The sequence below is a fragment of the Castanea sativa genome, chromosome 6 (genome assembly GCF_040712315.1).
Source record: "Castanea sativa cultivar Marrone di Chiusa Pesio chromosome 6, ASM4071231v1".
NCBI lineage: Eukaryota > Viridiplantae > Streptophyta > Magnoliopsida > Fagales > Fagaceae > Castanea > Castanea sativa.
In genome coordinates this window covers 55,202,310-55,257,890 of record NC_134018.1, presented here as the reverse complement: position 1 = coordinate 55,257,890, position 55,581 = coordinate 55,202,310, and the positions used below count along the sequence as shown (strand labels likewise).

The 55,581-nt window shown below is 33.8% G+C and overlaps 4 protein-coding genes, 1 long non-coding RNA gene and 1 pseudogene across 6 annotated transcripts in view; 3 read left to right on the top strand and 3 right to left on the bottom strand.

Moving 5' to 3' along the window:
- The window catches only part of LOC142637849 (putative methyltransferase PMT15), a 5,559-nt gene extending 4,213 nt beyond the window's left edge, over positions 1-1,346 (bottom strand). Inside the window, exon 1 of the mRNA XM_075811807.1 lies at positions 586-1,346. Coding sequence (XP_075667922.1) covers positions 586-1,266 — 681 coding nt within the window. The 5' untranslated portion in view covers positions 1,267-1,346. The remainder of the gene's footprint in view (positions 1-585) is intronic.
- Positions 1,347-24,072: 22,726 nt separating this feature from the next.
- LOC142640206 (uncharacterized) lies at positions 24,073-25,979 on the bottom strand. The gene is made up of 2 exons (XM_075814290.1): positions 25,365-25,979; positions 24,073-24,804 (listed from the first exon to the last, which is right to left on the bottom strand). Exons 1-2 carry the CDS (start codon positions 25,977-25,979, stop codon positions 24,073-24,075), a joined length of 1,347 nt encoding a protein of 448 aa, XP_075670405.1.
- A 10,757-nt stretch (positions 25,980-36,736) lies between these two features.
- Positions 36,737-40,805, top strand: LOC142641192 (F-box protein PP2-A13-like). The gene is made up of 3 exons (XM_075815599.1): positions 36,737-37,813; positions 37,911-38,029; positions 40,165-40,805. The coding sequence occupies exons 1-3, from the start codon at positions 37,502-37,504 to the stop codon at positions 40,568-40,570; spliced, it is 837 nt and encodes a 278-aa protein (XP_075671714.1). The 5' UTR covers positions 36,737-37,501; the 3' UTR covers positions 40,571-40,805.
- LOC142641193 (uncharacterized) lies at positions 38,037-39,586 on the top strand. Its single transcript, XR_012845324.1, has 2 exons — positions 38,037-38,335; positions 38,648-39,586. It is a non-coding gene; the product is annotated as an uncharacterized LOC142641193 (long non-coding RNA).
- A 2,042-nt stretch (positions 40,806-42,847) lies between the features above and the next one.
- Positions 42,848-44,594, bottom strand: LOC142640205 (protein NUCLEAR FUSION DEFECTIVE 4-like; annotated as a pseudogene).
- A 1,584-nt stretch (positions 44,595-46,178) lies between these two features.
- On the top strand, positions 46,179-53,561 carry LOC142641191 (F-box protein At4g00755-like). Of its 2 annotated transcripts, none has more exons than XM_075815597.1 (6): positions 46,179-46,884; positions 47,224-47,423; positions 48,514-48,930; positions 49,027-49,196; positions 51,598-51,716; positions 53,077-53,561. In XM_075815597.1, the coding sequence occupies exons 2-6, from the start codon at positions 47,297-47,299 to the stop codon at positions 53,399-53,401; spliced, it is 1,158 nt and encodes a 385-aa protein (XP_075671712.1). In that variant the 5' UTR covers positions 46,179-46,884; positions 47,224-47,296; the 3' UTR covers positions 53,402-53,561. The 2 variants fall into 2 exon arrangements, with proteins under 2 accessions (XP_075671712.1, XP_075671713.1); XM_075815598.1 differs by having other exon boundaries at positions 46,795-46,884; positions 47,235-47,423.
- The last annotated feature ends 2,020 nt before the right edge of the window (positions 53,562-55,581 follow it).

Here is a 55,581-nt window from a genome sequence, read left to right as displayed (position 1 = left end):
ATTGCTGCTTTTTTATTCAAGACCTTCTTGAATACTATTCTATAGGTATAGAAAAAGTTTAAACAAGGAAACAATTAAATTCAATAATTTCTTCCAACTCAATTTTCTTTTTTCATAACCTACTTTCCATCTTTTCAATCCTTTCCTATTTCAAAATCAAAACATTCACATTAAACAAAAAGAAGAAGAAGAATTTTATCACATGCAAGGCCAATACAATTTCTGTTTAACAATCTAATATTCTATGAAGTTGTTGTCACTTGTCAGAAACTGGTAGACCAACCGGTTCATAAAGTCAAAAAAAAAAAAAAACTCATAAAACTATGAAAATTCTTTTTTCCCTTTCACCTATAATAACTATGAGTCAATGACTGAGTCATTGATCACTATTACTGCAACAAAAAAATACAAAAAAAAAAAAGAAAAAGAAAATGAATCAACCACTCGTATATACACAAATACACACACATACATATATATATATATATATATATATATATATACACACTCATATACTGAAACTTTGATAAAAGAAAATTAATCTTTAATGAAAGAAACGTAATGGGGCATGAGAATTGTACGTACCCCACAACCAGTATCAATGGCGGTTCTTATGGAACCATCTTTGAGATTAATCAACCTGGAAATATCATCAATGTACGCATCGGCACCATTGGGGAACATGGTCCCACCGCCAGGGAACTTGAACCGGTCTCTCTCGAACCGAACCCAATTCTGCTTCTTCTTCTCGAACGTCAACCACTTATGTGGCACGTTAGCGTACCAAACGTTTTCTCTGCTCTCAGGCCAGCGAAACGGCGCCGTGTAGCCATGTGGGGCTGGGACACGACACTTGAGAACCTCGTTGGGTTCGGGGCAGTGTCTCTCTCTGTATATCAACATGTCTCTGTCGAACTTCAGGGACCTTTTGGCGTCCTCGCATGGCGTGTACTCTGAGAGCTTGGCATCGCAGGGTGGGAGGTGGAGGACACGCGCCGCCGTGGGCGGTGGGTCTGCGGCCATGTGGTGGGCCCTGAAGTCGAGAGTGATGGTGTTGGGTGTTGTGGCGATGAGGGTTTGGAGGGAACACTGGGTGGCTGCGGCGGAGGAGGAGGAGGAGGAGGTGATGGGGATGGTGGTGGAGTGGGTCCAGATTCCGATGAGGTAGAAGAAGGAGCAGAGGATAGCTATGAAGGTGAGGTAATAGAGATTGGCTCTTTGGGTGTTGAAGAACCAGAGATGGTGCAGTGGGTTTGGACAAGCCATCGAGACCAAATTTACCGAACCAAACCCCTCTATGTGAGAGAGAGAAAGAGTAGCGTACGACTGTGTGTGTTTGTGTTTGTGTCTGTGTCAAATATATATAAAGAGAGAGAAAAAGAGAGAGACGACTGACCCATTGAATTTCCCATGCTTTGATTTTATTTTGTTTTTTTCTTTTTGGAAATTACATAAAGAGGAAGTTCAGGGGAAATTACATAAAGACTAAAGAGGATTTAAGTCTATACCATTTTCTAGATTAGATTCCAAATATTTAAGATTTATCAATTTAAGTCTTAAAAAACGTATTTTGCTCTGTTTGTTTTGTGGCTGCTTATATGTTTGTTAAATTTGATCAAATTTGAAAATGCTTTCCTAAAATTCTTTTGTCAAATATTTTACTAAAATAAATTAGTAAAATATTTTATAAAAACACACTGAGACTCTCTCACAGTCACACATCTAGTGACTAGGCCACTAGTTTAACACCGGTCTAGTGGGCTAAGCTATCAATTCGGTAAGTAGAGTTGCCGAGGGTGGTTGGGAGATACTAATTTTGGTGGTTTGTGCTTTAAAAATTTTATGTTAAGCCAAATACAAAAATATTTTCAAATGTTGAAAACATTTTAGAGCGGAAACAAACAAAGTGTTAAATTTGTGAAATCACTTCTATTCTCAACATTAATAAAAAAAAAAAAAATTTTAAGTGAAAAGTAATTTATTAAATTTTACATTTCATATAGGATTATTCAAAAATCAATGTTACATAGCATAGAAAGGGATACCACTGTTTAGATAAATAAATGTTTGCTTAAAGTGGCAAAGTGATTGCCAAAAAATTAAAATATTTGATATAGGTGAAATACAAATTTTTATCAATGTTTTTTTTTCTGACTATTTGCTAGTGCTCAAAATAATGGAAAATAATAATAATAATAATAATGAACATGGGGCTTCAAAATGAAACAACTTCATAAATTTGGAACTTTAATTGAGAAAATTAAGAATTAAAGACCTAATCTTTAATTGAGAAAATTAAGAACTAAAGACCTAATCTAAAATAAGATAAAACGGCTAAACTTTTTATATGATTTTTTTGTGCAAAAATACACTTTACACCCTATAATTTCGATCAATTGTCATTAGTCCACTAAATTTAAAAATTGTCATTTCAATTCGACTTTGATCAATTGTCATTTTAGTCTACTAAATTTATAAATTATCATTTACCAAGTTCAAAAGTTGTCAATTTCTTATTTAGATAAAGTAATAAAATTATTTCTTAGTGTCGAAAATGTGAAACAATTTTGTTTTAAGAGAGTTAACAAGACCATTTTGACAATAATGGATGGAAGAACTAAAGTGGATGCACTAGCAAAATTTTAAAATAAATAAATAAATAGACTAAAATAACAAGAAAAATTCTCCGCATAAAACAAATTCTCACAACACCATTATTTTTATTATAATGAATCTCAATTTAATATTTTATCATTTTATTTTAATTTATAAATATAAAATATTCACATCTTAACTGTTGTGAGAATATTGTAAAAATAACTCAGCTTAACGCAACTCAACTAACAGTTGATAAAGGTCTGGAATAGAAAATATATTTTAGCTTTAATTATTAATATAATTATTTTTGCTTTCTTTTATTATCGTTGACGTAGGTTTGGGCCCTTTGTCATAAAAGAGGCCGGTGGTGAGGAACACGCGAGGACGCGGTTGGGCTCGTGAAACTCAATTGAATAGAAACACAAGACAAGAGGTTAGGCTCCTCCACGAGCGGGTATGTCTGTAATTAATGCACTGAAACTACGACTTTTTAAGGTAACAGAATATTACTATTCTATACAAGTCTCTGACACCTCTCTCTCTAACCCATCTCTCTCTGTGTCACTTTATTATTTGAGAAGAAAGAAGAAAATTGCTTCTTCCTAATATATACTTTATATAAAATGGGTCCGGTTAACTTGGTGCTGAATTCAACAAAAAACTGTATCTTTTATGCAAGCACAAGCAAAGCAGCACGCTGCATGATCACTTTATCATGACAAAATGGCTTGACCCCAATCAATCAAGCTCACATGTTGGTCATTAGTTCTAGTTTCACGTCAGTCCTAGTTTTGGTGAAAATACACCAACCAGGAACAAATTGTGATGGCGCACAAAACACATTCGAGAACTATCAATGATGAGATTTTGAGAGTATTGGCCCACTTCACACATCCTTTCATTAATCATTACTGTGGACAAAAATTTCACCCCTTTCTAATTTTCAGTTTCCCTTCAGTAAATAAATATAACTTGCAGGGCATAAAAAGCCGGTCCTTGTTTAAGAAAGATTACTTTTATTGACTTATTATTGGACTGGAAAAATAAATTGACAAAAGTAAAAATTGGACTTACAAAATTTTAATATTTTATTAACATTATTTAAGTTTTATAAAAATATGTATGAATAAAAATGTCTGTGAAAATTTATATTGGAATATTTAAACAAAAAATTTCGTTATTTAAACACCGTTATTGAACAGAACCTAAATCTTTACAAAATTATACATAAGTTAAATAATTTGGAAAAAAAAATGATAAACATGCTCTTAAGGGAAAAAAACACTTAATTAAAACACTTTTTGAAAATCATAAAATTGATCACAAAGAGATATAATTCTTAGTTAAGTTATTTGGATATCTCTCATTAATCCAAATCTGTTCAGACACCTTTTTTTTAGAAAGTTTCAAGCTATGGTGTTCACTCCTGATAATAACTTATCATCAAATCAAGACACCAATCAATTTTTGGTGTAGACATGGATCGAATCTCAAATCTCTTATACAATTATCAAAGACTTTACCAGTTGAGATAACTAGAATCCACCCATTTTGACACTTAATTATTAAAATCGATAACATGGGTGAACCATTTCAACAGTAGAATATACATATATGCGTGTTACAAATTATAGAATGTATCTTTTATCCCCTTATCACATAAATCCCCACAAATTACAAATTTACAATGAGGTGAACTTCAGAGTTTTTATTTTTATTTTTTAATGTGAGTGTCCAAAGTTCTTTAAGAAAAAATCTCTTAAAAATGGTTTCAAGATACTAACAATAAATTTTTAATTTTATTCTTACTCATTTTTAAGTAGTTTAAAGTACTATTAGATTACAAGGCCAATCATATTTGAACAACAGGATTGAAGATTCAACATAATCGTATGAAATGTTTTTAATTGGTGAATTATTCTTTTAAAGAAGCATTAATTGTAGAGTTAAAAAAAAAAAAACCTTTCGCATGCAGTTTTAGTGTTGGCGTGTGGATATATTCCCTTATCTCATCCATCTTCCCCTATATATGTGTGTGTGTGTTTCTCAAAAAAAAAAATCCTTTCTTAAGAGCAATGAATATAATTTTATAATAAAAAATGAATAAAATTGAGCAAGGAATGTAATCGTCTTATAAAAAATAAATGAAATTATTGCTTTTATCTTGAGATGATACTTGACCAATATACCTCACAGAAAAACATTTTGATTAATCATGGATGATATAAATATAAGTCATTCTATCTAGATTGTTCTTTTATGAAATTACTAGCATATAACCCATGCTAATACACGGAAATGATGGATTGTAGTTGTGCTGTTGATATTAGCTTGGATTATTAAACATATAAGACATAGTTTGACCATGACATTTGGGGGTACTAAAATAGTTTTTTCTTACAATTTTCATAATATTGATTACGTAAGTTTCTTATTACATTGCTATTACGTATATGATTATGAAAATTATTATTGAATACTACATATACAATATCAATTCATAATTATTGTCTGTGAAATTCTACTAAATACAACACAAACTAAAATAATGAACTGGTCAAATAGAATATCTTAAATGGAAAGAGGATAGGTGTATGGGATCGTTCAACACAATTACAATTTGTTACGTTCAATATATTCACATACAAAATATTTGAATAGAAACTATATAAAAATATATGCTCATTAGTTCAAAACAAAAAAAAACAAAAAAAACAAAAATATAAACAATTTAATTTGTATGGAAAGCTAACAAAAGCAAAATTCAATTTTGATTCTAATTGAAATTTCTCTAAACTTTGGTTATATATATTATAGTCATGGTATATTACATAAATGACTTATGAATTTGAATTATTTTTAACTATATGATTAGGTTTTTTATGGTTTATATATATTGGACACTTTGTTTTCTACAAAATTAACTCATTTAGCACAAAAATTAAAAAAAACTTAGATTATATGAGACACGTGGCGCAAAATTAAACTTTAATTGAAATCTAATTTTTACATTGAATTAACTCACTTGGCACAAAAATTTAAAATTTAGATTATATGAGACACATAGCGCAAAATTAGACTCTAATTGAATTCCAATTTAAAATCTAATTGGATTTTCTCTTAGTTTTATCTATTATTATTATTATTATTATTATTATTATATATATATATATATATAGATTTGTCAACGTGAAGAGGATTACGCAAATAGCTAATCATCAAAATACTAAGGTTATGTTTGGTAATAGTTTTTTCTTTTTTGAAAACTTGTTTTTGGGAATATAAAGAAAAATAATTTTCTTGTATTTTTTAAATAAAAAACATGTTTGGTTAGTTGAAATTAAAAAGATAGTTTTTTTTGAAGAAAAAAAAATAGAAAATACTAAAATATATTGTTACTAGGATTTGAACTCTAATGCTAACTCATTAAATGAGACAAAATCATTAAATTAAATACGTGTTTTCATTAACTTTTGAAAAATAGAAACTGAAAATAGTCTTTTGCATGTTTTCAGTTTTCTTCACAAATTGAGTTTTGAGAATAGTTTTTGTTTTTTGTCTATTTTGGGTTGCCAAATAAGTTTTATAGTCTCAAAAATAGAAAATTGTTTTTGGAAACAAAAAATAAGGGGAAAAAATAATTACCAAACATACCATAATTAGTTAGTTGAGGATTAAGAACATGTAAAACATTTCAAACATGACTTAATTCTTAAAATATATATTGAATTAGATAGCCAAATATCTTGGCCAAAGAGATTAAAGCCATCTCCTATGAATAACAAAGTTGTATTTCACAACGGGCATTGAATGAAAAACAACATAATTGCTTCTTAGTACACTTCTTTCTCTCTTGATACTTTTTTGGAGGGTGACTATCTTGAATCTATTCAAATCATACGTAATTTCCATCCATTTTCATACACTTTTTATCCATCTCATCAATTTGCATACAATTTTCATCCATCCCTTTTAAGAATCACCTAGTTCTTAACACTCATATTATCTATTGTAAAGAAGAGATAAAACTACTCAATTCCTCTAAAAACAATACCCATTTCTATAACATGAGTGATAGATTTTACCAAAAATTTAATTAGTGAGAGTTACTATTATATTAAAAAAAAATGTTATACCGAAAGTACTAGGTAATTATTACGCAAGAAAAGAAAAGTTTATCGCTAGCCACACCTTCGCCCCTATCCATTTGCATCAATGTGAAGATACAAAAGGTCAAAAGCCATACCCACCTAAAAATTGTTGCTTACCAATAAGTAGGAAATAAGAGATTTGAACACAAAAATTATTTCATGTGAGAACCAAATAATACCATTTAATTTATAAGACTTTTTCCAACATTCTTGTACCTCAATTGATATCTTATGGTGTATCCCACATATATATTTAGGTTCAATTCACTTATCTTCCGACTATCAAAAGACTTTAAAGTCTTTGAAGTCCTTGCTAGTTTAGAAATTCATGTGCCTTCAACTTTTTTATTTGTTTTTATTGTTTGTTTGTTTGTTTTTATTATTTTACATTAAATCTTTAGCATTTAACTATTTTCTTTGAATACTTGTAATCTTTCATCTTACCATACCAGATTAAGCATATATTAAAGTATAATTTAATAATTTTATATCCATTTTAATAAGGATTTAAGTCATTCTTATTCCTAAAATATAATCAATTAATAATTTCCTTCTCCCTTTTGTGTGTGTTTGTTTTTTTTAAAAAAAAAAGTATAATCAATTAATAATATTTTCTCAAAAAAAAAAATCAATTAATAATAAATATTGACTTTTGTTGTTTTCCAATATAGCTGAAATTAACCACTTTTTAAACGGATTGAGATCATGTGCAATATTTAGGATATTATATCTGATGTAATTTATTTGAATGATTGAGATTGATAGTTGCAAAAATCAATCTTCAATTTCAATCATTAATAAAAAAAAAGTTAAGAAAAAAAAGTAAAAAGAAGTAAAAAGTAAAAGATTTTTTGTGAGAGATAATAGTTAGGTGAATTGCACCCAATACAATAGTTTAGGTATTACACCGGATCTAATCATTTTTAAACGGACACCTGTGACCTAACGTCACAACAAAGATAAACTTAAAAATCAATTTTCTTAATTTCTCGCATACTCGTACACGTCAGGCCATTGAATGAGATCAAGCTAAAAGCATTTATAACAAAGACGCAATTACGTCCCGAAACTCACAGTCACAGCCAACTTGTGACTCGTGAGTTGTGACAAAATCTTTTCTTTTTCTTTTTCTTTTTTTTTTGTTAAAAGTTGTGACAATATCTTCCACGTTTTTATTTTATTTTTTCCTTTTTTGGGAGAGAATATTATCTTTCAGCTTTCAGTATGCAAATTACGAAGTTATTTAAAATGTTGAAAGCTATTCGTTAAAAATGGACGGATATAAATTGTTGCGACCGAATGGGCTAAATTTAGATCCACTTATTTTAATAAAATTAAAATTTTTTTTTAAATATTATAAATAAAAATAAAAGTTAATTAAAATAGTATAGTAGGATCTATAAATATTATCAAAAGATACAGTGAGACTCATGAATAATTACAAAAATAAATTAAATAGTAAAATAAACTGACTTGTTAATTTAGAGTCAAATACACAAATCTAATATTGCAAATTTATTGAGGCAAAGAGAAATGTTATTGCATTCAGAAAGCAAAAACGTTTATTTGGCTAGAGTTTTCTTGATTTGACTTGGAAGGAGCATATGGGGTAGTGTTGAACTGGGGTTTTGTTTTAGGTCGATTAAGGGCCCATTTAGACAGGACAAGCTGAGAGAGAGCAGTTGCTTTTTTGGGTTAACTATAATCGTTCAGTTTTGACTTTACACTAATTAATCGTTGTTTTTTTTGTTTTTATAGATTAACCAAACTAATCAAGAAAGTTTGTGGATGGGAACATTAACTATTCTCAAACTCCTTGTCACACTTTTTGCTAACTTTGCTTTTAATTGCATTTTTTATGTTAAATGTTTCAAGAGATTTCTCTCTTAAAAAGACTAGTTTTATGGTTCATTCAAAAAAATATGGACATTAGTAATTTGTGGCACCAGTCCATGTTAAATTGTTGATGTTATGGACCCATCAGTAAAGTTTGAAAGTGAAATACAATAATTTTTTCTTACACGTACATTTATTCTGAAAAGGATGCAATTTTGATTAGAGAGAATAATAAGGAGCTGGATTCTTTAATATATAATATAACCAATGTTGCCAAGCAAAAATAGACGAAAGCATCACAATCAAAAGTCTCATCATGAACTCATGTATAGTTTTCTTAAAATTTTATGTTATTATATTTTATACGTGATTAGAGTATGTTTATTAACTTTATTTTACTTTAAAATGTTAGTTTCACTGTGAGCTCGTGTAGAGTTTTTTTATAATTTATTTATTTATTTCAGATTTTTTAGATAGATCTGGAGTGCAGCTTTTGTGTTTTTCCATAACCATTAGTTTGGGGGAAAAAAAAAACTCATTAAGAGAGATGAGGTTGCAGTGATTTTGAAACTAGAATATTGAATTAAACACTCATATTTATTTTTTTTTAGAAGAATCATATTTATTATCTAATTAGCTATTGGGGGATATTTCTTGGACCTATTCAAATAAGCTTATCTTAAAAATTAAAGCAAACTCAACCTTCGGCATGACCCTCACAACATGTGGGCCCAGCCTGGGCCCACAGTATACAGCAGATGCTATACCTTTTCAAACTACATGGTTAAATAAAATTGACTAGTCACTCTCATATGCTAACCTTCCCCTCAGTCTTGATGACACCTGGTGCAGTGCTTTACTGCTTAATCCTTTGCACAAGTTTTTAAGCAGATTTACCTTACCTTTTTAATTAAGGAAAGGTTTTGCTACGTACAAAATTGCGTGACAATAAAAAAAAAAGTGATAAATGTTTAAAGTTCACTAGATTAACTATGTGTATTGAACATTAAAATTGAACATCTGTTACCCTTTTTCTTTTTTTCTTTTTTTACTGTCATATAATCTATTGTGTAACAATGGCAACATACAAATATGCAATAAAACATTTTTATAAAATAATATCACATAAAAATAAAAATTTTATAAGGCAAATAAGGTAGTAAATAATAATCACTGATTCACCGTACCAAAAGAAGAATGTCAACACCATGCGTTTTAGCTCGTGACATGGTCTTTCTTGTTGGCATTGTATCAAAAATTGTACTAAGAAGAGACATCACATAAAACTTGAGGCTGTTGAATTGAACGAGGCAAAGTGTCGCTTAAGTTAAACTAATACATTACTCTTATTAATACCATTGTTTCATTCTAATTGGTGCATCTAGTACGTGCAAGTATATTCTAATAGCCATTTCTTGATCAGGGTAATGGTTTTGAAGTTTTAACAAGTCTACTATCTGCAACAAAGTTCTAGAACCTTTAAATCATGATAGAGATTAATTAAACTTTCTTAATATTTTCATTTGATTCAAAATCTACATAAACTACGTACATATCTGACTAAAGGACTTGGTTTAGGTCCAATGTATTGGATTATCATCTCAACAAGTTCAATACTACTAAACACTAGACTTAAGCCTGAACCCTAACTAAAAAGTCTTACTTTTTATCATTTGAACTCTACTTATCAAACTAGATTTTAATTTGAATAAGTTATTAATTGTGTCTAAATATCTATATTATTGACCCTACCTCAAAAAATTTCTGACTACACATAGGCCAATATAATGCTCAGACCTCAGAGTTACGAAGAGTCGAAGACCCATAAAATTATTTTATAAAGCTCTTGGGATGGGACCTATCTTAACATCTTGATAGGGACGAACCATGGAAGCTTCTCTAATTTGTTAACTTCTATAAGTTCTATAAAACTTAGCGCGAAGCCCAACTTTGCAGATCTTACTGTAGTAGAAATAATTAAGAATGCATGTGCTACTTGAATATATGGATAATATAATGATTAATATTGCATACCGACTCACATGCTCCACGAGCTGTATCGAGTTTCATGGCCATATTTATGTGAACAAGATTTTTCTTCTTAGAAAAAAAAAATTTATATGAGTACTCAATATTATTATGATATTACTTGAAGAATCTTTATTTTGACAAGTCATAAATGATAATACTATATATCATGAGTATATTATTAAATGGCTAGTCTGTTTCACTATGAAAGTATGTCTGTATGAGTCACATGACATCTGAAGTGCTTGCTAAATAGTGGGCTAATCAGCCTATTTGTGATTATGTTATATATCTACCATCGGAACTGGGTTCTAGTGCAGTTTTCTTGGATTCAAGTACACTCCATTTTAGTTTTTAGGTTTCAAATTGCATAACACGTTTTATCTAAATTAAGATTAGCTGATTGTTGGTTCAATTAATCATAACAGAAAATTTTATTACACACTCGCTATTGCACACTTTGGACACACTTTATTTTAAGATCATGGTTTTAAAATACGATTTTAGTTCGTATGACAGAATGATTACGATAAGTATGTAATAAAGAGTGTATGACTAATGACTATCATTACTCTTATTGCCAAAACGTGTGAAACCCTTTTGGAATCTTTGCATATATTATCACATGAAATGTTTATCACAAATTTTGTGAAACCCTTTTGGAATCTTTGCATATATTATCACATGAAATGTTTATCACAAATTTGTGTCATAAGTTCTAGCCATAATTTAGCCTACCCTACATTATGTACCCTTTACGTATAACATTATATTTCCTGTTTGAATGATATATAGCATGACTGTAGGGAACTGGTAGGCAAATCTGCAAGACCACCTAGGACCACTCTATCTCTTGGTACGTAGTTGCAAACATGACGTGTGCAACATGCTAATTTCTTGTTTTTGTGTTTTTTCCAAGTGGTTGAATCAATTAAACATGAGGGTGGGTTCCTAAGTTCGAACAAATTATTGGATTAAATCTTACCAGTAGGAGACCGATTGAAAGAGTTTGCTTTTATGTTTAAGTAAAAAGATGTTTATTACTACAAGTTTTGCTAAAATATGCTTACTGTGGGGGGTAAAAGGACCCAAGTAGGCATATGGGCCTTTGGACTGAAGCATGGAAGGCCGACCTACTCCAGAATTAAACTCTACGAATTGGCCCATATGCCGAGGATCCGAGGGTACAGCCGAGAACGAGCTTCTCTGCGGACAAATCCAAGAGAACTCAAAACTTCATTATGGAGGTTAAGGTATAACTCTGGAAAGACTAATGGTTAAAAGGGAATACCCTGAACCTTCTAGATGCACCAGTGTTAAAGAAAATATCAAGTGCAAAGGCTGCCACCTCCGCATTAAAGGCTCTGCATCTACCTCCCTGGCCGCATTAATGGGAAAGTGACCCCTGAACAGTAGGGCTGAAACTTCTAGTCACTGTCCAAAAACTATCAGGGAATGCAGTATTTAAGGGGGGTGGAGGCCAGAGAGAAAAGGGGGGATCGGCAACAAAGAAAGAGACTAAGAATTGTAACTTTTAAGGAAGAAATAGCAATAATACAGAAGTAGTCCTTGGTTAACGTCCGAGGAGGCCTATTTTCAGTTATCTTTTGTTATCTACCTGTGTTTGTAACTCTTAGCTCGTTATTAAGTTCTCAGCACTTCTAATCTAGGTTTCAAACCCACGCTCTACAAATTTTATTGTCTAAGGCTCATTGAGCCTGAGCCCGTAGTTGTTTTTGGGTCCAGGTGCAATTGTGCACTTACACTTACAAACATCACAATGATTATGATTTATGTCACATAAGTAAAATAATGAAATAAATTTGTTTATTAATTACTTTTTTGTCTTATATTTAAAAATTGACATATCAATTTAGAAGATAAATGTAATAAAATTTATAATATCGATAAGTAACATCACTAATTTAAGTATACTTTTGCCTTTTTCTTTTCATTTTTTGTGTTGTTTAGGACCGTTAGGTGAATGATTGTGAAGGCTTGAAGGTATTTCTTTATTTCTTTCCTTCTGGGTTGTTGATTGAGAAAGATGTAACAAATAGGAGAGTTGGCACTTTAACGTTTCTAATCTCTAACTTGGATCTGACTTTTACAACTGAGCCTACATGGATTTAAGGAAAAATAAACATAAAAGTACTCTCTCGATTACACTTTGTACCATAAAATTTGCAAATGCACATTTTGTACTATAAATTTTTCAAATTCCCATTTTGCACCCTAAACTATAATTTTTGTTAAACTTTGCACCACAACATCAAGTTTGCTATTAACCTAGATGGAAAAATATGGCACTATCTAAAAAGACCTGATTGCCCCACTTCTAAATCCTTTAAAACTAAAAATAAATTATATTTTACCACCTTAAACTATATAGATCACACCTTGTACTCTAAACATTGAATTTCCGTCTAAGTTAACAGCAAATTTAACATCAAGGTGCAAAGTGTAATAAGTGTCATAGTTTAAGATACAAAAAATGCACATTTTAAGTATAGTTTAGGATGATAAAATGTAATTTGCCCAAAGATTTGGTTGTAAACACATCAATATTCTTAAATCTTAAGTACAATGAAGGGCTTCCTGCTAAATATCCATAAGATTTTTAGATTCTTTATCAAATTACAGGGTCGTGCTGGTAATACCAAGAAAAACGTCAAATATATCCAACTAAGGGCCCATAGTCATTGGGCCAGAAAATATTAATAGTAAATCATAAAGAACAAGCACATTTTTTACCCAACAAATAGAACAACTAATTATTTATACTCTCAAAGAGACAAATATGATAAGTTGACAAGAGTCGTGATCTCCAGTTGGGGCTATTCGCAATGTCTGCAACTTCATCAACTGTACCTAGCAAAGAACAAGACAAGAAGCTTGCCTCATCAAAAAACATACTTCAAACCAAAATTAACTAAAGCTTATGTTGCAACCTCTTTTCTCAGCAGATTATACATATGAGGTTCGAAGGCCAATACCCATAATGAACAACAGACAACACAACCCATATCACGGGGCTACCTATAAATAAGAGCGTGAGGCCCACCTAAATTAATATTTAATCTTCTAACTTATGGCGCAATTCATAGACAATTTTATGAGTGACAGACTTGATGGCCATCTCCTCTGACTTTCAAGAAAGCATCTTTCTCTTTGTAGCTAAAACCAAGTGTTAGCCTTCACCTTGATAATTTCTCAACCAAGTAATAAAACCAAGTCTTTCACAACCCTCTTTCCAACATAAAGAGCCTTTTGAACCCCTTCAAATTTACGATCAAAAGTCATCATTTGTCAAGCGGACTAAAGGCATCTCTATTCTATAGAAACCAAATCATACCTATTATAAAAGGGAAATTAAAGGAGGCCAAAAAAGAAAGGCAAAACAAAGAATGACAATCAAAGAACATCTATCTACCTTGCCTCATCCAGATTTCCCCTTCTTAATCTCATTCACTTAGGATTTGTTTGGGATCCGCTTATTTTACTAAAATTGAAAAATATTTGTTGAAAATACTGTAGATAAAGGTAAAAGTTAGTTGAAATAGTACAGTGAAATATAAGAATTGTACTAAGAAGTGCAGTGAGACTCATGAATAGTAGCGAAAATAAACTTTTTTTTTTAGTAAAATAAGCTGGTTTTTTAATTTAAAGCCAAACGCAAACTTAAACTTATGAAAATATCCCATCAAGCATGCATCTTTGATCTCACACTATCCCTTCCAAACAGGGGCGGAGCCAAGGGGGGGCGAGAGGGGGTAGCTGCCCCCCCTGACCTGTCCCAGAATTTGTATATAATAGTTTTTTTTTTTTGAGAAGCTTATATAATAGTATAATAATAGAGTTTGATGTTAGAAAGCATAAATTGCCACCTACACATATCAGAAAGCATGTTACTATAAGAGAAAAAAACAATCACCATACTAGCTTTCGTCTTTTCCTAGTTGACCATTTAAATAGTTAAATTCACTATTATAAAATTTCTTTGCTTCTCACAGGGTCACAGTATATAATACAAACTACAAATTACAAACTGGTATTTTTTAGACATAAAAAAGGTCAAAGATGAAAAAAATTGAAATCACCTTCTTTTTGTGTATAGAGCATTAAAAAAATCTACTTTGTGTTCTTTTCATTCAGGATGTAAATCACAATATATGATTTAATTTTTTTTTTCTAATGACCCACATGTATGAGATGATGTGCTAAGTTGAGAAATGTTGTGAAATTGCTGTGAATTTTTATTGTATCCTTGACAGGACTTATATTTTCTTCTAATTTTTTCACAGTTTCATACTCTTTCTATAAATCTTAATTTTAACTACTTAAACAAATAAAGAAATATATGCTTAATTCCACAAATTTTTTTAAAAGAATGCAAGGCACTGAAACATTAATACAACTTTATAGGTATATTATTATATTCCTAACACTCCTACATTAATTTATTTTCTCAATTTATTTTAATTTCAACATTATGTATTTAGATTTTTTTTTATTTACTATAATTTGATTATTTTTGTTTTCTTTATTTTAATGATATGAAATACATACATACACACACATGTAGTTAATTGAGTTTATGAAGAAACATGATCATAATAATGAGTATCAAAGTGTCATTTAATATTGCCCTTTCTGAGTTGAAATCCTGGTTCCGCCACTGCTTCCAAACATATTCTTCTTTCATTTTATATTATTATGTACAATATTTTACTTTATTGGAGTTTCAACGAAAACTCCTACAAACCAAGTTTATGGTCCAACTTACTTAAATGTTATACAACATATTTAATCTTACCGAGATGAACGAGGACTTGTGAAGCAAGGCAAGCCCACATATTGGTTTCACTATGTGGGCTTGTTTGGCCTCTTAGGTTAAGAATTTGGCTTCACTTACTTGAATGTGCTCCTGCATACTAGACTTTTCTGACTTTAACAACTTAATTATTAAATTGCAAAAAAATTGCTCAAGAGCCTATACACTGCAAAACGTCATGTTGAATGACTCATACAATGCTGCTAACTTCTTTATTATGTTTGCCACTATTTAACGCCACCCATCACAACAAAATACCTCGGCATGTTGCTACCAAATTTATCTATAGAAATAAAATAAAATAAAAGCTTACCACCATTGTTGAGATATTGCTTTTTTTTTTTTTATATAAAAAAAAAAATTGTAAAAGCAACCCCCAACAAACTACAAAATAAGGCTTAAGCATTATTACCTGAATAATCTTTATTTTACAGTATTATTAGAGGACAACAAATGGCTAGTCTGATTGTATGAGTTTCTAGTGTGCTTGCCGAACTATGGGCTATTTGTGATTGTGTAATAGATCTACCATAGGAACTGGGTTCTAGAGCAGTTTTCTTGGATTCAAGTACACTCCATTTAGTTTTTAAATATCTCATTTCTAATTTGATAGTCCTTCGTGTGTTTGTTTTATAATCGTTTTGATTTCAAATTGCATGACAATGTTATCTAAAGGTTAACAGCGTTGGTTCAACCATGTACATCAAGAAGATGATCGTGCAAAACTGAAAATTATCTATTTATAACGGAAAATTGTATTACATCCTCGGTACTTGCTATTGCACACACTTCATTTTGAGATCATGTTTTTGCAACACGATTTTAGTCTATGTGACAATGTGTGTACAGTGAATGTGTAATAAAGAGTGTGTGACTATCATTACTCTTGTTGTAACATGCAAAACCCTTTTTAGAATCTTTGCATATATTAGCACAAGAAGTGTTTATTACACACTTTTTTTTAATTTTTTATGGGAATGTTTATCACACACTTATTTGTGAGTACAAACAAGTGTGTTATAAGTTTGAATGATAGAATTAACTGTAGGGAAATGGTAGTCAATATGCAAGACCAACCAGGACCACTCTATCTTTTAGTAGTTGCACACAATACACGTGACATGTGCAACATGCTAATTTCTTGATTTTTGTTTTTTCTTGTTAAAGTGATTGAACTAATTAAAACAAGGGCGGTTTGTCAAGTGGTTTGTTTTTTCCCAAAGTACGAACAAATTTTTGGATTAAATCTTACCGGTGGGAGACCAATTGAAAGAGTTCGCTTTATGTTTTTGGAAAATTCTTAGGTAGTCCCGGAGTATAGTGAAATGGTCTTTCCTCTCTGTTCATGATGGGATCATTGAAATTAATAATGACCACTGAATGTGAGAGGAGGGATCATTCTCCTTCAGAGATTCTAGAATTACTCTATGTTTTTAAGTAAGAAAATGTTTATTACTACAAGTTTTGCTAAAAGACGCTTACAAACATCACAATGATTATGATTTGTGTTACATAAGTAAATTTATTTATTAATTACATCTTTGTCTTATATTTAAAAATTGACATATCAATTTGCAAGATGATTGTATAAAATTTATAATATCAAAAAGTAACATCACTAATTTAATATAATATAATTTTTCCTTTTTATTTTATTTTTTGTATTGGTTACTAGTTGGGTGAATGATGCATGGGCCAAGATGGGAGCAACATCATTCTCTTCTTTTGTTGTATTTTTGAGTCCACCGTTTGTAGTGGAAAGTATTTTAGCTCATGACAAAGCTAATGTGTTTTGTAATAGAATAGTCAATTCCTAGTTTAATGCATTATCCATGGTTTACCCATAAAAAGAAAAAAGAAAAAAAGAATGATTGTGAAGGCTTGAAGGTATTTTTATTTATTTATTTCCTTCTGGGCTGTAATTGTGGAAGATGTTACAAAAAGGAGAGTTGGCACTTTAGAGGTTCTGAATTCCAACTTGGATCTGAATTCTACAACTGACCCTTGTACGTTAAAGATTTGGTTGTATTAACATCAATATTCTTAAGTACATCGAAGGGCTTCCTACTAAATATCCATATAAAGAGATTTCAAATTCTTTATAAATAAATAAAAATTACAGGGTCATTGCGCCAGAAATATGAAGAGACAATCATAAAGAACAAGAACATTCATGACCCAACAAATATAACAACCAATTATTTATAAGCAACATTAAAGCATTCTCATAAAGTGTATCAAATATCAAATATTTGGCATTTAGCACGTCAAACACTAAAAAATTACTCTCATCAAGTATTTTAAATGTCAAAATATTTGGCATGGATAAATAATGCAATCTCAAATATGAAGAATTGTAAAACTTTTATTATTATTTTATTTGTGGTGGGCCCAGACAGATGTTGGAATTTTTTTTCCTCTTTTTAATCAACACTTCCCTCTCTCCTCTCTCCTCTCACACCTTTGTAGCTCCTCTCCTGTCTGCCTTCATCTCTTCCTCTTCACTCTCATTCTCTTCCTCTCTCATCCTCAATCTACTCTGCCGACCTCGAGCCGTTGCCGTGCCAATGAGATGGTAAGTTGACGAGAGTCATGATCTCCAGTTGGGGGCTATTCACAATGTTCGCAACTTCATCAATTTTACATGGCAATGAACAAGTAGCTCATTAAAAAAAACTAGCATCTAAGCACACACTCATGTGCGTGCTCAAAATCTCTTCTATTTTTTTGGGTAAACGATAATAATTTGGATTCAATATAATTTGATATTACTATATTTTTCAATCACAAAAAAAGTCTAGGAGTGTGATGAAAGTTAAGACTTTATAAAGGGGAAATTTTTTTTTTTTTTTGAAATCGTGACTTTAGTGATGGAAGAAATATGGTTAGTTGGAGCATTTCAAATACCTAAGAGTGGTCCTATTTGCTATTTTATAGGCAATATTTTTTGTAAGAGTTAAATGACAGTTTTACCAAATTATCCTTTAATTTCGTTTCTACTTAAACCTAGGGATGTGTGATTATTTTGGAACAAAAAAAAAAAATTTCGGTCCAAACAAAAGAAGCCCCTTAAATAGTAGTATAGATACTTCAAACCATAATTAAACTAAAGCTTATGTTGCAACCTCTTTTCTCAGCAAAATATTAAAGTTCGAAGCCCCAATACTTATAGTCGACCACAAACAACACAACCCATATCACGTGCCTGTCTGTAAATAAGCATGTGAGTGAGGCCCACCTAAATATATATTTAATCATCTGACTTATGGCCTAGCCCATAGACAATTTTATGAGTGGTAGATCATCTTTTTCGACTTTTCAAAAAAGCATCTTTTCCTTTGTAGCCAAAAATCAAGTATTATCTTCCACAATCCTCTCTCCAACATAAAGAGTGTTTTGAACCCCTTCAAATTTATGATTAAAAGTCATGATTTGTCAAGCGGACTGAAGGCATCTCTATTATGTATAAACCTTTATCTAAAAAAAATGGAGAAATTATAGTAAACCCAGCTGTGGTTGGACCATTTTCACATTGCCTACCCGTGGTTTAAAACTTAACATTTTGCCCACCTGAACTACAATTTGTTTGCTCTCCGTTACCCACCTCACCCTCAAACGTTAGAAAAACACCCTTTTATTAAAAATCAGAACATAACACGGATCAAAAACATGAACCATTGAATCTTTTCCTCACAAGCCCTAGAAACATGAAAAACCCCATTCTGCATCTAATATTGAAATTGTGTTGCAAGTATAAACCTAGACGAGCAACGGGTTGTTCGAGGGACTAAAATCCTGGAAAGAAATCAGTCACTTTTTGGGTTTTTAATTTGGGCTTGTGGTTGTTTTATAGTTTTTTGAGTAATCAGTCTTTTACACCTCTCTTCTCAACACAAAGAGTATTTTGAAACCCTTCAAATTTATGATCAAAAGTCATGATTTTTCAAGCAAACTAGAGGCATCTCTATTCTATAGAAACCAAATCATACCTATTATAAAAGGGAAATTAAAGGGGGCCAAAAAAGAAAGGCAAAACAAAGAATGACAATCAAAGAACATCTATCTATCTTGCCTCATTCACATTTTCTACTTCTTATTCTCATTCACTTGACTTATGAAAATATCCCATCAAGCATGCACCCATTAATTAGATCTCACACTATCCCTTCCAAACAAATTCTTCTTTTATTTTATCATATTATTTTGTACAATATTTTACTTTCTTGGAGTTTCAACGAAAACTCCTACAAACCAAGTTTATGGTCCGACTTACTTAAGGCATCACCAACAACTTCTCCATATTTTTGTACTATTTGGACAATCAACAGTAACATTTAACTTTTACCTATCGCCTTTTCAAATACATTTTCCAACAGATTATCTATCATTTCGTCCATCACATTTAAATATTATTTCTTAATTCTTTTTTTAATCTTTCTTTATTCACTCCCACACAATCACTGCCACTGTCAACACCACGCCACTACCACTGCACCGCAAACCCACATCCACCACCACCACCATCAATCACCTTACCCCCACAACCAACGCGGCAACCCCCCACCACTACCACCACATCAGTCACAAAACCCAACCACTCCCACACCCACACCCACACTCATCTAACCCACCACCACCAAAAAAAAAAAAAGCCACCGCCACAACTCAACTACCACAAGCCACAACCCACCAGCCACTATCACGCAATCTCCACCATCAACAACACAAACACCACCCATACCCAAATTAATTCTACCAAAAAAATGACCAAAACGACCCACGACCAAAACCCATCATAAAAAACTGATTAGAAACCCATCACCACCCACGACCGTGTGGATCTCACCACCGTAGCAATCACTTCTCCACAAAACCACACCGCAACAACCACGCTGATCTGATGGGGTTGTCTCCATGCCGATCTCAGAAAGAGAGGGACGAAGGAAGTGCCGATGGGTTTCAGGTTTGAATAGGCCGGTAGAGCTTGCCAGAGTTCGTTTTCTGAAGATTTTGAGGAAGAAGTTGATGGTGTGGCCATGGCGTGGCATTGATGTATTCTGAAGAGTGAAGAGAAACCAAAGAGCAGAGAGGAGGAAAAACGTTTGGATGAGAGAGAAAGAATAATAAATTAATATCGCTGGCAATTTTTTAAGATAAAATAAGAGAATTGAGTTGCTACAGTGTTCTCTAAATTAAGAGAAGTATTGTAGCAACTTCAAAAAAATTTTGGAAAAGTTTTGTTGATAGAGAACCGGTTGGAGCATGAACAGTAGCATTTTTTGGAGAAAAAATGGAGATACCGCATCTGTTGGAGATGCTCTTATATGTTATACAACATATTTAATCTTACCAAGTTGAACGAGGACTTGTGAAGCAAGGCAAGCCCACTTATTGGTTTCACTATGTGGGCTTGTTTGGCTTTTTAGGCTAAGAATTTGGATTCACTGACTCGAATGTGCTCTTGCATGCTAGACTTTTCTGACTTTAACAACTTAATTATTAATTTGCAAAAAAATTGCTCAAGAGTCTATTCACTGCAAAATGCCATGTTGAACGACTGATACAATGCTGCTAACTTCTTCATTATGTTTGCCATTGTTTAATGCCACCCATCACAACAAAATACCTCGGCATGTTGCTACCAAATTCTTCTTAAAAAAAAACTTCCTACCATTGTTGATATATTGCATTTTTCATTGTAAAAGCAAGCTCCAACAAACTACAAAATAAGTCTTAAGCATTATTATTATTATTTTTTTGGTAGAACAAGAATTTTCTCTTTAGAAAAAACAATTATGTGGATACTCATTATTATTATGATATTACCTGAATAATCTTTAGTTTACAGTATTATTAGAGGCCAACAAATGGCTAGTCTGTATGAGTTTCTAGTGTGCTTGCTGAACTGTGGCCTGTAGCCTATCTGTGATTGTGAAATATATCTGCCATAGGAACTGGGTTCTAGTGCAGTTTTCTTGGATTCAAGTACCCTCCATTTAGTTTTTAAATATCTCATTTCTAATACGGTAGTCCTTCGTGTGTGTGTGTGTTTTATTTATTTATTTATTGTTTGGTTTCAAATTGTATAACAATTTTATCTAAAGATTAACAGAGTATTGGTTCAACATGTAAATCAAAAAGATCATCATGCAAAACTGAAAATTAATTATTCACAACGAAAAATCTTCTTATATCCTTGCTAATTGCTATTGTACGCTTTGTCCACACTTCATTTTGAGATTGTGTTTTTAAAACACGATTTTAGTCGATGTGACAATATATGTACGGCAAATGTGTAATAAGGAGTGTGTGACTATCATTACTCTTGCCATAACGTGCAAAATCCTTTTAGAATCTTTGCGTATATAAGCACAAGAAGTGTTGGAGAAAATAGTACAATAAGCCTAACTTTCTAACTATATAATTAGTTGTTACGGTTTGGAAACTATATTTTTTACTAACATCTCGAGCCTAAGAAACTCGATTTTGGGTCTATAAATCGAGTTTTTGAGGATCGATTTTTATGGTCTAATTTTATCTGATGTGGCATATTTTTCATGTGGCATTTAGTTGGAAATCGAGTCTTAGGGACTCGATTTACATCTTATATCTCCTTATTTTTTTTCTCCGTTTCACATCTGAGCTCTCCCTTTGCTTCTTTCTTCCTCACTTCCTCCCCATGGCTCATTTCTTCCTCCTCCACGCTGCCACAGACTCGCCGCCGCGCCCAGATAGTGCAACCCAGGTCCAGGCGACCCAGGTCCGGGCGACCCAGGCCGCTCGCCCAGGTCGCGCGACCCAGGCCGCGCTACCTGGGCGCGCGGCCTGGGTCGCGCGGACTAGGGTCGCGCGCCCAGGTTGCGCGGACCTGCGCCTGCGCGCCCCAGGCCGCACTACCTGGGCGCGCGGACCTGGGCGATCGGCCTGGGTCGCCCGTCCGCGCGCCCAGGTAGCGCAGCCTGGGTCGCCGAACCTGGGGACGTTGGTTTTTTTTTATTATTTTTTTTATGGGTTATGCTCAGTTGTAATCGGTGGTGGATGGATTTTGATTTGAGATAGGTGGGTTTTGGTGATTGTGTATTTTAGGGAACAGAACTTAGATTTGAAAATGTTTTGGCTGATAAATCGAGTGTTAGAGACTCGATTTTCAGGTAGACTTCACGTAGGAAAAATTGCCACATCAAATATTAAAAATCGACCCTCAAAAACTCGATTTTTAGGCCCAAAATCGAGTCTCTTAGACTCGAGATGCTAGTAAAAGATATAGTTTACAAACCGTAACAACTAATTATATAGTTAGAAACTTATGCCTATTTTACTATTTTCTCCAGAAGTGTTTATTACACACTTAATTGTGAGTATGTACACACAAGTGTCATAATTTCTTTCTCAAAAAAGAAAAGAAAAGAAGAGGTGTGTCATAAGTTTGAATGATAGATAAAGTATAGGGAAATGGTAGTCAATCTGCAAGACCACCCAGGACCACGCTATCTTTTAGTAATTGCACACAATACACATGACATGTGCAACATGCTAATTTCTTGATTGTTGTTTTTTCTTGTTGAAGTGATTGAACTAATTAAAACAGTGGCGGTTTGTCAAGTGGTTTGTTTTTTCCCAAAGTACGTACAAATTTTTGGATTAAATCTTACCGGTGGGAGACCAATTGAAAGAGTTCGCTTTATGTTTTTAAGTAAGAAAATGTTTATTACTACAAGTTTTGCTAAAAGACGCTTACAAACATCACAATGATTATGATTTGTGTCACATAAGTAAAATAATAACTAAATTTATTTATTAATTACTTCTTTGTCTTATATTTAAAATTGACATATCAACTTGCAAGATAATTGTATAAAATTTATAATATCAAAAAGTAACATCACTAATTTAATATAATATACTTTTCCCTTTTTATTTTATTTTTTGTATTGGTTACTGGTTGGGCGAATGATTGTGAAGGCTTGAAGGTATTTTTATTTATTTATTTCCTTCTAGGCTGGTGATTGAGGAAGATGTTACAAAAAGGACAGTTGACACTGAATTCCAATTTGGATCTGAATTCTACGACTGACCCTTGTATGTTAAAGATTTGGTTGTATTAACATCAATATTCTTAAGTACATTGATGGGCTTCCTGCTAAATATCCATATAAAGAGATTTCAGATTCTTTATAAAATAATATAAAAGTTACAGGGTCTTTCTGGTAGTACCAAGAATTTATTTTTATTTTTTATTTTTTTTGAGAAAGAGATAATTCATTAAAAAACTAGACCCAAAGGTCGGACATTACAAAGGAAGAGATGAATAGAGGAACAGACTCTGTCCAAACTTCTGAAGAAAAAGATAATCTAGCTCTCTGGGGTAGGGCATGCGCTACAGCATTGCCTAACCTACCAACATGAGAGAAAGAACAACTCTGGAAAGAATTTAAATAAGCACTATGTCTTTTAAGATATACCCCCTGGGAATGGGACATCAGCCTATTCTGTAGAAGTTGGATAACCCCAATGGAGTCCCCTTCAAAGACTGAGCAAAGGAAACCCGATTCAAAAGAAAAAAGCACCGCACGCCGAGCAGCCAATATTTCCACCATCTCCGCTGACGAAGGCTTCACAATTTTTTCAGAGAGGGCCGCCACTCGCCAGCACATGGCCCTCTGAGTTACGAATAACCACACCAAGCCCCGCACAATCTGATTCCCCAAAAATTGCACCATCAAAATTAATCTTCACCACATTTTCACTCGGAGGCCTACATTTAACGACACTTGCAGCTCTTCTCTCAGGTGGCAGCTTCTGCCCGTGACCCTCAGTAAAATTCTGCAGAAAATTTTCTGCAAACACAGCTATATGATTAAGAGGAATGGTGGCTGCTTGGAGGCGAGACTTGTTACGGTGGTGCCAGACAGCCCAAGCCGTGACTGCAAACAGGAGAAACAACCTTGGTTTTGACTGCACAAGAAGGACCAGATCAAAAAAGGAACCTGCTGCAACATCATTATTATCCAACCAACCAAAACTCCTTTGCCACACCTGTTGGACCTTTGAACAACCCCACAGAGCATGCAAAACATCTTCCGGATGCTCAGAGCAGAGATGACAAATGTTCTCTGATATAATGGTTTTCTTTGCCAGATTTTCCTTAGTGGGCAACGAATTGGTACAAGACTTCCAAAGGAAATGCTTGATCTTGCCTGGGACTTTGAGCTTCCACACACCCTTCCACAAACTCTTCTGAACCCCCGCAGGGTCTGCAACAGAAGTACCAGCCCCTAGAACATCACAGAGGCATTTATATTCGGGCTTAACAGAAAAAAGACCATTTTTTTCAGCTGGCCACACCAAGGAGTCGGGCTGGGGAGTGATGCACAGGGGCAAGGACTTAATACACTTTGCATCAGGGGGGTAAAAACATTGGTCAATCATACTTAAATTCCACCCCCTGTTAAGGGATCTAAGAGCACATCAGCTGTAGCATCCGGGGCTAGGATGCCTCTGTGAAATAAAATTCTGCCTTCATTCGAATTTGGTAACCAAGCATCTTGGAAGACCCAAATACTTTTGCCATCCCCAAATATCCAACGGGCATTTCTTTCAATTAAATTTTTTGAACGGAGGATGCTTTTCCATGCAAATGAACCCATGGCAGACCTTGCTTCAAACACACTACCATGAGGAAAATACTTAGCCTTGAACACTCTGTGAAAGAGGGAATCCGTATTGTGGGTCAATCTCCATATTTGTTTTGCTAACATGGCTTCATTGAACTTACAAAGATCTTTAAAACCCAGCCCTCCCTCTAGTTTTGGCTTACACAAGACCTCCCATTTCTTCCAATGGATTTTTCTTCTATCCCCCCTTTGACCCCACCAAAATTTTCAGATAAGCATTTCAATGTCTTGGCATAGACTCACCAAAAGATGAAAGCAACTCATAGCGAAGGTGGGAATCGCTTGTACAATTGCTTTCGACAATACTTCTTTGCCTGTTTGGGAGAGTAGCTTCTCCTTCCACCCTTGAAGTTTCCCCCACACCCTATCTTTAATGTAATGTAGGCTAGCTTTCTTTTTTCTTCCCACCACCGCTGGCAAGCCCAAATATTTTTCATACTCTTTGATCTCGGCAACTCCCAACAAATTCTTTAGAGTTTCTTTAGTGAAATCCGAGACATTTTTGCTAAAGAAAAGGGTGGTTTTTGTAGCATTAATCATTTGACCCGAAGCCTTCTCATAACGACTCAAGATTGCTTGGATGGCTACCACATCCTCTACCCGAGCCCGGCAAAATAGAAGACTATCATCTGCAAAGAATAAGTGCGATATCTTCGGGCCGGAGCGACAAAGAGAAAAACCTTCAATCTGACCCCCATCTACTGCATGTTGAATAAGCCCATTCAAACCCTTTGAGCAAAGAAGAAAGAGATATGGGGATAAAGGATCCCCTTGCCAAATACCTCTAGATGGAATAATGTGTCCTTTTGGAACACCATTAACCAAGATAGAATAAGTAACTGATCTAACACATTCCATTATCCAACCTATCCACGTGGGATGAAAGCCCATTCACCATAATCATCCTCAAAAACTCTCACTCCAATCTATCGTACTCCTTACTCATATCTAACTTTAGAGCCACATGTCCCACCTACCCACCTTTCTTATCTTCATGTGGTGGAGGGTCTCAAAAGCCACCAGGATATTATCCGATATAGCTTTGGGAATGAGTGTAATGTAAGTGTGGTTTAAACCGGACAAAACTTCTCTAGCATTCAAACAAAATAAAACAGCCCTAACATTGTCGTCACCAATACTATCCCAATAATGTTGGAAAAAAATTGGAGGCATACCATCGGGGTCGGGGGCTTTTAAGGGCGCCATTGGCTGGTAGTACCAAGAAAAATGTTAAATATATCCAACTAAGGGCCCATAGTCATTGGGTCAGAAAATATTAAGAGACAATCATAAAGAACAAGAACATTCTTGACCAAACAAATATAACAACCAATTATTTATAAGCAACATTAGCAACTTATACATACTCTTAAAGAGATAAAGATGATAAGTTGACGATAGTCATGATCTCTAGTTGGGGGCTATTCCAACATCTAAAACTTCATCAGTTTTACATGGCAATGAACAAGTAGCTCATTAAAAAATAAAAAATAAAAACTTCAAACCAAAATTAAACTAAAGCTTATGTTGCAACCTCTTTTCTCAACAGATTATACATTTAAGGTTCGAAGCCTATAGATACTCGATTTTGCACCCATGATTTAATTAAGGAAGATGACTGGAGTGACTATCCATGTAAAGTTGAATTTATTTAGCTATGTGTTGGCTTTATTCCATGCCAAATTTGCTTGTAATTTAGCATTTAGAAACCCTGTATTTATGTGGGAATAATGCTAGGGTTGTGTGTGAGAGAGTGTGAAGAATTGATCAAGTGTGTGCAACAAGGAGCAACTGGTGATTGGAACTCGCGATTGACTCGCGAGTGGCGACCCGCCAAAATATGGCACACGTGTGAAGCATGCAGGAAGTTGAAGGGTCACGACAGCTAGATCACTACAGGAAAAAAAGTACAGCCTGGTCTTTTTGTTAACTGGCAACTAGAACTCGCAACTCATACCAGTCGCGAGTGACTCGCCAGTGCGCTTTATTTTGCTGAAAACTAAATTTTCACATTCCATTTCACACCCTACTATAAATACCCTTATACCCACGAAATGTAGAAAGCTTCCAGAGAGCCTATTGAGAGAAAAAAAAACCCTAAGAGAGACTTTTACAACACACCTACCTTATTATACCCATTGAGAGGAGATATGTACCCAAACACTACTCACACCCATTCAAAGTATTAAAAGTGTTTTTGGAGTTTTGGGAAGAATTAGAAGATGCCAAGAATGGTGGATGCAATATGGAGCTTATTACAGGAATCGGAACGCTAGAGAAAACACAATTCAGCGTAACCTTATTAGAGTAAGAAGCTTGGAGGGCTTAAGTGCATCGGGTAGATTAGGCTTGGAGGGTCTATTGTTATTTATGTATCCCAACTAATTTTCTAGTGGATCATTTTACCGCTTGGAGGGCGGTAGAGAGGTTTTTCGTCGAGTTCTTCGGTTTCCTCTTCGATGACATGTATCGGGGTTATTTTGTATTTGCATCTCTTTTCTCTTACTTTTTAACTATTAATTGCTGTTGTGTTTGTAATTAATTATGCATTAAAGTAGTTTACCAAATTTGGTATTGCTTTTATTTCATATTCCACACATCTATTGTTTGAATATAAGCTTGCTTTGGAAAATTTGTGTTCCGGACCTAAACACCCATATCCTTGAATCAATAGAGAAGTAGAATTTCCTAGAGGATAAAAAGTCCCAAATTTTTCTGTCATCTTACTGGAAATGATGATAATACAAACTATGGAGCATATTTTAAGGTTCACCCATATTGTCTGGAGCTGTCAAATCACAATTTTTGTAAGTTGAGAACGCTACCAAATTCCTTAACTGGACAAGCAATTGTGGGGCATACAAATTTATCATCAAATTCGATCCATGCCTGGGCAGAAATGGAGGAAATTTTCTCACACATTTTGCACTTACAGATTTGGAATAGAAAGAGTAAGGGTAATCGCAAATTAGTGTTTTATCATGATAATTAAGGAATCTAGAATGAGATGTCTAATCACAATACTTGAAGCAGAAAATGTCAAATTAGCTCAAGATGGCTTAGATTCTGAATTAAGAAAGAAATTCAAGGGAATGACTTTCTTATATTTCTATGAATTATCTGAAAAAGGTAACTAGAAACGAGAAGGAATTCATTATTTGGAACCTTTTATCAAGACCCAAAAAGAAATTGATGTTGAGGGACATCATCAATATCAATATATATATATATATATATATATATATATATATATATATATATATATAAACAAAGATTTTTATATTGGAGAGCCTGAAGTTGTGCCATGTGACACATTCCTTAAAGTTCTCTTTATTTCGTTTTTTTTTTTTACAAGATAGAATTTCTACTCTAGCCTAATCTAAGTGTATATGTGCGTGAAACTCTCTCCTAAAGACTTGAACCCCAGCCCTTACTCCCCACACCCCACAAGCATTTATACTTGTAGAATGACCACCGCGTAAGCATTTATACTTGTGAAGTGACTACTGCACCAAGGGTACACGGTGATCTCTTTATTTAGTTTCTACTTCAACAAAGTTTGCATTCATATTAAAGTATTAGTTCATTGAATTAGGCAATAGAGTAAATGCATATATTAATTATTTATTGGCGTGCATTAATTGTTTATATTAAATGAATTTATATGATTATTTTTATAAATTCTATATAGAAAATAATTTTTAGTTGGAATAATAATAATAAATTTAGAATATGACATTCTTACTCATGTTTAGTTGTTTTGACAAAAATTGTCACAACAACCATAAAAAATTAAATATTTGTGAATTAACTAAAATTAATCTTAATCCTTTAAATTTCCTTACTCCTTTGTGTGTGTGTGTGTATGTAATTAGAAAGATTACTAATATAATAAATATGTTTATATTGTTATATTAATCATTTTAAGCATAATGAAATTTTAACATCATTTCTAAGATTTATTTGAGAAAAAAAAATATGTGAGAAACAATTTGAAATATGGCATTTTTACTCAAATTTAATTGTTTTTGCAACAATTGAAACCATGTCCAACAAAAAGGGAAATTTTTTTTAGTAACACACAATCAAGAATGTAAACAAAAATAACAATTAAAAGATATATGTATTTTTTAGCAGGCATGAACATGTCTATCTATATTAATTACTATATCATGCAATTTTCAATTTGTAAACACGTATATATAGTATGGTCAAATCGCTATACTACTTTTAGTGAATTTCTATTTTGTCTATATATAAAATAACTAAAGATTATAATTTTTTACAATGAAATTTATTAAAATATCTTTTTTACACATCGATAGTTGGGGGGTGGGATCTAAATCCTGAATGTTTCTATTGAAAATTGAGGTGCCAATCAGTTAAGTTACAAGATTTTTGACAAAACTTATCGAAATATTGGAGAAAACTAATAATAAGGTAAACCGCACTTTGTGCAAGAATTCAACTAGTTAGTAAAGAGGAAATGTCCAAAAACACAAGAGCCTAATAAACCTACAGCCCCACTTAGACATATTCTTTGGTTTAAATATGGCTAATGAAATGTTTAAGTTGTTGCTTGAACAAAAACAGATTAAATTGGTTCATAAAAAAAAAATTAAATTGATAGGTAAACACAAGGTGCCATTGCAAGAAAAGTTTTGAGGAAAAAACTAGTATAATGGCATAATTCATTTGCACATTCAACCAAAAAATGCACAAGATTTAGAAATATTTTATAGGACAAAATTGAGAAAATGATAGTACAGCCCCCTAGGAAAACCATAGAAGCATATGTGAACCCATTTCCACAATAGTTAATATCGATGTCATATGTGAACCCATTTCCACAATAGTTAATATCTATGTCATATCATTATATATAAGTTTTGTCATTATTGCAGATACAAGCTTAAAAGATAAAGTAGAAGTAATTATTTATATTAGATGTTAACATGCAACAAAAAAAAGTGTTACAATTGGTTCAAGATCGATAAGGAAAGCCTTGAAATCAATAAGCAATTAAGTAGCCATTCAGAGTGTTTCATCAAGTTGATAAGACAAGAGAACCTTTTTCCAGGGCAAGAATGCCATTTTTTCTAGAAATAGAGAAAATCTTGTTCCCTTTTCCTGAAGGGTTCTTGCTGGGTTATCAAGAATGGTCAAAACACTAGAATTTGGCATAATAATGGGCTCGCAAAAGATACCATAAGAAAGTCGCCTAGTGCATCCATTGTTTCCCCCAAGAAGATGACTTTATTGTGAAAAACTTGTTTGGCCATGGATTGAAAATTGAGGTGCCAATCAGTTAAGTTACAAAATTTTTGACAACACCTATCGAAATATTGGAGAAAACTAACAATAAGGTGCACCACACTTTGTGCAAGAATTCAACTAGTTAGTAAAGAGGAAGTGACCAAAAACACAAGAGCCTAATAAACCTACAGCCCCACTTAGACATGTTCTTTGGTTTAAATATGGCTAATGAAATGTTTAAGTTGTTGCTTGAACAAAAACAGATTAATATTGGTTCATAAAAAAAAAATTAAATTGATAGGTAAACACAAGGTGCCATTGCAAGAAAAGTTTTGAGGAAAAAACTAGTATAATGGCATAATTCATTTGCACATTCAACCAACAAATGCACAAGATTTAGAAATATTTTACAGGACAAAATTGAGAAAATGATAGTACAGCCCCCTAGGAAAACGATAGAAGCATATGTGAACCCATTTCCACAATAGTTAATATCTATGTCATATCATTATATATAAGTTTTGTCATTATTGCGGATACAAGATTTAAAGATAAGTAGAAGTAATTATTTATATTAGATGTTAACATGCAAAAAAAAGTGTTACAATTGGTTCAAGATCGATAAGGAAAGCCTTGAAATCAATAAGCAATTAAGTAGCCATTCAGAGTGTTTCATCAAGTTGATAAGACAAGAGAACCTTTTTCCAGGGCAAGAATGCCATTTTTTCTAGAAATGGAGAAAATCTTGTTCCCTTTTCCTAAAGGTTTCTTGCTGGGTTATCAAGAATGGTCAAAACACTAGAATTTGGCATGATAATGGGCTTGCAAAAGATACCATAAGAAAGTCGCCTAGTGCATCCATTGTTTCCCCCAAGAAAATGACCTTATTGTGAAAAACTTGTTTGGCCATGAATTGGTTGATTTGAGATAATATAGAGTACCTTGCAAGTACCGCAAATGTGTACTCCCTCATTCTTTTATGAGATCTAACCAATGAGAAATTTTGGTATCATTAACCTTTCGGAGAATCTAGCCTTAATTAAAATTTTAAAATCACTTAATCTCCTTACAAGTAAAAACTAGAAAAGCAAAGTAAAAAGTTAATTGTGCAGAATTCACCAATCATAGTGCATGGCTCTTTGGGATCAGAGCATATTTTCCTCCACTAAGGCCTCACTTAATGTCAATCTGAAGTGCATGTCAATCGAAGAAGATGACCTCTTCAAGTGCATGTTAATCAATCCTATTTCTGAAACATGGGTCGTAAGTCATAACCAATAATGAAAAAGCCCCATGTGGCCATGTCCCTATGTATGTTAAATGCGATTGTTCACGTTTAACTTGAGGCGTCATATTTGACCCTGAACATAATGTATCTTTTGATTCTTTTTTTAGTGAATTATTATTATATGAGAGGAGAGAGAATAAAATTATTCTAGAATTACTAAATAATTACTCATTAATTTGGGAGTTAGAAATTTAAGGTTCAATATTGTTTCAATTTGAGAAGCATAATAATGCATGCATATTTAAATGTGATTAAGCATGACTAAATTTTTTTTGAGATAATATAGACAGAAGATACAGGAGATGGAAAATGAAAGAGTGTGAAGACAAGACTTATAACACTAGCACTTATAAAAGGGCCGAAATCAAACGTGATTGAATTCTAAATTGAACTAACCCAAATGAGTGAAGTAATAAGGCGTAAAATAAAATTGAACAAGACTGATACATTAATGAAACAAAACTGAAAACTCACTACAAGAGAAGCTTAAATTTATATGGAGTGATTTGTAAGTGATATTACAAAGGATAAACAAACAAAGTTTTGGTATTGTGTTGAATTTGAAATATGTTTCTCCTACACAAATGAAACTTCTATTTATACTTGCATTATGACCGTTATTATCAACTAACATTTTTTTGTATATCTAATGGAGACATTTAGGGTCAGTTTAATTTGACAAAAGAGAGGTATATTTTCAATTTTTTGTGATGGGTCCCAAACAAAAAAATAGATGGAAACAAAAAATAAGTACAAGATTTGAGTATAGAAAATAAGTACAGAAAATGAAAATAAAAAATGGAATACAACCTCAACACAAACTAAACGGACCCTTAGATTCAAATCTTTATTTTCCTATTTTAATTATATAATTCTCCAAAAAAAAAAATTGTATATGGATTGAAGGGTTGAAGCTTGTATGTGAACATACATGCATACATCATACATGATTGAAATCCCAGCTATCAAACACTAGAGACAGCTTTGAGATCTCCACTTGCGGTCGTTGAGGATGTGTTCGCAATGGTTATCTCCTTACTCAGGTGATCTGACTCAGCTCAAGAGAGATTGACATTGACAAATTATTTTATACTACTTATCATGTTTTTGTGTTGGTCAACGAAAACTCTCATTATCTCAAATAGACAAGTGGAGATTATAAATTACTTACATTCAATTTAGCAAAAGAAACAACTTATCATTTTCCTAATGGATTTATTAATTAATTGTAAAGTAATCCTACCCTATTAATTTACGTCTTTTCAATCAACAAAAGTTGTGGCTCAAGAGGAAAAATTAAAGTAAAGCAGATACTTTTTTTGGTTGCGAAGTTGAGAGGATAAAACCTACATCCTTTTCACTTGAAACGTTTTTTTTTTTTTTTTCTTTTGATGTGAATGGTGGAACGTTAAAGGGGAACAAGGTGGACTCTTTCACTGTTATTGCTTATTAAGGAAATAAAAATATAACATAAACGATAACTCTAGCTCATTGATAACCTTTAAGATTTGGATAAGATCTTAATATTCAAATAGTATGGACAGGGTTTAGTTAGAAAACTAAAGATTTGTATGGAAAAATGAGAAATTAGGAGAGGTTATATTGTGCAACATCAATGTGAATAGGGCCAACTGGTCAACCCATTTTATGGGTAATGGTTAATGCCTAATGGTGAATTCCTTCTTGTTATTTTGTGTTAGGAAAATCATGGCATAAGAAGCTTAAACCAAATGTTGCTCATGTATTTGAAGAACAATATACTAATCATGAATTAATCTAGGATGAACTTAGGGTTCTCTAGTATATTGATAAAAAAAAAAAAAAAAAAAAAAAATCCTACATGCCACAATAGTTTTTCCATGTCAAAAAGATGTTTGGCCTATCATTAGTGTCATGTCTGGGACACAAGATCCTACTATGCTAGCTACACAACATAGGTGCCATACCAGTTACCTTGTCAATCTCATGTAACAAGTCACGTATGTTTTTAGCAATACTAGTCTCATACACAAAAAAAAGGCTTACTTTATCTTGGATATAAGACAATACATAATTATGTAAAGTTGCAATCTAATTTCTAATTATATATCTTGTCTTGAAGAGATACAGATATTGTTTAGTGTATGGCTATGTAGGAGATTAGATGACTAATGTCAACAATCTATCACTTAGAACATTAGTTTACAAAAAGTAAAGTCTCAGATTATTAAAGGAGATTAATTATCATTGATTATCTAACACATTTGTAATATATTTCTTTTAAACAGTTAGGTTTCAATTGTGTTAGGTTTCTATTAGTCTTGTATTTTAGAGGCCTTGTTAGAAATGAAAAAGGAAAATATTAAAACCATTACAAAATTTACTACAAAATGTTTATAATATGATTTGACAATGACTCTAATCAATGAACTTCAACAACCTAATTAATAAATGTTCAAATTATTATTTGTGATTAGTGACATTTTAATTTGTAAGCTTATAGTAAAATTTGTAATATCTTTAACACCACTCTTTAAAAAAAAGTACATAACAAAATTTTTTATTAAGTGTATTATTATAAAATTTTGGGACTTTTACGACAAGTAACTAGACCTTTTTTACCAAGGGTAAAAACATTTTATATCGAGAGCCTTAGGCTTAAGCCTTAGGTTGGACCTGCTTTTTCCACATTTATCCCCATATGACAGATTGTAATATTGACTACTTATCACATTACATAGACTAATTTTTTTTTCTCAGAAACAGTTTTGCCTAGCACATCATATTGTTGCACAAAAGAATGTAGTGGTAGATTTGAAAATGTATGGAACCGGAACAGATCACACTGAGACAACAAAGGATAAAAAAATGTTGTCTCCAACCATTTTGACTATCCCAATATTGGGAGGAAACTGTCAGTCCTTTATATCAAGGACGACATGACCTTGTAACTAACGACCACGTGGTACAGTAGACTGGGCTGCTGCGTCAGGACAAGTTGTTGTTGTTGGGGTTTTTTTTACTAGTTTTTATGGAGAGGACCAATGAGCATGCCCACTAGCTACTAGGTGACATAAATTTTAAATTATAAAAGTCAAAAGGAAATCTTAAACCCATATATAAAAAAAAAAAGAAAAAAAAAAGGAAATCTTAAACTAGTAATCTGTGCATATATCAAAGCAGGCGATTCTAACAGAAAACACTTTAAAAGAACAAAACTAAGGGTTATAACAAAAAAAGATGGTTCCCTTGGAAAACGGATTTAATAACATGCATTGAAAATTTCAAAGAAAGACCACAGTTGGTTGACAATCAATTGTTTAGTTAGTTTTAAATTAAATCAAATCCTTTCTCTTAGTCAAATGATTAAACATATTAGATATAGATCAAATTCAAGATTGGTGGGTGAATTTATTAAGTACTATTAAACTCAACAAACTATGCATAATCTATGTTCGGTTCAAAAAAAAAAGAAAAGAAAGTATAATATATGTTTATTTGTTTACTAGTACTTATCCACAACTAGGGGTGGAGCTAAGAATTTTTGTTTGGAGGACCAAGTTGCAGCACTAATATATTTGTCAAGATAATCCCCACATACATACATATACACACACAGACACACACACACACACATATATATACATACCCAACAAAAAAAAAATAGAGTTTAGTATTTTCAATCAAAATTATGTTTGATGGTGATCTTTCATAAAATAAAATATATTTTTTTCATTTTCATAGTGAAATTCTTAGAAAATTTCATTTTAAATACAAATTATCAAATTTTATACTAAAGTAAGTAAAAAATCTTTCAATTGAATTAATGAAATTTTCAAAAATATGAATGATCCAAAACTTGGAGAACAAATTAGTCTCCAAACATATTTGAAGCTATCTTGCTCTAACCTATTATGTGGTAACTAAAGACATATTTTATGTATAGTTTTAATGACAAATTTTTTTTAATGAGTCAATGACTTGTTAATCGCTACATAACGGGTTAAAAAAGATAGATTCAAACATGTTTGATGTCAAACTTTATCAAATATTTAACAGATATAAGAGCACATTTTACAATAAAAAAATAAAATTGCGAAAAATAAAGTTATATCTTTATTACTATTAGACCAATTTTTTTTTAAGAGCATCATTGGACTAATTCAAATATTTGGGAGGGACAACCCTTATTTTTATAGAGTAAATTTTGAAAACATTAAAATAATTATATATAAATTTTCAAAATTCCCCCCACCCTTCAACACAGCCCCGCCCCTTTCCACAACCACAAGACTTGCAATAATAATGAGTCTCCCAAATAAAAAGGCAAAAGCAAAGCAAGCAAAAAAAAAAAAAAAGATTCTACCTCCACAGTATTTTCACAATATTGTCATAACAAATCTTAATTAACAGATTGTTACAAGTTTTAAATTTAAATCCACCACTTACTTTCTTATTCACTAATAACAGCTAGTAACAACAAGTAATAACTTGTCACGTAATATTTGTTATGAAAATATTGTGGACATAATAGTTAAAAAAAATGCCACACTCCCATAACACGTGCCAAAGAATTAATTAAGTTTCTAATTAAAATTAGAGAGATGTTACGTATACAACATTTTTACAATATATTTACAACAAATCATAGGTAGTTAATTGTTATTGGTTCAAATTTGAACCTAAGATTAAAATTAAAATTTTGCCCCAACAATAACAACTAGTAACAGTCTGCCACTTAAAATTTTTTGTAAAATAATTGTGAAAAATATTGTGGACATATCATTTCTTTTAAAACTAACACGCATTAGTTAGTTAATGAGAAATAATACGTCTACAACATTTTACAACAAATCTTAAGTGATAGGTTGTTACTAGTTATTATTGTTGGAATAAAAAAATAATCTTAGTATTAAGTTTAAATTTGAACCAATAATAACTAACCACCTGTGATTTGTTGTGAAAATATCACAAAAATATTTGTGAACTTAACGTCTCTCTTTAATTTCTAATAAAAACTGAACACGTATTTCAATCGTGTCGCGTCGAGTGAAAAACTCACTCCACCCAAGCTTTCATCCCTTGGTAGTTGATAACCATCGTCACTACCACTACCAGATTTTGGCGCGTATGTGCCACTCTCGTTCAGAGCCTCAAAACATATATCATTCCGGTTCCCTAGTTTCCAACGTTGTAGACTTTGTAGTAAAAGCGTGATAGATAAATACTAAACTTCATGAATCCTACGCAAAACCAGGAATTATGAAACTCAGTAAAACCTTTCTCTCTCGATTGTAGAACTTTCTCGATTGTAGAACTTTCTTGTCTGGTCGGCTGACTATTGTATCGTATCCTGTCCGCACGTGTGAGCATAGTTGGTGAGCTTTCTACTTTCTAGTAATCACACCCAACCAATTCGATGTTTGTTTCCCACCACAGATTCAGATATTTCAATATCTCTGTCTGGAAAAAAAAAAATACTCAAAAAAGTTTTAAGCTTTTTGGAGTTCCGATTGTTTTTTTGTTATTCTATATCTATTGGTGCTAAATTCTTGGGTTTTCAAGTTTCTCTCTGAAAATCCGACCGAGTCAGCAGTCCTCATCCAAAATATCTTTTTTAAATCAAATTTTCCAGTTTCAGGGGCTTCAAATCCCATGAATTTGAATTCCATTTCTGGGTTTGATACTACATTTCTCTCTCTCAGTCTTTCCCAGAGAATTTCTATATTCAGGTTCAAATTCAAGCTATAAGCCAAATTCAAGTTCTGGGTTTTGGGTCTCTCTCTCTTTCTATAACTATAAAGGATTCAGCTTTAGGATTTTAAATTCACGGGGTTTGGTTAGGTTTGGGGTGGAGATGGGTGCTAATATGTCTGCTGGCGTGTCGGACACGGATCCACCATTGCAGCCCAGGTTGGGGGATATACCGGAGAGCTGTATAGCATCGGTTTTGATGTTCTTGGACCCACCTGAGATTTGCAAATTGGCCCGGTTGAATCGGGCTTTTCGAGGAGCTTCTGGGGCGGATTTTATATGGGAATTGAAATTGCCGACGAATTATAGGTATATTATGGAGAAAGTGTTTGATGAGGAAACTATGCGCAAATTGGGGAAGAAGGATGTCTATGCCAGGCTTTGCAGGCCTAATCCCTTTGATGACGGCACAAAGGTATACCTCTCTATCTCTGTTTTTATGTGTTGAGGCTTTTTTTTTTTTTTTTTTCATTTTATTGATCTGTTGTGTTGGGAATTTTTGTTTGTTGTAGGAAATTTGGCTGCACAAAAGTACGGGTGGCGTTTGTTTGGCGATTTCATCAAAGGCTCTGAGGATAACCGGAATAGATGACCGGAGATACTGGAATCACCTTTCGACAGAGGAATCTAGGTGAGCTAAGTTGATTATGTCAAATATCAATTGGATGATTTTTGGAATCTGTCAGTGTAGTTGATTCGATCCTAAATTTACAACTAGCAATGTTTGTTTGACTAATAGTAGTATGGTATGATTTGTGGCTTAAATTTGAAGTTATGTCCTGCTTGAGAAGTTGAGATGTTCTGACTTATGACTTGTCAAAATTAGCCTTGGATCCAGAGAGTAAAATTCTTTGAAGTGATGCAGGATCTGGAGATATGATTCCAAGTGTTGGCAAATTGTTTCTCTTTTGGTAACCGTCCTTTGTAACTTAAAAAGGTTGGTCTTAATCAAAGTGGAATTGGAGCTGCATGTGTTTTTTGAAAAGGTTGATCTTAGTTAAAGTGGAATTGGAGGTACATGTGTTTTTTAAAAAGGTTGATCTTAATTAAAGTGGAATTGGAGGTGCTTGTGTTTTTCCTCACCTTCCTTTATGATATATGACAATATTTTGGTTGGAAATGAAGCATTCAAGCTAAAAAAGGTGACAATAGTTCTCTTGGAGACAAAGAAATTAAAGAAACCAACAAATAACTTTGAAGTTGGGCCATTAATGATGAACTCAAACTCACGTTGTGGTAATTTTGACAGGGGAGAAGTCAAGATCAAATTCTAGACCAAGCAAGGATATATGATGTGGAGTGCAATTAGTCTTAGGAGTTGGGATATTTACAATATCAACGTAGGTAGTTGAGAGCTGATCTGGAAATGTTTAAGAAAAGTCATGATTGTTAGAAGGTTGTGCATGCAACACTTGTTACAGTAGATAATGAGGAGGAGGAGGAGCATGTTTTGATTGCTTCCAAAGGTATGGATTTGGTTAAAATTTCATGGGTTTTAGGTTCTGTCTATGTAAACAATGGTTTGACAAATACAAGGCCTGCGATAAATATTTTGTTATGTTGGCTTTGTGGAATGCAAAGTTGTGGAGACAAGTATACTGAAAATCAGGATGTTTGATGGGTTTGTAAAAACTTTTTGATAATGTGAGACATGTAGCAGAACTTGGAAGGAATTTGATTTCTTTATATTGGTTGGATTCTTTGAATTATAATTATTTTGCAAAAAGTGGAGTTATAATTTAGTAAAGATGCTTTGGAGGTAATGAAGGAAGAGAAGGTTATTAAGAATTTCTTACAATCTAGTTAAAGGTGGAACAAAAACCTAGGACTAGTGTTTGGTTAAATCTCCACAAAGGAAAGGAAAGATAGTGATGGATGGAAAATAGTGAGGTTTGTTAAGAATTAATTGATATAATTGAAAACTCAAGTTCGATTAAGAAGTTCAAATGCTTCAGTCAAAAAAAAAAAAGAAGTTCAAATGCTGCTTGAATGGAATTGATTGTATCAAATGTTGAGGACGTGGTGGGGTACCCCTACCACAAAGGAGTGCCAAAGGGTACCCAAAAGTTTACCAATGAAGACTTCTCCTCATGGGTTGGAGGTAGAGACTTCTTGAGTCCCACCAATGATTTGGTACATTTAGAGATTTCTTGCTGGATTTGAAGTCTCATATTCATAAAAATAAAAATTAAGGTGATGCAATGTTTTCTATGTAGGGTGGTAATTTCACATTAGTAAGAAGATATTTAAGGAGGTTTAATAGTTATTATACATATGGGTGATAGAATAGCTCGTGTGCTTTGTGTTGGGAGTTGAAAGACAACGTTTTGTCTAATGTGTAGTGTGAGAGTACCATTGAGTGTATTGAGGTCTTGGGTTTGAGAGTCTTAAAGGTTGTCAATTTTTATGTTGAGAATTTGTAGTCCTTACCATTGGTAATGGATTTGTTGTAAACATAGCCATTTTGGCCGAATCACATTAAGCTTCTGGCGGTTGCTATGTTATTGTTTTGCGTGTTTTCTACTACAGTAACGGACTACATTCTAATTCTCATTTATTTAATACAGGATAGGAGAGTATATGCAAGTGATCAGTCTAGCAAGAGAAAGTTGGTTTGGACAAACACCTAGCAAAAAAGTTACAATTGCGAAAATTTCTATCAACCAACTTTTCCTTCTTTTTTGTTGTTGTGGTGTTTAGATTTTCTGATCAGCGCTCTTGTTTCCTTTTGAGAGCTTGAGATGATGTATGTTTTCTTGCATGTAGGTTCCATACAGTTGCTTATCTTCAACAAATCTGGTGGTTGCAAGTAGATGGAGAATTTGAGTTCCAGTTTCCACCAGGGACATACAGTTTGTTTTTCAGACTCCAGCTTGGTAGGTCTTCCAAGAGACTGGGTCGTCGGTTTTGCAATCATGAGCACGTTCATGGCTGGGACATAAAACCTGTGAAGTTCGAGCTAACAACTTCTGATGGTCAGCATGCTGTATCACAGTGCTATTTGGACAATCCGGGAAATTGGGTCCAATACCATGCAGGAGACTTTGTTGTCAAGAGCACCAATGCATTGGTGAACATCAAATTTTCATTGACTCAGATCGACTGCACTCACACCAAAGGTGGACTTTGTGTAGACTCTGTGTTTATACGCCCCACCAGTGTAGGAAAATAGGCTAGACTGCTTTTGTAAGCTGGAATAGCTGTAAAATTATAGAGGCGTGCTGCCCAATAGATGCTTGGCTGCCCCCAAAGGAAGAACATTCAAATTATTGTGGTTTTTAGGGGCTCACAATGTTCTTTCCATGTATGATAGTGTATATTTGCTGCTTGCCATTGTTGATTTTTTAGGTTGTTTGCCTTTGATTTAGACCAATATAATAAAATGCTTGATTTATTTTGTCTTAGCATTTGTTGATAGTGCTTCACGTTTGTAATAGATTATTAATTTCCCTTTTTTTTTTTGTTCCCTAGTCTCCCTTGAACAAAAACAATTATTTTGGCTGTGCTTGAGCTGCCTTCGGTACCCTGACCATCTTTTTCCTTCTTTAGATGCATTCTCTAATGCAGAATGAAGCCGTTTAGTCTTGAGTCAAGCTGCCTTAGGCACCCTGAGTATTAATGACAATTTTTTAATGAAATTGTTTGAGGCTTTAAGCATTGTATCTACTAGTAATTTTGGTATCCGACTTGCAGGATAAGCCTAGAATTTTTTTTTTGGTTGGTAGAAGGGGAAGTTTCATCAATGCTTAGATGTGCTGTTGCATCATTGAGAGTCTAGTAACTTTGGTCTTTGTGGTGTTTCTTTTGTTTCCCAAAAATGTAGGATATGTTATGCTTATCTATCAGTGATTGCGGCATCCTTCTTATCTATAATTTGTCTCTTGATTGCAAATCTATTATCTTTATCCCTATTGGCTTGTTGTGTTGACAACACTTTCTGGTTGTTGTCATTTCTGGTCCCTGTCCTAGAGTCAATGCCCCTCCCCCAACATTAAAATAAATAAATAAATAAACCCTTTAGATAAGGATGTTTTTAGGTTAGGCCAAGCATAATTTGGTGTAATCTTCTGGAAGATCTTGTAATTTTTGATGTTCCCCCATCTGCTGATTTAGCTGCCTTAGTGTATGCAGATGAGAATGGGGAAAGCTTTTGTAGGCATGTTACTGCCAACTTAGCCATTTTGGCTGCTTAGTTAATGAATATTTCCTTTAAACCAAAAAAAGAAGAAGCATAATTTGGACTCTGCTCTCACATAAAGTAGCTTAATAGTACTGGCTTGTGCCCTGCATTAGCTGCTTTTGGGCTTAGGTTATTGTTTGGCATAGGTCAATGAGTTGCCCAATGTTTTTTAAGTAAAACCGACAGAAATTTTTATTGATAGAACTATAGCATTGTGTACATCCAGGGCAATACATTGTTCCCCCATTTGTTTTTTGAGAAGAACATCCAATGCCCAATTTAATTATATGTTTTATGGTTTTTTATTTACTTTAAAAACCATGTTTACCTGAGCCTTATTCTGGTTAAACTCACCCTTAACTATGAATATTGAATGACATATGCATGGTTGTCAAAATTCCGATCTGGATCCTATGATCCTACAATTTTACGATATCATCTGCACAAAACGATCCGGATCTTTCAAGGATCTTTCGATCATTCAGATCGGTAGGATCGTACTATTCTGACGATCTTAAATGACCTTAGTGTTTTGTAATATTCTTTAACTTGATAGAAGGCTTAATTAGACTTAAATGAAAAATAAAATCCCAATAAATCAGGTTTTTCCACTCTAAGGTAGAGGTGTCAATTGAACCCAAATAAAAAATATTCCAATAAAGTATCACATTTTGAGATTTTTAGCCTCTTCAATAAAGTGTCATTACAAATGGATGTAATGATGTATGGTAATTGTATCAATAAATGTATAATTTATGTGATTATTTAACATACCAATGTGTATTTTTTGTTTTTTCTCAAATAATGTAGAATCTTATGCTCCATGATCTAATCTTACGATCTACGATCCCATCTACTTCTCACGATCCTACATAAGATCCCGATTTTGACAACCTTGGACATATGTGGTGCCCTCATGCACAAAGCCACAAAATCCATGAATTAGGATGCAGGATCCTCACAATTTAATTCAAATGAAGGATCCTCTTCACTTTAAGTAAAATGGAAGGAGTCCATTTCATGGTTATAAAGAGATGTATTTAGTATCACATTATTAAAAATTTAAAATAAAATAGACTCACTAGTAGACACCCAGTGAAAGAGAGGCACCAAAAGGTAGAAAGTTAACAAGGATTATAATGAGATAAGAGAATAGAAGCATTCTTGCTAGTTTTTGATATAACCAATAATTAAATTTTTTGTTAAAATTTCAAAAAACAGAAAAAACCAAGAAGAATCTTCAATCTACAACCCCCATGCTTTAGCACCTTAATGCTGTTCTGTAGCGACATGAACCCCCAATTCCTTCTCATTAGCTGCTACCTCTTCCTTAAACCTCTTGTATATGTCCCCTCTATAGAAGTCACGAGTTCTCATAACTAAAACAAACAAAACAAGATCTCCGAAAAAGTTTGCACCTGCCAATATTACAAAAGATAGCCTGTAACATTCCTTGCCCAAACAGGTCAGTTCTTTCACCATTGATCTAGTCATCCCCTTAAGCGCAAGTTGCTTCAATGCCTCTTTATCGTAAAGCTTTCCAACAACTTGTACATTAAATATATACGATCCAAGAGGGCTCGCAAGTTGGCCACAATTGAAGAGAGTGGAGTAATATTTCAATCCAAAAATAAGCTCAGATATAATGGTGAAAAGTAGAGTCAATTGGGCTCCATATGAGAAACCAATAATCAAAGAAGCAATATAGACAGAACTCCGTATTAGAAAGGCAACGAGGAGGTCTCCAACCCCAGATAACACAAGGGAAAGGGTCATTATAAGAGGGCGTGGTACTTTCCACCTTAGAAGTATGATTTCAGATACAAATCCAGCGAAAGCTCTACCAAAATAGTTCCAAATACTTACCAGAGAAACAAAGGTACCAGTAGTGTGTTGTGGATAGCCTAAGGACTCACCAATTTGTCCTAGATTGTCCACTGCAGTTAAGCTACAACCTAGTCCACAAAATGTAGCCACAAAAATAATCAACATGTCCAAGCTTAATAAAGCTTGCAATATGCTGTAATCTTCACCTCTGGTTGGTTTTTTGCAGATCTTTCCACAACATGAAATATCCTGACTAGTCTGATTTTCTGAACTTTGCGAGTGTGATATAATAGCTGGTTTTGACTATGGCAATGGTGGTTCATCCACAGTTATCCTATTAGTATTAGGTGCATCAACTGGTTTTCTCTTTTGCCTCCAAGTAGCTAGTTCTTCTCTTATTGCAATAACAAGGGGAAGAAAAATCAAAACACAAAGAGACAACACAGCTTCCCACGTAGCCATAGTGAAAGAAAGTGACTTGCTTTTGAGCAATGGTTAACCCCATGAGACACAAAGCTAAGGCAATTGAGATATAGAGGTACTCAGAGAAAACCTTTAGCTCATTTGGGTAGGAAGAGACTTTCATTGTTCTGATGGTATACACAAACCATGAAAATTAAAGCCGGAAGCCATCCAATAAGAAGAATCAAAGATTTTGAATCATCCCCATAGATGGCCAAATAAAGTTGTGTAAATACTGCTCCACTAAGGCCTACATAACCCTTCATGAGTCCAAGCATGATTCCTCGGCTTTCAGGGAAGTTCTTCACACATGTCACAAGTGCCCCAGTGTATTTGCAAAATTTTGTGAATTTGCACCAACACATATGTAGGGACACATTTGCCAAACCTTGGGCTTGGGGATCTTTCTGCATACGGCAAGCCAAATGAGAAAATACCCGGCCGAGCCAATTAATAACACAAACCGTGCTGGGGTTACCTCAGCAAGAAGGCCAGAAAGGACTTCAACATTGGCTCCGAGGTCCTTGCATGTGCTTAGGAGATTAAGCGTGGATTGATCATAGCCAAGGGTGGCTTTGATGTCTTTGGAGTATACACCAAAAAGATAAGTGGCACCTGCACCAGTCATGATCAAGAATGATGCGAACATCATGAAACATTGGCCTCGGAGCATTTGTATTACAAAGCTGCAGAGACCACAGCTGGTGCCTGTAGTGTGAGTACCCATGGTTGTGTGTAAAATCTCTCTACCACTTCTCTCGTGTAGTGCAATTATGGAGAAAGAATACAAGTTTTTTACTTATAAATTGGTTGAGATGAAGATAAAATTTGTTGAAAATCCTTCCCTAATGTTATGTGGATGCTAGATAACATTTTTCATTTTGTAGATAAAAGAGTTTAATTTGGATACGCATATCTAGTATCTCTGCTTAATTTTTGGATGAGGAATAAGCATTGTAGGGGGCTATTGCATGTCTGAAACAGCAAGATTTGCATGAAAACTTTGCCTGACGTGCTCTTGTTATTCGGGTAGGCGTTTGATGCGAATTGCAGGCTTGTAGCCCTGTTTCACTGAGGACGTAGTTGTGAATAATGAGATGGGTATGCCCATCCAGTTACATTTTATGATGATACACTTGTAACACTCGCAATGAATGATGTTCCACCATTATACTAAAAAAAGAAAAAGATGGAAATTCGAACCCTGAACATTTTCAGTGAAAATATCTAATTTCCTAAAGGTTTATTAGCGTCATTGTTGGTCATTGGGTCATGAATTCATAATGAACCTAGTAAAGATCATGCTAGTCTATACTCTATTATCTAAGTTTAATGGAACTTCTATTGTAAATCAAGAGAGACCTAAGTTAATTGAGGACTAAAGTACTTTTAAAGTTTGAGATTGTTGTAATTTTTGTCCATTACATTTCAAAATTTTCATTTTAACTTTTAATGTTTGATTTGATTTTATATTGGCCCCATCCATTTTCATTAGTAATATAACCATTCATTATATATTTTGATATGCTAAATTGGGAATGTTATGAATTTTTGGTATCCATAGCATTACTTGTGGTGAGCCTATATATGGGTTGAAATGCTAATTTAGGAAGAGAAAGTCTAGAACCCAAAAAATAAAAATGGACACCTTTGAATATGAAAAATCGTTAATATTAAGTTAAAAAATGAAGTGAATAATGAATCTAGATAAAAATAAGTATAATTTTTTTCTTTGTTGAAAAGAAATATAATTTTGTCAAATTCAACTAGAGTGAAAAATATTTTATTTTATTTTTTAGAGAAAAAATCTCTATCAAACCCATCTATTTATGAGAAGCAAGTTTCATGTGCTAGCGCATGAGATACTAGCTCGTTATTTACGAAAGTTGTTGTCTTCTTCCATTGCTTTTTAACAAAATGAATAGACTCTAATTAATTAATTAATTTATGGAAAGTTTCTAATTTTTTTAATAAATAGAGGTGGGAAATAATTCGATTAATACTTTGGTTGTAGGGCCGTTTGGTAAAGTTGTTGTTTGTATTTTTTTAAGAGAAATGATATGTCCATAACATTTTTACAACAAATCTTAAGTGGCAGGATGTTACTGGTTGTTATTGTTGGGGCAAAAAAGTAATCTTAGTGTTAGGTTCAAATTTGAACTAATAACAACTAACCACCTATGATTTGTTGTAAAAATGTTGTGGACGTAGCACTTCTCTTTTTTTAAAATATGTATGAGTGAAAAAGTATGTAAAAATACGTGTAATATTGTTCAAATACTGAAAATTGTTGCTCAAAATTAGGACTATCCAATCCAACCCGGAACCTGACCAACCCAAGCAACCCACCCGAACCTGGCCGGAAACTGCCCGAACCGACCACTCTGAGGGTCGGTGGCGGGTCGCTGCCCACAGAACCCAACACCTTCGGGTCGATTGGCGGGTTTCCTCCGCAAAACCCGAGCCACCCGACCCGATCATAAAACCAAAAAATTCTGGCGAAATTCGAAGGTTTTTCGACGAAGACTTACAAAAACCGGCGATATTTGGAGTTCTCCGGCGAGGATTACTTGAAATTCCATCAGATCCGGTGAGATCTCGCCGAGATCTAGTCCAGATCCGGCGAGATCCGATTGTGATTTGGCCAGATCTCAACGGATCCAGCCAAATATTGGCCAGATCTCGAAGAATCCGGCCAAAATAACGTTACCGGCGATAAACCCGAAACTGACAGGTACAACCCGAAACTCGACGAGACCCGAACCGGACGATCCGACTAGCATTCCGGGTCGGGGTCGGGTTCGGGTTCCGTTTTCGCCCACCCGAAAGTTTCGGATCGAGTTCGGGTCGTGCACGAACCCGACCTGTGGACACCCCTGCTCAAAATACCCTACGTCCACCTTCGATTTATTTATACGCGATCTCTCTCTCTCTCTCTCTCTTGGTCTCTACGTTTTGCAGTGTTTCACATCAGAGATAGAGAAAGAGATGTACTACTCTTTTGTTCGTCTCCAAAGGTAAATAAAACTCCAACTTCTCCTTCGTGTCTCTGTAAATCCTCACTCTCTCTCTCCTGCGCACTCTGTGCCTTTGCAATTTTTATAACATTTTTTTTTTCTCACAAAAGAAGAAGTTATTACATTTGTGAAATAGGCGATAATTTGTTAAAATTATTTTCAATTTTTATTTCCTCATAGGTTTTTGTGATTCATTTGCATCCTTCTTCTTTTTTCCCCTGAGTTGAAATAATTGTATTTTTTATTTTTTATTTTTATTTTTTGGCAGAATTAACCTAGATTTACTGTTAAATTGTACTTAATGTAATTGTGGTGTAGCTAAAATTTTGTGTTTTACAGTGTGAATTCAGGTTTTGAAATCTGAACAGACAACTGGGTTTTGCTCGGAATTTGGTTTGGTTAATTACTTGACATGGAAGCCTGTATGGATTTCATGAATCGGCTTGACCTGGACATGTCAGTGAAACTTCTGATGCATTTGAAGGACCCATCTGATCTTGCTCGTGTTAGTTCTGTGTCACGGTCTTGGCGAGATTTCGGTGAGCTAAAACATGTTACATGTGTAAATTTGTGTTTTCTCGAGTGTTATAGTTCGTAGACTCATAGATTTCTAAAGCAACAAATGAAAGAGAATGAATTGAAAGTGCCAATGAGCTCTAGCTCAACTGCCACCTCCTCCCTTTGTTAACCCTGTTCATATAGCTGTAGTGTCTACTTACATGTTATTATACTTATGATGTGATCCATTGGTTGATAGGCCATACTTGTTGCAGTACTTGTGTGATGTAGGATAGAAGATTGAATGGGCTCTTATACCAATTTTGATGTAGGATCTTAAAGAACTCAGCACTAAATTGAATTCTTGATGAGATCTTGAAGGGTTTGATGTTTAAGGGCTTAGGTGAATAAAAGACTGGATCTTGAATGTGTTTGATGGCAGTTTGGTGTTAAACAGCAAATATAATGAGAACAAAGAGAGATAAACACTAGGCAATATTACCTAGGTTTTCCGACGGAGAAAGTCTAGGGACACAACAAAATGTCACAACAACTAAGCAATCACATTTAGGTAGGAGAAAGCAATCACACCCTCAAAGCTTAAAACAAGTTGCTGGAATTTATTAAAATCAATTTCACTCTCTTTCCCTTATTGAAAATATAAATACTCTTTTATAGGCTATTGTCAATACTACTCCTAAAACGACAAGGACTTCTAAATTACCTTTTCCTAGAAAGACTAGGACTTCTAAATAATGAATACAAAGTACTTAAGAACTTTTAAACCAAATTGACCAGAAACTTCCTAACCTAAAAACCCTAATACTAAGACTCAATAATAACTTACCTATCAATGGTGTCAAGAAAGGCCCATATCAATACTAGACCACAAATCTTGAATCTTTTGGTATTTAATCTTGTTTTTCCTCGAACTCTTTATTGTCCACATCATTGTGGTTCTATCAATTTGTTAGTTTGAGAACTCTGAAACTACTGGCTTTAATTACTGGTTCAGAGCTTATGTGATTGAAATTTTGAGGGAAAAATAATTGTATAAAACTATTTTTCAAGGGGTTTCAGTACCTGCAAGAACTAAATATACTGATATTTTTAACATTTTATGTACTGCAGTAATTGCAAATGGCCTTTTTAAGCAGTTGTGCTTGAGAATGTATCCTCAGTTATCTAAAGTTGCTTATGTTATGGAATTGAACAACTGTGGAGCGAAAGAGCCTGTAGAAGTTGACTCCAGCCATTCAATGGAATGGGAATCTTTGGCAAGGGATCATAGGGTCTATGCTACTTTAGCTCGAGTTTGTACATCATTTCATGTTCGGGATTGCATTTCAGAGACAATTAGTGCTTCTAGCACTGATAATTATCCAGCTGAAACTATTGATAATACTCTGCTACCAGCAGATATTGTTTCACAGGGAGCATACTGGTCGAGTAAAGGGCAAAGTAATCCTGCGGTGCCTGAGACACTAACATACAAGCTAGTGTCTGAGCTTTGTGTTATTACTGAAATATATATACGCCCATTCAAAGGTATATATCAAAATTTCTGCAAACTATGTGACTTTTCAGTTTATCTTAACCTTTTAAAAATCTTTTAACGATGATGTGATATGTCTACTTGTCCAGCTTTCTTTCAGCCTGGTTCACCTATATATTCCGCCAAATCTGTGAGATTTCGAATGGGTCATCCAAAAAGTCCTAATGATTTAGGGAGTCATCTTCTGGGTGACTCATTGCCTTCTGCTGATGACACTTTTGTATGGACCTACACTTCACCAGAATTTCCAATGTCTCAGGTGTGTTCTAGTACTACTTTTTTTATTTCTCTTTTTCCGTACTTTTTTTTGGGTGTGTGTGGGGTTTTGGGGGGGAAGGGGTGTTCTGGGATGAGAGAATTGTTAGGGATATGGGCTGAAGTGCAATCTTTTGCAGGCCGTTGCTATGTTAACACCTAGCTAAAATGCAATGTTCTTTGCCAACAAAATTGGCTTATTGTTTGATTATAGCATAAAAGATATTTGTTATTCTTTTGGTCTGCCTACCATGCTGCCATAATAGGTTTTCAGCACCCTCCACCCCTCCCCCACTCTCAAAAAAAAAAAAAAAAACTGAAGAACAGAGGAGCCAAGGATTGGAGGAGGTGGAATATGAAAGATATTTTAACCCAATTGGGCAGCCCATTCCCGATCAACTTACCTGTTAAAGGTATTGGGTTTATGTTGGTTGAATGGCCCAAGAGACCCAGTTATCTTGTAAGCCCATGTAGGGCTAACCCTATGTTCTAGTCTCTGTATGTACCCTGTTAAGGGTTCACTGTAATAGTCAATTTGATTATGCAATAAAGTTGTAGCTGCTAGGGCTTTATCCCATGGATATAGGATGTTAGGTTGAACCACATAATTCCTTGTGTTCTTCTCTCTTTCTTGCTTCGCATCTCTATATTATTTTATTCTCATCTTTAACATTACCTTTACCTGAAAACAGCAGCCTATTTAGCCATCTGTGAAACTCTATTCATTCTTATATATGATGTGCAAATAAATTGAAAAGTTGAAAGTGGGTATGATTTATCTATTATAAGTGCAACTATAGATTCTAGGTCGTCACTTGTCCTCACCCCCTTCATTTCATGAAGAGCCTAAAGTGAATTTTAGAAGCTGGATTTGGCAACAGCCTGAGAACTAGCCATCAAATTGCCTGCCCTCTCAGCAAAAGCTTGGGTAATTAAAATAGTTACAGTTAATTTGATTTTTGCATATATGTGACATATTCCCCTCTGCAAAACCTTCAGCAATGAAAAGGATTAAAAGTCACCCTGATTTTTGCGCATATGTGGAAGAACCCTAGCTAGTGAATTAATATGTAGATTAACTAATATATATATATATATATATATATATATATATATCAAAACACAGATAATGGATTTTATGCACATTTTATGGTAAAGAAGGTTGATCTTACTATTTGATAAAAAAATAACATTTTTCTCCAGCCATAACCACATTATGAATCATTCCATGGTATTTTCCCCCTTATATGAGAAGTGCCCTCCCATTCTTATCCAGATATTTTTTTATAAAATTAAAAATTTAAAAAAAAAAACTATCGAAAAATAACATTGTTCCCGAACCATAATCACGTTATGGATGCTTTCATGGTAAGTGCCTTCTTTTATGAGAAGTGCTCTCCCATTCTTATCCAGATATTTTTTTATAAAATTAAAAATTGTAAAAAAAAACTATCGAAAAATAACATTGTTCCCGAACCATAATCACGCTATGGATGCTTTCATGGTAAGTGCCTTCTTTTATGAGAAGTGCTCTCCCATTCTTAACCAGAGATTTTTGCTTTTTAATCAAAAGAAAGGCAGCTTTTTTTATTAACACAAAAGTGCTTGACCTGATTTGAGCTTCCTACAATCAATCACTAGCTATGAAATAGACATAATACATGCCATCCTTTACAGAAATGGGGCTGGAGACAGCAATTTCTCGAAAGCTTAGGCATAGTTTCTTTAAAGCTTTTTTTTTTAAAGCTTTAGGCATAGTTTTTTTTTTTTAATGCTGGTGAGCTAATATGTAGATTAACTGATATATATAGCATAATACAGATAATGGATTTTATGCACACCTTTTTATGGTAAAGAAATGTTGATTTTACTATTTGATCGAAAAATAACATTGTTCTCCAGCCATAACCACATTATGAATCCTTCCCTGGTAATTGTCTCCTTATATGAGAAGTGCCATCCCATTCTTATCCAGACACACACACACAAAAGGCAGATTTTGTATTATTTATTATTATTTTTATTTTATGAAAGATCTTGTATTAATTCAGAAGAGCTTGTACATCTGAAGTAATTTATTTGTCCAAAAACACTGGATTTTCCTCTAGCCATGCATCTGTACTTATCAAAATTTTCAGTTCTACAAAACAGAACTTGTCTAATATGTAAGATAAAAGCAAACTACTTAAGATTTGTGAGATTACACTCTTTTCTTTTTCTGTTGTTGTGTGGCATTTTTAATGATAACTTCAGAGGTTACAAAATCATTCATTCATTTTTCTTGCGATTTATTGTCTTCTGTCTTCTATTAGTTTTTGGCTGAGCTCTATCTGAATGCTATTTTCTCGCTCTTTATCTTATTGTTTGGATATAGCTGACTTCTTTAATGACTTTCTCATGAACAGGAAAGTTGCTTGCAGAAGTTTAGGCTTCCAGAACCTGTTCTTTGCATTGGTGGAATTTTGCAGATTGAGCTGCTGGGTAGGGTTCAGACACAAGAAATGGATGGCTTATTCTATATATGGTTTGTGCTATACACTCCTTTACATAGTTTTGTTGCATACTCATCTATGGTTATGCTATGGAGGCCTTATTAAGCCCATGAAACACTAATTTCCTTGATCAACTGGATTAATATTTCAAGGCCCATAAAAAATTATTTTTATTTTCCTACATGCTACATATAAATTATAATCTATACCATGTACCACTATTTATAGGCTTTCAGGATGATCCACCAATGGAAGCTATTTTCTTACTTACACATCTTAATGGAAAAATACAGAGGCTTGTAAAAACCTTCATACGGTTTTCATTGATCTAGGGAAAGTATATGATAAGGTCCCTAGAGAAGCTATGTGGTGGGTTTTGGAAAAAAAAAAAAAGGAGTTCCTCTTAAGTACATTAAGCTGATTGAGGATATGTATGACAGAGCTTTGTAATAAGAGAGGCTGATGCTGTTGTTTTCTTTGTATAGCCCCTGTATACTTGGAAGATTTAAAAAAATAAAGATTCATTACTTGTCCAAAAAAAAAAAGGATATGTACGACGGAGCTGTAACTAGAATACACGTAGAGGAATCACAAGATTAAATGCCAAAAGATTAACTTTCCCAAAAATACCAACTCCCCTCTACAAATTGGTCAACAAGAGGTAAAAGGCTACTCCTGGAAAGGGAAGGATAAGAGCAAATCCTATCTTGCTGAAGCAGAAGGGAAAAGGATAGACAATGACATTAGTATTTTTTTTCTGTCTCCAATTTGCTGCTTGGTTCACCTCCTCCACTTTGACTTATATTTGGAAATTTTCTAAGTCTGTTTTCTTCTGCATGAAGGGATTATCATAGTAATAGTTCATGCTCTTGGAAATTTGATTTGATTTTTTAATTTGATTTTTATTTTTTACTTTCCTTTTAACACTTTCGCCTTAATAATAGCCTAAAGGTCAGAATGACTAAGGACTAGCTTTTTTGACCAGTAAATCTATTGAAAAGGGCATATAAAGGGAACATTAGTCCATGGGATGTGTTTGGGTATACATCAATGACCAGGGACTGGCTTAACTGGCACATTTCTATGTTCTGTTAGTTTCTGTGGAATATTAGGTTCTGTTAGTTTTTGTGGAATATTAAATTGTGGAAACCTGTAAGGAAGTGTACCAATGAAATTTGATGCAAGGTTATTCAAATTATTGCCATATTGGTATGCTATTATACACACAGTACACTGTATGCATGGTACAACATAATCAATGCATGTAAATCTAGCCTCTCTCGCTTCCTACAAAAGAATGGCCTGTAGGGATTTTTTTCCCCCCAAATTAATGCTCTCCTCTCCTTGTGCTGCAAGTAAGACTAATGATAGAAAGTTGTTGGCAAATTTCAGCATTTCTCATGTTCATGTTGTGGGGCGTTGCTTATCTCCAGCATTTGTTGTAGAAAATCTTCAGCCATCCGGGACGTTTGTCTTGAAGAAAGACATGCTGTGCAAGTTTCATACACAACAAAGTTCATCTGATAATGAGGCCCAAGAAATCTCTGATGATCAATTGCAAAAACGTTTCAGATATTTGCGAAACTATTTGCGAAACCCAAATGCAATAGGAATTGAAGAATATGAATCAGGCGAAGAGGAAGATGTAGTAGAAATTGAAGAATATGAATCAGGCGAAGAGGAATATGAATCAGGTGAAGAGGAAGATGAAGCATAGGAAGAATATCTTCCCTGAATGCGTTATATGTTATATTAGTTATATCCAATCTGTCCCTCCCCACATCTCCCCCTACCCAAAAAAAAAATTGTTTTGGAATTAACGCTATGTTTATTTTGAAGTAAAATATTTTTTAGTATAAAATGTTTTCATTGTGTAATTGAAAATGTTGTAGAAATCATTTTATAGTGTTTGTTTCCCAGTAAATTTTTTTAAAAAAAATTGTAGTTCTGAAAATCCACCAAATGTAAACACAACTGCACAAATAAACCACACCAATGACCACCCAAAATTTCAGATCTGGAAGAAAAAGGCCGAAAACCCAAATTCTAAAATCTAACCAAATCTGCTCCAATCACCATAAACACCAACCTCATTCTAACCATCATTAGCAGATATCCATTATAGCCGCAACCCAAAAGAGAAGAAGAAGAAAACTTAACCCACACCGAAACTTAACCCACACCGAAGCAAACACACGCAACTCAACTGTCAAAGCAAACAACCACCATAACACAACCCGATCCTTGATCCACGCAAAATTGGATACAACTTGCGAACCTGACATGACACGACTTGAAACTAGTAGGTTATGAGTTGAGGCTTAATGAGTTTGTGTCATATTCAGGTTGACACGACTAACTAGTTTAATAAATAGGTTGTATTAGTGTCTACCACATAGAACTCGTTTGATCTGTCTGACCAGTTTAATTAAATAGCATTTTACCAATATACCCTTCAAACCCTAGGTATATAAACTTATTTGTTGTTGTGGTTTAATTTCTTTGACAAATTATGATTGACTATTTGTGATATTGAGATGTGTTTTAATTTTAAATAATTATTTATAATACAGTTACTCGTTAGTTCTGAATTTTATATTAAAAATATTTATTTGTTTGGTTTTTTATAATTCATATCAATTTGGTTAATACTAAAATTAGTTTTTTTTTGGCGTAAATGCACTTTTAGTCTCTACATTTTGACCTGATTTCTATTTTGGTCCCTACATTTTATTTTTACCACTTTTAGTCCTTAAACCAATTAACGCATGACATTTAAGTCCTTACCGTCACCCAACTAACAGAAAATGCTGATGTGGCTGACGGCACATTAAAATAATAATTAAAAAAATCTATTTTTGCATTAAAAAATTCCCACATCAGCGTTTAAATTAATTTTAATTAAATAAAAAAATTAAAAACAAAAAATTGAACATGAACATGAACAACAACAAAACCAAAATCAAGAATATGAACATCAAATCCAGAATCAAGAACATGAACAAGAACAAAATAAATCAAACCGAATCACACCCAAACCAACAACAACAAACCACACCCAAACCAACCACACCCAAACCCACACCGATCAGACCAACAACAACAACAAACCCTGCAATCCCAACCAATGAACCCAGTCGAACAGAGCTTCAACAATCCCAATCCCAAACGGAGTAACCGGCGGCGAGATCTGGCGGAGCCACACGTCAGCTGCCGGCGCCGAAAACCTCAAGGTGGTGTCGGTGGGAGTGTGAGACGGAGACAGAGACGAAGTGGAACACGACAACGATTTTGATGAAGACATCGAGTAATTAGGGATTGGAGGAGGAAGAGGAGAAGAGATTGATTTTCTAGAAGGTTTCGACGGCGAGAGAAACGCTCTGATCTTCAGAGATGAAGGCGGCGATGTGGCCTTGTCATACTCCTTGATGAGATTCGTGAGGTCCTCATCGGAGGTGATCGACACCAGGGCGTCTAGATCCTCCGATGGCAACTGTCAACGAAGGCTCACAGTTGTACCACACAACTCTCCGAGCTTCAACAATAGCTCTGTACCATAAATCGAATTCAATTTCTAGCTAGAAAAAAAAAATTAATTTAAAGAAAAATTAAATTAAAACGGAGTCGGACTAACCGGAAAAGGAAATGGAGCGGTCAACGGCGAGGACACGGGTTTTGCCGTCGAGGTAACGGAGTTTTCTGTCCGGAAAACGGGGGAGGATTTTGTCGCCGTAGCTGCAGAGGAATTTGATGGTAGTAGCGGTGGCTTTGATGGCAGTGTTGAGTGAAGGCCCGACCTTGCTTTTTTTGTGTTTGGGTCAATGGGAAGTGGAGTCCAGCTTTTTTTTTTTTTTTTTTTTTTTTTTTTTTTTTTTTTTTTTTTTTTCTGGGTTTGTT

What these genes read in the sequence shown, in the direction of transcription:
- LOC142641192 (XM_075815599.1), top strand. Translation starts at nt 37,502, where the DNA reads ATGGGTGCTAATATGTCTGCTGGCGTGTCGGACACGGATCCACCATTG. An exon ending in CCTTTGATGACGGCACAAAG is followed by an intron (nt 37,814 to 37,910) that starts GTATACCTCTCT and finishes TGTTTGTTGTAG; the next exon opens with GAAATTTGGCTGCACAAAAG. An exon ending in CTTTCGACAGAGGAATCTAG is followed by an intron (nt 38,030 to 40,164) that starts GTGAGCTAAGTT and finishes TCTTGCATGTAG; the next exon opens with GTTCCATACAGTTGCTTATC.
- LOC142640206 (XM_075814290.1), bottom strand. Translation starts at nt 25,979, where the DNA reads ATGGAATGTGTTAGATCAGTTACTTATTCTATCTTGGTTAATGGTGTT. An exon ending in TGAGTTGCTTTCATCTTTTG is followed by an intron (nt 24,805 to 25,364) that starts GTGAGTCTATGC and finishes ATCACTCCCCAG; the next exon opens with CCCGACTCCTTGGTGTGGCC.
- LOC142641191 (XM_075815597.1), top strand. Translation starts at nt 47,297, where the DNA reads ATGGAAGCCTGTATGGATTTCATGAATCGGCTTGACCTGGACATGTCA. An exon ending in ACGGTCTTGGCGAGATTTCG is followed by an intron (nt 47,424 to 48,513) that starts GTGAGCTAAAAC and finishes TATGTACTGCAG; the next exon opens with TAATTGCAAATGGCCTTTTT. An exon ending in ATATATACGCCCATTCAAAG is followed by an intron (nt 48,931 to 49,026) that starts GTATATATCAAA and finishes CTACTTGTCCAG; the next exon opens with CTTTCTTTCAGCCTGGTTCA.